At 35.4% G+C, this 72089-nt stretch overlaps 1 long non-coding RNA gene across 1 annotated transcript; it reads right to left on the bottom strand.

Annotated features, from left to right (window-relative positions):
• Window positions 1-39436: 39436 nt before the first annotated feature.
• On the bottom strand, window positions 39437-59562 carry LOC129050821 (uncharacterized). The gene is made up of 3 exons (XR_008514647.1): window positions 59471-59562; window positions 40160-40308; window positions 39437-39545 (listed from the first exon to the last, which is right to left on the bottom strand). It is a non-coding gene; the product is annotated as an uncharacterized LOC129050821 (long non-coding RNA).
• Between the last annotated feature and the right edge of the window lie 12527 nt (window positions 59563-72089).

Here is a 72089-nt window from a genome sequence, read left to right as displayed (position 1 = left end):
ATGACATGGGAATAGGACCACTCCACTACTAAGAAAATATCTTAATGGAATTTTTGGTGAAAACATTTCAAATAACCAAAACTTCTTAAGCCTAGCAGTGAGAGAACAAGTGAAATGAGAACCGGTACATTTTTTTAAACAGAGCTTTTTATTTTACCACAAATTTCAGGCTTGTGAAAGTATAAATACTACATTATGAATTTCCACATCTCCATTATCCAACTCCAATTACCAACTTTTTTTTTTCATTCTAAGCTTTATTTTTAACTAAACACAATATAACTTTCTGGAATTTTCACTCTATAACCGTTTAAAAAAATATATTCACCAAAGTTTATGTTTCATGCAAAACTAGTGCTGGAATTGTTTAGTGGGAGTCAGCAGGGAAGAGGAGAGTTGCATACTTACCCCCTTCTTTCAGATTCACGGTGAAATTAGTGCTGCCACAGGAATCGTCAATATGCTAAATAAACTAGTTTATGTGAGATTTTTTGCTTGTTTGTTTGTTTTTGAGATGGAGCTTCGCTGTTGTTGCCCAGGCTGGAGTGCAATGGTGCTACCTCAGCTCATTGCAACCTCCTCCTGCTGGGTTCAAGCAATTCACCTGCCTCAGCCTCCCAAGTAGTTGGGATTACAGGCATGTGCCACCACACCCAGCTAATTTTGTATTTTTAGTAGAGATAGGGTTTCTCCATGTTGGTCAGGCTGGTCTTAAACTCCTGACCTCAGGTGATCCACCCGCCTTGGCCTCCCAAAGTGCTGGGATTACAGGTGTGAGCCACCACGCCCAGCCCTTATGTGAATTTTTAAAACAATGGGATAGATGATAGATCAATTGATCTATCCATAGATAATTTTCATAAATCAATTTATGCATATTGAGTCTGCAGAATTGTTAAAAGTTTTTTAAAAACTTTAACTTGTAAACATAACAAGGCTTTGCTTTAAAACATGGTAGTTGGAAAGATATAGTTTTATAAAATTAAATTTTATCTAGGTACATAGGTCCCTAGACAATCGTATCAATACATGATTGATCCCAGACCAGGGAAAATATCATACTGGGAGAAGTATCCATCTGTTGGTCTTCATGGATACAAACTGGTTAATTTTGTATTATGCTCATTACAGCTGCAATATGTTTCCAGGCTTGTTCCAAGCATATTCCCAGGATAGGTTACTCCTTTACTAGTAGCTACATTGATGCCATTATCCAAAGGCATGTTAATAGCAGTGTTCTTCCACTCCTTTATTAACATTAGCAGGGACAACAATAATAGCCATCATCCACTGAGAGCCTCTTACATACCAAATGTTTTTTAATTCAGCATGATTTTATAATAACCTTGTAAGATTGGGGTTTTTATATTTTTATTTTTTAGAAGAAATTTTTTATGAAATAAAACATAGCTACTGAAGGCCACACAAAGCAAATATGCAAGTTGATATGTTATTACAAGACAAACACCTTTGAAATCACCACTCGTATTAAGAAATAGAACTTTTTGACAGCCACTGCACAAGCTGCTCCACAAGACCTGTTCCAATCACAACCCCCTTTCTCCTGCCATAACTCAACTCAGCTATTTTAACTTTTACAGTAATCATTTATGTTTATTATTTTTTCATGCCAGTGTGTATCTATAATTATGATGGTTTAGACTTGACCACTTAAAAAATTGTCTTTTAAATTTCTTATCTTCTAAAGGCTTCACTCCTTCCTTTTCTTTTCCTGACAATTTATTTGTTGAAGAACCCAAGGTATTTAACTAATAGAATTTGTCACAGTCTGCATTTCATAGATTGTGTACTCATTACACAGATTAGTGTGTTTCTCAGTCCTTTGTATCTCTTGAAAATTGACAGACCCAAGACCTGATCAGATGCATGTTCAATCTCCTTGGCAAAACCCTAGGCTGTGTTGGGTTCTTTTATCAGGAGGCACAGGACATCTGGCTCTCTAGCTTTTTGTGATGTTAGTGGCTACTGAAGCTCAATGCCTAGCTCCATTATTTCATTGCAAAATGGTGATATTCATTTTTCTTTCTCTTATCATTGGGAATGCTTTTATAAGATGCTTTCCCACATCTAGTAGTTAGTTACCCAATTGTGCGAATCACACAGGAAAGATAAATGCTTGATTTTGCATTTATCAAATCTGGTTATCCATCAAAGTGTGAAGATACCCAATTAATTTGAAAGATCATTATAAACTCATGGATTTAAAGATGTTTGGTGGTTTTCAATTATTTGCAATTATTGTTTGTTTTTGTTTTGCATAAATTGTCTATTTTTAGCCAGAAGAAGCCTCATCAAGTTGATTCCTCAGTCATTTTGATATAAAACTACAAGTCTTTGATGGTTTCTTTGCTATCTGGTATATCACGATTTTTCAGTCACATATTGCAAACTGTTTGCTCTGGCTTCTTTTAGCAGAAGTAGCATTTCAAGACCATTATATGGCTGCTAAGGATGCTCATTATTACAGAGTTGGTGATTGTTTCCAAGCCACTTTAGTGAACAGAGCTAAGACTTTAATGCACATACACTTTTATATTAAAATGCCTCATGTGCTCCTACTGACTTCAATTCAGATTCAGGACCAAGGGTTTTGTGTTTGTTTGTTTGAACTTAACCCCTTCTATAATACATTTGTATTTTCTTTCTCCTACAGTGAGAAACCTGGCACTCAATGACTTAGAGAATAATAAAATGTCTCAAAATTATTCATTTGCTTTATCTCATATTTCCCATCAACCCATTTTTAAATAACGATATTGCTACTACCAGTAATGAAATTACTGAGAACAGTTTATGTGATTTCTTTTGTGCTCCTTCTAGTTTATTCATCTTTTTTGAAATATCTTTTTTCTTTTATGTATTTTTTTTCAATCTATGAACTCATTTCTGAGTTCTTCTTACTCTGATTTATGCTCTTTCATGCTCTGTACCTTTTTCTTCTTGTTAAATAGCTCATTTTAAATAGAATCTTACCATTTTGATATGTTTTGTGATCTTGTTTTTCTGACATGTTTTTATTGTCTGTAGAGCTGATATTACACTTCTTATTGTGTTATTTCTTACCATAATTTTGCATATTTGACCTTGGGTTTTTTGCTGTTGTTTTTAATCAAGCTCATTTTTATATGGAATTGATTTTCCTGGACTCTGGTTTTTTGTTGTTTTGGTTTTTGGTTTTTGTTTTTTGTTTTTTGAGACAGAGTCTCGCTGTGTCGCCCAGGCTGGAGTGCAGTGGTGCGATCTCGGCTCACTGCAATCTCCGCCTCCCGGGTTCACACCATTCTCCTGCCTCAGCCTCCGGAGTAGCTACCACCCACCACCGTGTCCACCTAATTTTTTTTTGTATTTTTAGTAGAGACGGGGTTTCACCTTGTTAGCCAGGATGGTCTCGATCTCCTGACCTCGTGACCCGCCCGCCTCAGCCTCCCAAAGTGCTGGGATTACAGTGGTGAGTCACCACGCCCGGCCTCCTGGACTCTGTTTTCTAATGCCACAGAGCTCTCCTTTTTTTTTTTTTTTTTTTCTTGTAGTATTTACATTTGGTAGCTTGCTTACTGGGATTTATTAGCATTGTCTCTTTTATCATGACCATTTAGTCCCTTCATTTCTGTTATCCTTTTTTTCCTTCAGTTTTTCTTCTGCTTCCACAAATTTTTCCTCAATGGGGAGCACTCTTAGGAGAGAAATTGGGTTGGGTTGGTCAATTTTGAGAGTTTATAGAATTTAGATTGCTCCAACTTCTTCAGCTTTTACCATGGAGCTCTTATTCGACTGAGCAAAACCCTTCCCACCTTCAGCTCCTGTTCTCAAATGAATGGCTCTTTGGAGGGTTTCCCTGTGCTCAGGTCTGATGGCCCCTCTACTTCTCTCTACTTCCTTGTACACAGATGCTGTTACCAGGCAGGTCTTGTGTCTTAGTGGTTTATTCTCTTCCACTTGGCATAATGTCTTCAAGGTTCATCCATGTTGCAGCATATAAAGGGTTTCCTTCTTGTTATGACTGATAATATTCCATTGTATATATAGATCACATTCTGTTTGTCCATTCATCCACTGATGGAGATTTAGGTTGTTTTTTACCTCTTGGTTACTGTGAGTAATATTGCAATGAACATAGGAGTACAGACATCTTATTGAGATCCTGATTTCCATTCTTTTGGATGTATACTCAGAAGTGGGATTGCTGGATCACATGCAGTTCTATTTTTAATCTTTTGTAAGGAAACTCTGCACTGTTTTCCATAGTGGATGTACCATTTTTTATTCCCACCAACAGTGTACAGCAGTTCCAGTTTCTCTATATCTTCACCAACACATGTTATCTTCTGTGTTTTTTTATGATAGCCATTGGCTCTGGGGACTACTTCTTCAATAAGAGCAGGCACTGGGGATGTGAGTCAGCAAGAGACTTCTCAGAGCTCTCCTGGTTTCTGCATCTTTCCTCCTCCCCCCCTAATCCTCACTTCTAAGACAATGGGGTCAGCCTAGTCTTTCAGTGGCCCATATTCAGTATGTCTTTAGCCATGATTATACCACAGGAACAGACCATATTCTGCCTTGTCCTATTCAATGAGCATTGTGCTTAGTCACTGTTTATTTCTGCCAATTTGGTCACAAGCACCCCAAATTCTCCTTTTGCCTCAATCCCTGGAATGCTTGCATGTCTCATTTTAAGGGTTCTTCTACCTCAGGGACTTTGCTCTTGTAGTGTCTTCTGCCTGGAACTTTCTTCTACTGATATTTACATGATTTGCTCTCCTATGTCCTACAACTATCTGTTAAAATGTTATTTTGTCAGTGAATTTTTTCTGACCACCAGTATAAACAGCAACCACCATTTACCTTATCATTTTAACCCTAATTTAGTTTTTGCCTCTTAATTCTTAGCACAATATAATTACATGTTTTTTTTTTTCCTTTTTATAAAAATTACTTTCCTCCACTAAGCTCTATACTACATAAGGGAAAGGGACTTTATCTCTTTGGTTCACTTCTAAATCTTCTGTACATAAGACAACTCCTGGCACAAAGTAGATGCTCCCCAAATGAACACATGGATGAATGAATGAGTTAAGTTATTCTGACCCTAGATTGTTTCAGCTTTTTCTTAGAGCATCGCAATGTCAAAGGGTCAGTATTAGGGAGGACATTGGCAATGACCTGATATAGAGTAAAGAGTTCCTAGCTGATGTTTGAGAACTGCATGATCTCATTTATATGTGGCGTGCAAGAAAAGCCAAACTCATAGACACAGAGAGTAAAATGGTGCCCACCAAAGGCTGGGGGTGCCAAGACTGGGGAGTCTTGATCAAAGGGCACAATGTTTCAGTTAGACAGGATGAATAAGTTCAAGATATCTATGGTACATCATGGTGACTATAGTTAATAACAATATTAACATATATATTAAAATGGCAAAGAGCCGGGCACGGTGGCTCATGCCTGTAATCCCAGCACTTTGGGAGGCTGAGGCAGCTGGATTGCTTGAGCCCAGGAGTTCGAGACCAGCCTGGCCAACATGGCGAAACCCCATCTCTACAAAAAATACAAAATTTAGCCAGTCGTGGTGGCACGCGCCTATAATCCTAGCTACTCAGGAGACTGAGGCACAAGAATCGCTTGAATCCAGGAGGCAGAGTTTGCAGGGAGCTGAGATTGTGCCACTGCACTCCAGCCTGGGCAACATAGGGAGACTTAGTCTCAAAAAAATAAAAAACAAATAAATAAAACAGCAAAGACAGTTGATTTTTAAGTGCTTTCACCACAAAAAAAATGATAAGTATGTGAAATAATGCATATGTTAAATAGCTTGATTTAGCCCTTCCATAAATTATACACATATCAAAATATCATTTTGTACACTATAAATACATCCAATTTTTACTTGTCAATCAAAAAATAAAAGATTAATAAAATAAAATAAGATGAATTTATTGTTGTGTCCTTTCCACTGAGCTTGCTGTGATGAATTAAATATCTAACATGTGATGGGAAACCTTGCATTTGAATGTCAGCTCTGAAGATAATTAGACACATCATCTGGAATAAACATGCTGAGTCTCAGTTTCTGTATCTGTAAAAGAAGGTAGTCTTAAAAACAATGATCTATGGGTGCAGCACACCAGCATGGCACATGCATACATATGTAACTAACCTGCACCTTGTGCACATGTACCCTAAAACTTAAAGTATAATAATAATAAAATAAAATAAAAATAAAAATAAAAAAAACGATCTAGAACCAGAAATACTATTTGACCCAGCAATCCGATTACTGGATATATACCCAAAGGATTATAAATCATTCTACTATAAAGACACATGCACATGTATATTTACTGCAGCACTATTCACAATAGCAAAGACTTGGAACCAACCCAAATGCCCATCAATGATAGACTGGATAAAGGAAATGTGGCACATATACAGCATGGAATACTATGCAGCCATAACAAGAATGAGTTCATGTCCTTTGCAGGGACATGGATGAAACTGGAAACCATCATTCTCAGCAAACTAACACAGGAACAGAAAACCAAACACCGCATGTTCTCACTCATAAGTGGAAGTTGAACAATGAGAACATATGGACACAGGGAGGGGAACATCACACACTGGGGCCTGTCAGGGGGTGGAGGGATAGGGGAGGGGTAGCATCAGGAGAAATACCTAATGTAGATGACGGGTTGATAGGTGCAGCAAACCACCATGGCACGTATATACCTATGTAACAAACCTGCACGTTCTGCACGTGTATCCCAGAACTTAAAGTATAATTTTAAAAAATACAAAAATTAAAATAAAATAAAATTAGAAAAACTGTAACAAAACTTTGTGATTGTTAAAATTACATCACTGGTTAATCATGGTTGTATGTGGAGTAGACAGGAAATGTTCAAGTTGAATGGCCAAAGAAGGAGATTGTAGAATTCCCAAATCGATGAAGAGTACAGCTCTTTTTAGGTTCAACTGGAGAAGTGACAATTATACCTCCCATGGATTTCAGATTTCATAGGACAGTTTCATTGTAATATCCACTTGCAAAACTGTGTGGAGTGGGATGTTAAACAGCACGTATTTTTAATTTAAAATCCATTAGCACTCCACATAATTAATTAGAATTTTACACTCCAGTGGCTTTTGGTTCCCTACAGAAAATTGAGCACACAGAATATAATTTGATTTAATTTTTGGTCTAGGTTTAATCTACCTTAAACATTTTTTTAATATCTCAGGAGAAATTTTAATGACTTAAAAATTTGTGATTTTTTTCTTAGTAAACCCAGCATTCTATTCTGGAATCTTGGTAGAAGAAGAGAAAAAAGCTTAGAAAAATATAGGTAAAGCAAAATATTTAATCAGGTTTTTAGAATTCAAAATACAGAGCCCACTATCCTTGCTAATGTAATATACTTGGGGAAAATGAAGAGAGGTTGTGAAATTTTGCCTGTCAATTTCACAGCCCTTGTCTTCTTCTTAGAATTATAGAACTCTGCTTGCACATAGGTCTTTTTAAGTTTCAGTCCGTGCCACTAAAATCTCTTACAAAGGGTATCGTGTGAATTTGACATTCTTATAGCACATTTACTGTGGCCCAGGAGGCCAAGTACTGGGTCATAATTACACTCCGTTACAACTTCGAAGGGTCATTGCTGTGGGTGAGCTTCCTGTTGGTTTATTTATAACCATGGAATTAAATCACAAGGTTTGGAGGGCCTTGACCTAAATCCAAACTGCCTCACTACAATTATAATAAATATTAGGTCTTGAAATTCCTTTACTATTAGATTTAGTGGAGTCATTGATCAATTTTTTTCACAACAATTTCTTTTTATCCTCATTTCTTTTCATTTCTTGCCCTCTCTTAACCATTGATTATTCTAAGTTCCATAATCACAGAAGCTAACACTTTCTTGTAGTGTTTGCTAAATACAATCACATTTACTGATTATTCACCTAGATAAGATTTTTCTATCTTGCATCATTGTTCACTAACTTATCTTTCCAACACTTGAGTATAATTTCATTTATCATTTACTAAAAACAATTACATGTCATGATATATTTTTCTACAAAAGGAAATAAATTTCAATACAAAACCGTTGCAATAATAAACTATAAAATGAAACACACACAGATACACAGAAATACACACATACATACACACATAAACCATATGGACTTAAGCCTATTAAATAACAAGTTTTTAAAATTTTAATAGAACGCAATACTGTTGCTCCAAGAATCTATCGTTTCTTTTGTTGTGGAACCAGTGGTTTAAATACAATTATTTCATTTGAAAATATTTTAAAAGTCATACACAGCAGTACAGAGTGGTCTTTTAGGATACTAAATCTTGGGGACATAATAGGGTATAATTCAGTTGCCAGATCCAAATTTAAATAAAAGACTTGCCAGATATGGCTATTTGACTGAATTTTGGTTAATTTTTTCTATAGGTAGAATTTAGAAATTTTAAACTATTTATCCATGTGTCATTTTAATACAAATGGCAGTTTCAGGATGATTTTGACCTCTTAGAAGTATTCAATTCAAATGTAAAATAATTCTCTGGTTCATTCTCAAGTATAAACTTTTTTAATATTAAGATTTTGCATATAAAAATATGAAACACAAGTTAAATTAAAAGAAATATAGACAAGATCAGATTACGGTGAGGAAAAATTGCTATTCATTGGTTTTATGTCATAATGTGAATATGCTAATAACTGGGGATAATTGACACTGTAGGAACGAATATAAATATGTTTAATGAGGTTATCGATTTTTCCCTCATAAATGTTCTTACATACTTTATATTGTAAGTATATCACTAATGATGTATGTCTCTTCATTAGAGTTGGCATAATAAAGATGACAATTAATTTTTAATGAATCTGTTAGTGAAATTTAATATTGAAAAATTAATAAAGCAAGCTTAATTTCATTGCTGAGTCTATTATTAGCCTTTCGTGTATTAGCAAGCAAATTTACCAATATGAACGTTTATACTGGGCAACTTGGCTAAGAAAGCTATGCTAAATACCTTTTCTATAGGCCTGATAGGTAGAAAAATAAAATGCAGTTTGGAAAATAAACCAAAGCCTACAGCTTGGGAGTGTTATAATCCTACAGGACCTATTTCTTCTTTGATACAGAGCATTCATGACAGCCAAACAAAGGTCAGCTTGTTGAGTAAAAGCTTCCTGATTGTCTTTAAACGAACTGGGCTGCTCCAAGGAAGCCTTTGGATTATCTGTGAAGTCTTAACACCTGGCTTCATTTGACAAGGATTGTAGATAGGGAAATTGTTGTTCTTGTTCACTTACACCAGCTACTTTAATATAACAACTTATTTAAGCCCGCTCACCTCTGAAAGATACATATCATTATCCCCATTTTATAGATCCTAAAACTGAGCACCAGAGATGGCATTAAGAAACATGCCATCAGTTGATAGAGCCCCTATTCTAAAACAGCTGGGTCTTTCCAGCCTGCCTGCTCTTTCTAGCTTGAGAAACCTAGGACCTTTTCCTTTGTAAATTGCATTTGAGCAAAATGACAAATGTGTTAAGTTTCTGAATGGGATGAATTGGTCATTTTATGAAAGAAAATGCTAAGCTAAGAACACTTTCTTTGTGTGATTAAATCTAGCACAGATTTTATTTTATACCAATTCATTCAAAGACATTTTAAACAGAGGCTGTCAGGTAGGCTATGCATTTTTTTTCTTCCTCCACACAATACATGATACAAGCGTGCCTCTGATCTGTCATTTGTAACTATTATATCTATAGAAAAGCATTCATTTTAAATGGATTAGCAACAAATCATGCATTTAAAAATTTCCAGTTTTCTATGGATACAGGCAGAGGATTGAGAGAAGGCAAATGGATAAGACAAAACAACAGCTCAGTTTTCTCCATCCAGGGTGGGATAAAGCCTTTCAAAAGCTAGCAGATTCTTAAGAGGCACAATATATTTCAGACGTAAATGTTTTTAAAGAGAAGAAAATGGGAAAAATACAAAACGAAAAGAAATTTTGCATCAAAAAAAACCTCATGATGTTTCTTATCTTAATGTTAAGCTAACAACCCCAAAATTCTCCATTTTATCAATCATTTTTTCAAGTTATCCATTCATTTAGTTAGTTTGTTTATATAAGTTGGAGTACAGGATACGGGTTGGAGATTAGAGAAGACTTACAAGATCATTGAAATACAAATCAAGACTATCTTTAAAACCTATGCTGCCTCAAAGCAAAACAAAAAGAACTGCACAGAACAAATCTAACATGATTCAAATTATGGCACCATCACTACTAACCTTGGGAAGGTACATTATCTCACAACTTTGCATTAAGAAGCCAAGCCATTGACACCTTTTAAACAAATAGAAAGCTAAGCATATTTTAAAAATAATTATAAAGGTAAACTAATAAACAAAAAGAGTAAAGAAAACCCAGAGCAAGCAAACAATTCACAGTAAAAATAAAAAGTTTAAAATAGGTTTAACAACAAAAATAGGATATGATAAAACCATATATATCTGTCATGTCAACAGACTGAGACTGCCTACGAAAACATTCAGAGTGGACACATGGAAAATAAAAACTGACAATATTTAGAGGGAAAAACAAACAAAAGGGAAGTAGAGCTCTTGATAAGGTTGAATTCAAGCCAAAAACAAGTGAATAAACTAGGCTAATAAAGACAACTTAAAATTTACATGGAACCACAAAAGACCCTAACTAGCCAAAGCAATCTTGGACCAAAAGAACAGATCTGGAGGCATGACACTGCCTGATTTCAAAATTTACTATAAACCTATAAAAATTTAAACAGCATGGAACTGGCATAAAAACAGACACATACACCAATGCAGCAGTATAAAAAGTCCAGAAATAAATTCACACACTATGATCAATTGATTTTTGACAAAGATGCCAAGAACACACAATGGGGAAAGGACAGATTCTTCAATAAATGGCGATGGAAAAACTGGATATCCACATGCTGAAGAATGAAATTAGATTACCATACTATAAACAAAAATCAACATAAAATGGATTAAAGACTTAAATGTAAGACCTGAAACTATGAAACTACTAGAACAAAACATATGGTAAAAGTTTCATGATATGGGTCTGGGTAATGATTTCTTGGATGTTATCCCAAAAGCACAGCCAACAAAAGCAAAAATAAACAAATGGGATTGCATAAAAATTAAAGTATCTACACAGCAAAGGAAAAAAACAGAGTGAAGAGACAACCTACAGAACGGGAGAAAATATTTTCAAACCATATATATCATAAGGAGTTAATATACAAAATAAATGAGGAACTTAAATAACTCAATAGCAAGAAAACAAAAAAAATTAAAAATGAACAAAAAACCTAAATAGACACTTCTTAAGAGACATGCAAATGGCCAATGAATGTATGAAAAAAGAATACTCAACAAATAAGTAAATACTGAACAAGTAAATAAATTATAAATAATAGGACCCAGTTTAGACAAACTAGTAACTAATAAGCAAGATGATAAAGCTAGAATGAATACTGTGATGCTGGATTAGAACTGGCAATTTCGGTAAGAATTCATATTCATATTCATATTTACATATATTTGTATACGTGTGTGTGCACGTGTGCATCTCAGACACACTTAGTAACTTAAAACAAGAAAGATTCATTCTTACAGTCTGGAAGTCAGAAGTCCAAAATAGGTCTCACTGGGCAAATTCAAGGTGTCAGCAGCAATGTGCTCCTTCTGGAAACTCCAGGGAGAATCTGCTTCTTAGCCTTGTCCAGCTTCTAAAAGCTGCCTACATTCCTTGGCATGTGTCTCCTTCCTCCATCTTCAAAGCCAGCGACATAACATCCTTAAATCTTTCTCTGACTCCGACCTTCTCTGTCTCCGTCTTTCACTTTGGTTACATTAAGCCCACCTGGGTAAACCAATTAAACCCACATGGGCAAACCAGGTTAAACTTGCTTGAAAGTTAATTGATTAACAACCTTAATTAGATCAGCCACCTTAATTCTCTCTTGCTGTCATGTAACCTAACATATTAACAGGTTCCATGGAAAAGAACATAATCATCTTTGAAGGATTATTACTCTGCCTACCAAAATAACCAAGCTCTTTTGCAGGAGAATTCTACCAAAATATTAAAGAGCAAATAATTCCGATGTTTTTAAACTTCTTCAGAGCATAAAAAGAAATAAAATTTAATTATTTCTTTTAATCAAGTCTAACAACATTGATACTGAACTTGGCAATGTTAGCCCTCAAAAGATAATTACAAACAAATCTCATTTCTCATCATCAAAGCCAACATCTTAAATAAAATATTAGCAATTAGAATTCAGTCACACATCAAAAGAATAATACATCATGCCAAGTGTTGTTTATCTTCTCAAACAATGAAAAGGTGTTTGCTACAATTAAACATACAATTTTATTTTAAAGAACTCTCAAATATTAATATTATTATGATAAAATATATGTTAATCTAAAAGACACCATTACACCTAATTTAAAAAGATGAAAAATGAAGTATAAAATTGGAAAGGGGGAAGTAAAGTTTTCATATGGAACTCTAAACAATCAGTTAGAAACCACTATATTAAATAGACTTCAGTAATTTATCAAGATACAACTTTACTATTACAAATAATAGCTTTCTACAAGCAAACACAACAAGCTAAAAGATGTAATGGATTAAATATTTGAATTTACAAAATAAATATAAAGCCTATAAGGATAAATTTAATGAGAAATATCTATAAGAACTATATGAAAGTTTAGCATATATAATAATTGCCTGCTTGTTTTAAATATATGTCAATTATCTCTAAATTACATGACTTCAGTAAAGTATTAATAATTTATTTTGAATTTAGCAAATAAGTTAAAGTTCTTATGAACCAAAACCACAATGAGGTACCACTTCACACCCATTAGGATTGTTAGAACTGAAAAGTCAGATAATAATATGTTGGCCAGAACGTGGAGAAATTAGAACCCTCCTAAACTGCTTTGAGGAAAATAAATATACAGCAATCTTGGAAAACTGTATGGCAGTTTTTCAAATGATTAAGCATAGAATTACCATATAATCCAGCAATTCTCCTCCCGGCTATAGCCCCAAGAGAAATGAAGACATATCTCCATACAAAAACTTGAATGTTTATTACAGTATTACTCATAATAGCCAAAAGGAGGAAATAACCCAAATGTGTATTAAGGGATTAATGGATAAATGATATGTGATATATCCATCTAATAGAATGTTATTCAACCATAAAAAATGAAGTACTAATGCATGCTACAAAATGGATGAACCTTGAAAATATTATGCTAAGTGAAAGAAGCCAGTTACACAAGACTATACATGTGATTCCATTCATATGATTGTTCAGAACAGGGAAATCTATAGAAACTGAAATTGGTTACTTAAGTTTGGGGAGGAATGGGTGAATAGGGAGATGATAGCTAAAGGGTACAGTGTTTCTTTTCAAGGTGAGGAAGATATTCTAAAACTAACTGTGGTACTGGTCACATATACCTGTGATTACATGGAAAATCATCAAATTATACATTGTAAATGGGTGAACTGTAAGATATATAAATTCTATCTCAATAAAACTGTTAGAAATCTTACAAAAATGAGTAAGCAAGATGACTAGGGGAAAACAAACTTTTAAAAAAGCAATAGAGGTAAACTCGGTCCAATAATAAAAAAGTATGAGATTATGATACCAGCTCATGAACGAAGGTCAGACAAATGCGACACAATACACAGAGTAAACCCAGACACCATGAGGATATTATACATGTGGTAAGACATATATAAAATCAGTGGGAAAACATGAACTATTCAAAATATCTATTGAGACTAGCTACCTAGCTAGATCGGGGAGGGGGAAGAAGTAAACTTGGATTCATACCTTATATCAAATACGAACATAGAGTTCCATATATCCAAGATTTCTTGGTAATAATAAAATAATAAAGGTAATAAAAAGAGAATTTTGGTTTCCAAATTAATTTATAATCTCAATGCAGACTTTTTCTAAATGTGATTCATAACATAGAAGCTACGAAAGGATGAGTCAATTAAAATTTAAAACTTTTATGTCAAAAATATATATGTAAGATACATTTTTTAAACAGTGTCAAAATGCAGGTGACACACTGGAGCATTACTTACAAATCACTAAACAGAAAGAAGACTAATTTTCCTCATATATGAAGAGCTTCTAGAGACCAATAAAAAGATAAACTGACTTTCTAAAAATTGGACAAATTATGTAACCAAGCTTGCACAGAAAAATGAACATTTAGGTTCTTAAGTACAAAAAGATGCTCTACCTAACTCATAATGAAAAAAACAAAATTTAAAACAGACTTGGATACAACATGTTCAGATTGGTAAATTTCTTAATGTTTGATGAGGGACAATATTGGCAATGCTGTTGGAAACAAACCTTCACAATTTGCTGAAAGAATTGTAACCTGAAGAAAAACCTAATGCGTAAAATTTGTCAGTATCAAAATGACAAATGTTCTTAACTTTTAACCATCATTTAGCCTTCTTACAAATATTCTCTATCACATAAAATAAAACAAGCAGAATTATTCATTGTAGTATTGTAATAAAGTTTGGGAAGTAACTCAATGTCCATCAAAAGGAGTAGATAAACTGAGGTACATTCATATAATGTAGGGTGTTTCAACCTCAGCACTATTGATATTTTGGGTCACATAATTCTCTGGGAGAGGATGGGATGTCCTGGGCTTTATAAGATGTTTAGCAACATCCCTGGCTTCTACAAACTAGATGCCATTAGCAGACCCCCTCCCCATTGTGACAACCAAAAATGTCTTCACACATTGTCAAACGTGTCATGTGAAACAAAATTACTCTCCCTCATTGAAACCCACTGATGCAATGGAATACTATAGAACTATTTTAAAAACTGAGAATAAGCTATGCATTGAATTGGAAGGACCTATAATACATATTATATTTTGTTAAGCAAAAAAGCCAAGGTACAGAACAGTTTGTATAATATGCTACCATTTTTTTCTGAAGAATGGGGATATGTAAATATTTATATTTAGCATGCACACATAGCAAATGCTTTGGAAGGATTCAAGGGAACTAAAAACAGTGATGACCTTTTGGTTGGAAGGTAGATAGATGGATGGCTAGATACAGAAAGAGATTCTATCATAATTCTATGATAGCTTTGATTTGTTTAACCATTGCAATGTTTAAATAAGTAAATACGTTGATCAAAATTGACAAATGCCTTTGAATCTTTCCCATTTTCTCTGTCTTAATAATCATACTTACAAGAGTGCTGGACCTTGATTTCTCTCTCAAACTACTGAGAATCCTTAAGTGGACTAAGGTTTTCTTTGCCTATACACTAAGGTGGGCTTCTGAAACATCTGTATAGTCAAGTTTTGATGTCTTGAGCAGCAGAAAATCTAAAGAAGTGGAATATTGTAGTTTATAGTGATTGCTATTCTGATAAGTCCCAACTGAAAAACTGGGACTCTTCTTTGAAGACTCCGAGTGGTCAATCTTAGCAGTCTTCTCCATTTGCTAGCTGAGGGTAGCATTCTCTTTTGGAGGCAAGGAATAGCAGTGATCCAGACCACCAGAGGCCGCTCCTTCAGATGAGGTCAGGAGCACTCATGGTGGTATGGCCATAGACAAGGACACTCCTTCGGAAGGACCACCAGTGTCAGCAGGACTGGGCAGCCCTCCTTCTATGCACCCTGTGTGGCACATACAGGCAGGATCATCCCTCTTCACATGTTGGGTGATTGTTTATTGTCTGTTGGGTGACTCCTTCTGAAAGCCTCAAAATTGATGGATTTGACCCATCCTCTGCCAAAGAGGCAACCCATTGAACCAAAGAGGCAACTCTGGGTCTACTACCAAACCCCTATCCTGTTTCTGTATTGCAAAACAACAACTTTGTATATCCATTCTTCATTCCGCAGAAGTTATGGATTTAGAGGGATGTAAAAACTTCCTCCAGAAGATTTTAACTGACTCACTGACATTTGGTAGAATAAAAAGGTCATAACCAAATATTCATGCAACATTTCCCCACTAATTATATTTAGCCTAACTCCCTAATAACACAGATACAGAAATTCAGTTAAAGGGGTTAAGCAACTCAATCAAGTCTAAATAACTAGGTAACCTAATGCTAAATTCCAGATGCTGAAAATATCCTAAAACAAATATTCATTTGAAAAAAAATCTGTACCTCGAGATTCTGAACTAGAATTTGGGAAGGCAGATTCTGATTAGGGTATAATAAGAATGGAGTTAATAATTGAAACCAGAGGGAAGAGGGCATTTTTAAGAGATAATATAAAGATCATAGCATTGAAGCATGAATTTGCAGGAATGCTCACAGCTGAAGCAGAAGAGGAAGAAAGGACAATTTTCCTTTTGATTTTCCATTTCTTCTGACTCAAAGTGTAATGTACTATAAGCTTCAAAGATAAGAAAGGTATAGACAATACTGCAGATGGCATAGAGCTTATCTCCCAACCACCAAAGATATCTCTTTCTTGGACTTCTACTTTGATCCAACAACTTCAGCATTTCATATTTTATGTGAAACATTTATTCTGTTAAACATTCATTGAAATCTCTTTCTATCAGATTAATTTTGTTAAACCCAATATTTCCAAAATCTAAAGGCTAGAGAGGTCTCGAGGTAATACAGCAACTTGTTAATAGGGTACTCTCCCACTCTTGGAGATGCACTAATCTATTTGACCACAAATGAATCCTCCTGTGTTTAGCAGAGTTATCTCTCAGTAGAAATACATGGGCAAGCCTTGGGTGACATGGCTTCAGCTCGCTTTGTATGTCCAGGAAAACATTAAGAGTCCTGAAGTTCCCACACATTGTGAAATTATCCCCATTATGGCCACTACGTCTCCCACAATCCATTATCTATCCTTCCCCACTCTCTGCCCTGAGGTTCCCTGCAGCTACGGACTGCACCATCAGGGAGTCCTCACCTTCTGGCTTCTACATTGAGTCAGCAAATAGGAGGCACTCTTTGGAGAGTCAAAAGTGAGGAGAGAGAGTGCAGTGCTCTTATTCCTGACTCCCTGTCTGTAACTCTGCATCAACACTGCTTGCTCCACAGCTCCCCATCTGCTGAACAACCCTATGGCCACCTCAATTCAGTTCTCACTGGACTCTGGTGCCCTAATTTCCTCCCCATCTACTTTCAGCCTTTTGATCTTCCCGATGTGACTAGTGTGTTGAATTCTTTACCATTCTTTGTTCCCTTAAAATCTCTATAGATGAACTAACTAGGAAGAATCCTATTTTCTGCTGAAACTCTGAATTCTGAAAGTAGTGTTTCTTTCTATAAATTTTAAATACATATATAATGAAAAGACAGAAGAACATTTACCTTTTCTGTAATTCTCATCTTAAATATACACAAACAATATCATGAATCTAATATTAAAATATCACTGGTATATGTGAGTATAGGCATATAGTTTGAGGACTAACAAAAACTTAATTTTATTAAACAAATTACAAGCCTTTTTTCTAAAGAGAATTGAATTTGCTTTTTTTGTATTTGTATTTTTATGCAATAGAGCTTAGTTAAGGACTTGAAATCAGTTTGCTACTTCTAAGGGACACGTACTGAAATAGCATTTGCTTTTAATCAATATTACAAATGCTTGCCGAAGACAGACTCAGCTTTTGCATAAAGTTCTTCCATCAATTTGTCAACAGCATTTAAAAGATTTTCAGCTGAAAAGTGCCATGAAATGCTAGACTAGATGAAGGAAAGGAAGGCCACTTGTAAGCTAATAAGGCAGCTTCTTAATAAGGATTGCTTTCCATCATGTAATTATTCTGCTGGGGTTTTTCAGGTTCAGTTTAAATGGCTTAGAGCAGTCAGGGTCTGCCACCATTCCCAGGAGGTGTTTCCATGCCATGCATCCTTCTGTTGGATTGTTTCCTTGAAATTCTGCATTAGTCCTTAAAGACACATTAGTGTTCAGTACCATTTGTTATTTCCTTTCTGTGTTTGCATGTTTATTCAGGAGACATTAATGGAAACAAAATATCCCCATCCACATCCTATAGAGACCTCAAATTTGCAGAGTGCCTTCTCTACATGAAACATGAAGTGTGGGTTTCTTTTTTCATGTATTCTCATTTATTCACACACAAAAAACAAGACCCATCAGTTGTCATTGGAAACATGTCTCCAATCTTGCACCTCACTTTTTAAAGCTCTCCTTCGTGTATATAGCTTCCTTTCAGAAAACAGGATTCAGTAGAAAATGTTGTTACAAGAAAATTATATATTCAAATAAGCATAAGCAACAATGTTTCATCTACAGTGTGATTCTTTCTTCAAATATAAAGACTGTTTAAAATTAAGCTGTTTAATTTTAATTGAAGACTGCTTAAAAATAAGCTAGCACTAAAACTAATGAATATTTATAGAATTAAAATGTTTTGAGAGGATTCTCCACAATATCTTCAGTGACTGCAAAGAATTGAAATAAGGAGTTAGATAGGTAGTATTACATATAATAGCATCTCTATATACTGTTTATATATATAATATTTAATACATAATTACTTATTACAATATATTATAATACAATAATAAGTATAATAATATAAAAGTCATGTCTATAGATAAGCCACTAATTTTAGCAAAAAAATACCCAAGACTTCTAATATCTCTTTGAAAACAAGTTGATTAAAAGTTCCTACTAGTTAGATTACAAGTTCCTTACCTATGGACTGGATAAAGAAATTGTGGTACATATACACCATGGAATACTATACAGCCATAACAAAGAATAAAATCATGTCCAGCAACGTGGATGGAGCTAGAAGTCATTATCCTAAGCTGCATTAATGCAGAAACAGAAAACCAAATGCCATATGTTCTTACTTATAAGTGGGGGCTAAACATTTAAGTACACATGGACATAAATACGGAAAAATAGATGCTGAGGACTCCTGCGGGGGAGGGGGAGGAAGGAGGGAAAGAGTTGAAAAACTCTGTTGAATACTATGCTCAATACCTGGGTGATGGAATAAATCATACCCCAAAACTCAGCATCATGCAATTGCCCATGTAACAAACCTGCACGTGTACCCCCTGAATCTAAAATAAAAGTTGAAAATAAAAAAAAAACCTCCTTAGCCAAAATAGCCAAGGCATTTACTGATTTGACCATAGCTTGCTTTCTGATCATTTCACATTCGTTAAACTACGTTTCATGTGTAATCAATATATTCTCGCCCTTCCTGACTCTGTGTCTTTAGATGAGATGTTTTAAATACGTAAAATTCCTTTTTCCTGCTCTTTAACTCCTGGAAAATTCTTCCTTATCCTTTTGAACCTAGATTTGATGCCCTTTCTGGTGTGAGTCTGAATCTTTCCAAATGCTTTCAGGCAGAAAGAATTGCCTCCTCTGTGCTGCCTCAGGGCTGGGCTTAAACTCTCATGAAGCTCACCGTGCCGTGTTACAATTTATATTTCCAGTGTTTACTTATTTGTCGTCAAGCTGAGCCCTTGAAGCCCAGTGTGGTGCCTTTGCGCTGGACCTCAAGAATGTAAAGCTGACTGTTGATGACACAGGGCGTATGAAAGTGATCGCAAGGAGCCATCGTTAATCCCATTTCACAGGTAAAGAACCTGGGGCCTTACACAGAGTAACTAGTTGCATAAAAAGTAACACAGTTGGTAAAAACCAGCCAAAATGGAGAGACAAGATTATGTAAGTGTTTTCTGCGGTTGATGTGACCATTTAAAGAGATACTATTTTACATGTATTAGGATCACTTCCTTTTATTTCTTCTCCTCCCCTTCTTCTTCATTATAATAGGCAAAAAAAAAAGTTATTGATGGAAAGAATTTATGAATAAATAAAAAGGTGAATGGCTGAAAGCTCGCCTAAACTCACAAAACCTCTCTGAACCAATTTCCTCACCCATTTAACGGAGCCAAGTACCCCTCACTGTGAAGCTCGTGGGACTAATTTAACATTGGATAACAACATCTGATGTGCATCTATGTCTGTGTGTGTATGTGTAATATATTAAAATATTGTTTACCAAAATTTATCTCATATTTTACTTGATAAAAATAATATAAAATTTCACAAATTTAGTCTTAAGGGTAAATTTATATTACTATATATCTTTGAATACTCACATTTAATACTTTTGACATCATTTTTCCTTTTAAAAGATAAGTGTTATACTATTTCTTTAATCTTTTAATTTAGAATACACCTGTGGCTATAGAAGTTACTTGAATTTTCAGGTATCTTTCAGCTCCATCTGAAAAAAAGCTTTGGAATATTGTGTTATTCCCTTACATTCATCATTTTTTACTTTAAGATTGCAGAAAAGAAATAGACTGGGTTCTAATGTGTTCTCAGTTATAAAGATGGTTGGAAGTAAAGCTAAAAAATGTATTCTCCAGTATTTATCATCACATGTTAGAAATATTACTAGAATAAAATTTTCATAACATCGTCTTGTCTCAATTTTTAGCAGTAAGTCCTTAAGAAATGCATTCGCTTCAATCTGCATTTTATATATCAGAAAGCTGGGGCTCAAAAGCATTCATTTTTGCCAGGATTGTTTTGAGAATTAAATGAGAAAGTGTATAATAAAACATAATATAGGCAGAATTCCCTGACATCTATAGACAATCAGTGTTTGTTTTGTGATTATTCCATGAAGATAAATTAACTTGATTTTGGACCCAGTGGTGACACAGACACACATGGGATCGCACGCCTTGTTGTGCTCCCTGCACAGTCCTAATCAAAGGAGAAGAGTCAGGCCTGCGTGTTGCTTTTCTGACTGGACTAACCATTGGAAACTAAATCCACTGCCTCTTCATCAGCTCTGGGAAATAAAGATCTGACCATCAAAGCAACAAACAAATAGCAGAAAGAAGAATAGCAAACACAGCAAAACCCTCAATCATTACACACTCCCCTCCATCACTTTTTTCATCTCTTTAAGCAATTAAGCATGCTCGGAGAACTCTGATTTTTTTCCTTTACATAAAGGTAAAAATAATTTTGGCTTAGTTTCTGTGCTCCCCCCGCTCTCTTTAGATAACTGGTGCATCGGAAGAAGTAAATGGATGGGATATTATTGTAATGAAATAGAGGTCATTAGACATCTTTGATTATTAACATTAGCTACCAAATCTACAAAATTCAAATGTTTTGAGTGTTTTTTTCATATCTGTGCATAAGTTTTCTTCAAGATTGTGCGTCTTCATATTCTCTCATCTGATGACCAGCCAATCACTCCTCTAGGATCTGATTTCACAAGTGTTTGTGCTTGTTGATTTATACCAAGCCTACAATAAACCAGTCTTACTTGTAAACGTTCCTGTTGTGTTGCTGCCTGCTGCCTCTATCCTGCATTTTTGTAAATAATATTTGGATACAATCTAAATATTGTACATTACTCCTCCTGCTTATCTTAGTATCCATACCAGTATTTTTGAATCTTGGCTTTACCATTTCACATACCAATCACTCTTCTATTCCTTTATACAGCTAGAGGTGAGAAAGAGATTTCAATAAGCTTACTGACATTGATCAATAGGTAATGGCTCCTTTGTGAATTGAAAAGTATTCTGAGGCTGATGAAAATAAATATTATAATCACCTAGGGATCCCAGCATGGGTAGGAGAGATGGAAATGGCTGCCTGCAGGCCATTGTCACCTAAAGAGCTGAGATATCAAATACATATTGTGGGAAAGTTTCTTTGGATACCATATACACTGTCAGCTTATGCCTTTTGTGGGTTGCTTTCTGCTTTTGTCTTCTACTTTTTGAGAAGTCTCACACAATCAGGAGACACCTCACTCTACAAATGTCCAGATTTGAAGTATTTTGGATGTTTTTCCAAAGCTTAATGAAATCATGAATATTATTTGACTGTTCAATCAGATACATTGAGGAAAGAAAATAAATAGATAATGGCATATAGGAAAATAAAAAGCAAACTATTGTGAAGAGATTCTATAGATATTAGTGATCAGATTCAAGAATTATTAGATTTTAAAATCCACAAATGGCTGAGTGCAGTGGCTCACGCCTGTAATCCCAGCACTTCGGGAGGCCAAGGCAGGTGGATCATGAGGTCAGGAGTTCGAGACCAGCCTGTCCAATAGAGTGAAACCCCTTCTCTACTAAAAATATAAAAATTAGCTGGGCATGGTGACGTGCTCCTGTAGTACCAGCTAATCATATATAACACAAAAACAAATGGAAAAACATTCCATGCTCTTCATGGATTGGAAGAATCAACATTTTTCAAGTGGTCATGCTGCTCAAAGCAATCTATAGATTCAGTGCTGTTCCTATCAAACTACCAACCTCATATTTTACAGAATTAGAAAAAACTATTGTAAAATTCATATGAACCCAAAAACGGGCCCAAATAGCCAAAGCAACCTTAAGCAAAAGAAAAAAAAAAAAAAGAAAAGATAAATAAGCCAGGGTCATCACATTACCCAACTTCAAACTATACCACAAAGCTACAATAACTGAAACACCATGGTAGTGGCACAAAAATAGACACACAGACCAACAGAACAGAATAGAGAACTCAGAAATAAAGCCACATACCGACAACCATCTGATTTTCAACCAAGTCAGCAAAAATAAACAATGAAGAATGGGGAAAAGACTCTGTGTTCAATAAATGGTGCTGGGATAACTGGCTAGGCATATGCAGAAGAATAAAACTAGACTCCTACATTTCACCATGTATAAAAATTAAATTAAAATGGACTAAAAATTTAAATGTAGGACCTCAAACAATAAATACCTTGGAAGAAAACCTAGGAAACATGCTTCTCAACATTGGCCTTGACAAAGAATTAGTGGCTAAGTACTCAAAAGCAATTGCAACAACAACAACAACAACAAAATGACAAATGGGACCTAATTAAACAAAAGAATTTCTACACAGCAAAAGAAACTATCAACAGAGTAAACACACAATGTACAGAATGTGAGAAAATGTTTACAAGCTATACATCTGACAAAGATCTAATATGTCCAGAATCTATAAGGAACTTAAACAAATCAATGAGCAAAAAACAAACAACCCCATTAAAAAAATAGGCAAAGGACATGAAAAGACGTTTTCTCATGTCAACTTCCTGTACCATACATGAAAGACACCATGATGCTAAGCATAGCAGTGTAGCACTATAAATCCTGAAAAAGCTGCATGTGTAAAGACATACAAGCAGACGACAAATATATGAAAAAAATACTCAATACCACTAATCATCAGAGAAACGCAAATCAAAACCACAATGAGATATCATCTCACACCAGTCTGAATGGCTATTATTAAAAAGCCAAAAAATAGCATATCCTGGTGAGACTGCAGAGAGAAGAGGTCACTAACACAAAGTTAGTGGGAATGTAAATTAGTTCAGCCTTTGTGCAAAGCAGTTTGGAGATTTCTCAAAGAACTTAAAGTAGAACCATTTGACCCAGCAATCTCATTATTGGGTATATACCCAAAAGAAAATAAATCATTCTGTTTAAAAGACACGTGCACTCATGTTCATTGCAGCACTATTCACCATAGCAAAGACATGGAGTCAACCTAAATGCCCATAGATGGTGGACTGGATGAAGAAAATGGTATATATACACCATGGAATACTATGAAGTCATTAAAAAGAACAAAATCATGTCATTTGCAGCAATATGGATGCAGCTGGAGGCTATTATCTATGTGAATTTATGCAGAAACAGAAAACCAAATACCATACGTCCTCACTTATAAGCGGGAATTTATCATTGAATACACATGGACATAAAAATGGGAGCAATGGACACTGGGGACTGCTGGAGGTGGGAGGGAGAAAGGTGAGGGCTGAGGGACTGCCTATGGGATCATTTGTATGTCAAACCTCAATATCATGCAGAGTTCCCGTATGACAGACCTTCACATGTACCCCCAAATCTAAAATAAAAGTTGAAATTATCTTAAAAATTAAAAATAAATAAGAAAAGTACTTTAAGCCTTCTTCCCTTTAAGAAGCTAAAAGTTAAGTAGTAGAAATTATTTTAATAATAGAAAGCTTTTAAGAGATTATAGTAAAAATGACACTGATGAAAATAATGATGATGATAATGATAATTACAGTCCCAAGCACTGTGCGAAGTTCCTCTCATGAATTATCCAATTTAATCAATGCCACTGAGGAAGCAGTAGCATCGATACTCCCATTGTACAGAAGAGAAAATGTATCAGAAGGCTGAACATCCTCAAGGTTACACTGCCGTAATGCGGCAAAGCTGGGACGTTTCAGCTCACTTCAAACCCTGGACTCATAATTTATAACTACATGATACTGGCCAGGTAATAGTGTCATAGTCATCCCCAATAATTCTCTCACTTTCATCAAAACTCAGGTCAACTTCTTGTACCACACATAAAAGACACCATGATGCTAAGCATAGCAGTGTAGCAGAATAAATCCTGAAAAAGTTGCATGTGTAAAGATTCAGGGATGGAGCCTTTTTTCTCCAGTGCCCTATACCTCTGCCTTTCTCTCTCAGTAGTTTTATGACCTGTCACTACTTTAGCAGACAGCACATCAGCAAGTTTGCAGGGTAATCTTTTTGGACTGATCTCATTTATGCTTGTCCATTTCTTGCCAGTAACAAATCTTATAAAAACACTTAGCGTTCCAGGGCTTTTCGCATATAACTCATCTATCTGAAGGTTTAAAAAAGTAATTCACAACACAGCTCTCCATCAAAAGAGGTAATCATTTCCATTTCTGTCTTCATGTAAGATATAATAATTCTGTAATTTATGGGGCCACAAAAGCTCTATGACTTATATCATTTGGAGCATAATGTGATCTTCTCTGATTAATAGCTGCCATTTATTCAGAGACTGTGCAGGACACTTTATATTTATTGAACATTCTCACTTAATTCTCACAACAATTTTAACAGAAGCTATCATTATTTCCACTTTATAGTCGCAGTAACAATTGTAGCTCATGGGGCCAGGATCAAACCTGGGAAACATCAATTATTCTGTCAATGAATAAAAGGGTAGGAAAGTTGATTGCAGATTGGGTACCATCTGTTTCATATTAACATTTGCTATTTTATAATTTATTTATTCAACCAAGTTTTATAAAGCTTTATTTAGACACAGTACACAATGAGATTATTGAATTAAACATCTAACAATGGAATATTTAAAAGACATCCTCACCCAAAGGCAGTTGCTCAGCTGAATAGCTGACACAGTGATTCTCAAACCTCCATTCTCTCTCTGTTCCCTCCCATCATTCTAGACAAGGGTTTCTCAACATTAGCACTATTGACTTTTAGAGCATGTAAATTCTTGTGAAGTCTGTCCTGTGCACTGTAAAATGTTTAGCATCATCACTGGCCTCTGCCCACCAGATTCCAGTAACATCCCCTTCCCTACTTTTAACAATCAAAAAAATGCCTCCAGACATTGTCAAATGGCTACTAGGTTGCAAAATTGGCCCCAGCTGAGAAAATCTGTTCTAGACTGAAATCACACCTAATGTATCCTCATAATACTTATCATACTTTTATATTTAACAAGTAATTAATTCTATCTTCCTGAGTTAAATATAAGCTCTTTAGTGTATGGCTATACCACAATGACTACACAGCATATGGGACCTAGTTTTCCTTAGAAAAAAAAAAAAACAAAAAAAGTTGGTTGGGTCAATATGTAGAATACTCTCAAATAATGTATTTATTAATACATTTTTTAATGTTTTAATGACATTTCAGGCAACCAAACAGGGTATTGGTTTTGTTTTCCGGGTTTCTTTTAATTTTGGTTTTGCTACATCCAACCTTAAGGGAAGTGAGAAGTAAAACTAACAAAGGTGAGAGAGACCTGCTAAGTTTTGTGTTCATCTCAAAATATCTACACAGCAAAGGGCTTTGACTCTTCTTGACAGTCACATATTTGACATTGATTATCTGCAATGAAAATATCAATACTTCAAGGCCACCTTGTAGATCTCCTATCTCCAAAAGGGAATGAGAATGCATTTTTCACAATGCAAACAGCATACAATTTTAATATTCAATTTGATATTAATCATATTATTCATTTTTAATCACTCCTTACACTGTAATTGAGTCAAAGTCAGAAAGAATCTTCCATTTTCTTTCTTTATCATACTAAACAATAAATGTTATTGCGTGAAAGAATTCATAAATGAATGGAAGATAAAAGATACGTGTTAGGATAATTGAAAAGACACACAGAGACTGAAAATGAAAGGATGGAAAAAATATTCGATGCAAACAGAAAACAAAAGCATGCAGCACATGTAACTTTACTTACATCAGACAAAATAGACTTTAGGTTAAAAACCAAAAAAAAAAAAGTAAGGAGATCATTATATAATAATAAAGGGATTAATTCATCCAGAGGATATAACAATTCTAAATATATATGCAGCACCCAGCACCAGAGCATCCAGATAAATAAAGCAAATATTCTTAGAGCTAAACAGAAGATAAAACCCAATACAATAATTGTTGGGGGTTTCAACACCCCACTGTCAGCATTGAACAGATAATCTAGACAGAACATCAACAAAGTATTAGGCTTAAACTATAAACCAAATATTGGGCTTAAACTATAAACCAAATATAAATATTAGGCTCAAACTATAAACCAAATAGACCTAATAGACATTTATAGAATATTATATCAAATAGCTGCAGAATACACACTATTCTCATCACCACATGGAACATTCTTTGGTACAGACCATATGTTAGGCCACAAAACAAATCTTAATAAACACACAAAAAATCAAAATCATTTCAAGCATCTTTTCAGACCACAATAGGGTAAAACAAGGTATCAGTGGCAAGAGGAACTCTAGAAACTGTACATAGAAATTAAATAATATGCTTCTGAATGACCAATGGGTCAAAGAAATTAAGAAGAAAGTCAAGTTTCTCAAAATAAGTGAAAATGGAAACACAACATATCAAAACCTATGGAATACATCAAAAGCAGCTCTAAGAGGGAAGTTTATAGCAATAAACATTTACATCAAAAAAGTACAAAAATATCAAGTAAATAACCTAACAATGCACCTCAAGGAACTACAAAAGCAAGCATAAACCAAACCCAAAATTTGTAGGAGGAAAAAAATAATAAAGATCAGAGCATAACAACAAAATAGAGACTAAAAAACATACAAAAGATCAACAAAACAGTTTTTTTAGAACCAAAATTGACAAACTCTTAACTAGGCTAACTATAAAAAAAGAAAATACTCAAATAAATACAATCAGAAATAAAGAAGAACACATTATAACTGATACCACAGAAGTACTAAGGATCATTGATGACTATTATGAACAACTCTACACTAACAAATTCAAAAACCTAAAAGAAATTGATACATTTCTGGGCACATAAAAGCTACTGAGGCTGGACATGATGGCTCACACCTGTAATCCCAGCACTTTGGGAGGCCGAGGCAGGCAGATCACTTGAGGTCAGGAGTTCGAGACATTACATCAAGCCAAAAAGTTTCTGCAGAGCAAAGAAAACAACTAACAGAGGGAAGAGACAATCTTAGATGACAGAAAATATTTACAAACTATTCATCTGACAAGGGACTCATATCCAGAATATACAAGGAACTCAAAAGTTTTAACAATAACAAATCTGATTTTAAAAATGGGCAAAGAATCTGATTAGACATTTCTCTGAAGAAGATATTCAAATGGGCCAGAGATAGTGGCTCACGCCTGTAATCCCAGCACTTTGGGAGGCTGAGGCGGGTGGATCACCTGAGATCAGGAGTTCGAGACCAGCCTGACCAACATGGTGAAACCTTGTCTATACTAAATACAAAAAATTAGCTAGGTGTGGTGGCAAGCGCCTATAACCCCGGCTGCTTGGGAGGCTGAGGCAGGAGAATCACTTGAACCCAGGAGGCGGAAGATGCAGTGAGCTGAGATTGCACCATTGCAGTCCAGCCTGGGCAACAAGAGGGAAAATGCCTTCTCAAAAAAATAAAATAAAATACAATAAAATAATTTTAAAAAGATATTCAAATGGCCAACAAATATATGAAAAAAAACTCAATATCACAAATCATTAGGGAAACATAAATCAAAACCACAATGAGATATTATCTCATCCATTAGAATGGCTATCATCAAAAACAAAAAATAACAAATACTGGCAAGGATGCAGAAAAGATAACTTTTATACACTGTTGGTGGGAATATAAATTAGTACAGCTATTATGGAAAACAGTAAGGAGGTTTATCAAAAAACTATAAATAGAGCTACCATATGATTCAGCAATCTCACTTCTGGGTATTTATCTTAAAAAAGGAAATGGGTATATAAAAAAGATATCCACGCACCCTTTTATTGCAGCAATTTTGACAATAGCCAAAATATCGAATCAATGTTAAGTATCCATCAACAAATGAATGAATTTGTTAAATTCACACCACATCATGCATAACGGAATATATTCAGTCATAAAAAATGAATGAAATTGTATCATTCATGGCAACAAAAATGAGCCAGGAGAGCATTATGTTAAATAAAATATGTCAGGGACAGAAAGATAAATGGCACTTTTTTTTTTTTCTTTTGAGAAGGAGTCTGGCTCTGTCACCCAGGCTGGAGTGCAGTGGCATGATCTCGGCTCACTGCAACCTCCGCCTCCCAGGTTCAAGCAATTCTCCTGTCTCAGCCTCCCGAGTAGCTGGGATTACAGGTGCCCACCACCATACCTGGCCAATTTTTGTATTTTTGGTAGAGACAGGGTTTCACCATGTTGACCAGGCTGGTCTCGAACTCCTGACCTCAGGCGATTCGCCCGCCTTGGCCTCCCAAAGTGATGAGATTACAGGCTTGAGCCACTGCGCCCAGCCCACATATTCTTATACGTATGTGGGAGTCAGAAAGAAAGATCTCATAGAAGTAGGAAATAGAATTGTGGTTATTAGAGTCTGGGAAGTGTAGCAGGCAGGGGAAGATAGACATTGGCTAATGGACACAAAGTTACAGCTATATGAGGAGAATAAGTTGTAGTGTTCTGTAGCACTGTAGGATAAATATGGTTTAAAATAATTTAGTGTATATTTTCAAAAAGCTAGAAGAGAGGATTTTGAATGTGCGCAACACAAATAATAAATGTTTGAGGTAATGGATATGCTAATCACCCTGAATTAATCATTACGCATTGTATACATGTATCAAAATATCACTTTGTATCTCATAAATATGTACAATCATTACATGTCAACTAAAAATAAGAGGAAAAAAGAAAAGTCAAAAGAAAACATCCTTCTCATTATAACTATACATCTTAAGGAATTTACTGCCCTGGACAAGCTTTACAAGTTTAAACTGCAACAAATCTTTTTGTTCCAGAAAAGTGATTCTTCATTGATATGCCTCTGACTATCAGAATTATTAGCTACCTAAAGCATAAAACTGACCTGAAATCTGAAAACGTAAAGCATTGAATTGAATACAAAATATTTGCCACATCTGGCAGTAGAAATTGCCCACTCTATCTTTGAAAAGTGGGAATTATTTAGCAATTTTGGATAAAGTGATCTCTATAATTTTTCTAGTTACTAATAATTGATATATATATTTATTAGGAAATTAGAGTTTCACTTTTCTCCAGGGATATAAGTCTCTGTTGGCCGGCCACGGTGGCTCATGCCTGTAATCCCAGCACTTTGAAAGACAAAGGCGGGCGGATCAAGAGGTCAGGAGATTGCGACCTTCCTGGCTAACACAGTGACACCCCATCTCTACTGAAAATACAAAAAAATTAGCCGGGCGTGGTTGCGGGCGCCTATAGTCCCAGCTACTCAGGAGGCTGAGGCGGGAGAACAGCGTGAACCCAGGAGGCAGAGCTTGCAGTGAGCCAAGATCGCACCACTGCGCTCCAGCCTGGGCAAGAGAGCAAGACTCTGTCTCAAAAAAAAAAAAAAAAAAAAAAAAAAAAAAGCTATGTGGTAAAGAACAGTAGTTCGTTAATAGATTACAAAAATATTACCTTGATATATATATCTTTCAATTGAAAATGAATGTTATATTTGGTTGTTTGTGATGTAGAATTGGACACAGTAATATTTTCTATTCTAATGGTACATTTCAAGAAAATAAGCAGTATTTGTATTTTCCAGGAAAATATATTTTCATATGACATTTACTATCACCAACTATGAAGAACTGAGGGCACCCGATTGTATAAATTCTCCAAGGCTTTGGGAATTTTATCAGCCTCTCAAAATTACATTCAATATATAAATAATAAACTTAGCTGTTTCTCAATGTTGCCTTAGAAGACAGCAAAAAAGAAGAAATATCAAGGCCTAGAGACCTAGCCAAAATTTGACTAAAAATAAAAAAAGATATTAGAAAGTGTCTAACCATAGCTTACATTTGTATTCAAATTAGTGTTCAAAACAATATAGAAGGCATAGAGACAGTGTCTTCCCATGCAGTTGTCTTAACATCGAGCTTTCTTTTAATTAGCAATTTGAAACATGCAATATGCTTGTGTACATTGTGTATTCCTGAAAAAGAAGATTTCTCATATAGCGTTCCTCAAACTAAAAATGGAAATTTGATTCTCAGACGACCCATTATTACTACCAGAAACAGATATACCTCTTAACACAATCTCCAAAGTGATGCTCTAGCAGAATGTGCTATGCTATCCACATCCATGTGGATGGAGCTACAAGTCTGTAAAAAATGCTGTAATCTCTGGCATTGTTCCTCTCTGCTACATAACTGTGACGTTGACTGTTCTGTACTGTTTATCAGAAGCTACAATTGAGGGAAGACTGTCATTATGCCTTTTCCCATTCTTGATTAGCTTGATGTGCAGATGTCTTCCTTAAGGTCCACAGATTCAGGAGGCTTTGCTTGGACAAGCTCAGCTCTTGTCACGCAAACCTGGAGATCCTGGCTGTCTTTCCAGTCATAAGCTTATCCTCATCTGCAACCCACATTATTTTGCTGACCAACTGGGCAAGATCCTCCCTGTTACGAATCACTATGTTAACTTCTTACTTCCTTTTCTTTACTTTAAGATGATTATCACAAAACTTAATTTTCTTCTGGCATACAGAAGACTACGTTTCCCAGGCTTCTTTGCCTACGTGGTGGCAGGTTTGTACAATAAAATGACGGCATAATGATGTACACCACTTCTACAGCTGTACCCTCAAACCTGGGGCTTGTTCCACTCATTTTTCTCTCTCTCTCCTTTACCTGCCAGTCAGAAGTAGGGATTCAGTGAGGAAACACAAAGGCCCTAGAAGAAGATAGAGCCATTAGACATGGAGGACTGGGACTGGGTCCTTGAATGACTGTGAGGAGCAGAGTGCCTGCCCCCATCAGCATTGGACTGGGACAAGGGCAAAGAAAAATCTTTTATTTTAATAAACCACAGCACTATGAGGGATATTTATGTTTCAGGCTATGGTAACAGTTACATAAGACACCAATTTCAAATAAACTGTTAAGTTACAAATGTTTATGGAACATAATATAACACACACATGCATGCATATATATATATAATATATGTATACATTTTAGAAATTATTACACCACATGGAGCCATGAATCAAATCACCAGCAAATATTTTTTAAAAGATAAATTTTCTCACCAATCCCACATATCAAAATCTCCAAAAGTAGACTATCAAAGCTTATATTATTATTTTCTTACTCCACTATAATAAATTAATACCCTTTGGGAGTTAAGCCAAATCTCCATGAAGCAGAATAACTGGAGTGTATTTTACTGACCACCTTAAAATTGCATTTAGAAAGTTAAATTTGAGATATTTCAGGTAATTACATGGAGAATACTAAATTATTGAAAATACGTTTTTCCACTGGAATTTACAGAGTCCTCCATAGGTGGAACCATTTCTAGGACTCAATATCATAAATTATGGTACTTGGTATAATAATCTAATGGTTGTTATACAATGGACATTGTCAAACATCAATGTTGATGATTCTCAGTTGAGTTTCTCGTGTCCCTGGCAACATCCGGAATGCAGCAGTATAGCTGAAAGCCTGAAGAGAAGACTGTACTTATTTTTGCATCACCAAATTTACTTAAAGATGTTTTTATGAAATAATAAATTGAACAGGTTAGAAACATTTATGGTAGTATTCACAGTAATTATGGAAAATTAGCACACTCTGGATTTTATACTTTATCCTAAATATTAATTTTTCAAAATCAATTTTTGTTCACAGTGTACCAGTTTACCCCCAACACATAGGCTGGTATAGACATGTACACGCCCCAGTGGTTAGCAGTTTTTTGTTTGCATTGACTTGATCATATTTTCCATGTTTCAGTAGCTGCATGGAAGACGTCAGCTGATGTGTGACCACCATGCTGAGAGAACGTGATTTTTGTCACTTCATTTCACCTCTTACATGATCTTAAATCTATTTGTCATTAAGATTTATTTCCTTGGTATTTTTTGAACCACTTTAAGTTCTTGGAAGACAATGAGAAATCAATCAATTAATAAATATATACTTTATTTATTTCTCTTTTTTTTGATTCCACAATCACAGGAAAACTTTCTGGTTTCTAAATTTGCCTCACAGGAACTCTAAATATATCTCTGGAGAGAGATAACTATTCTAGAATTTCAGTTTTTGGGAAGGTAGGCTCCCCTGTGAAAAGCTTTAAATTTGTACCTGATTATACGTTTGCATTTTACCTTCCCTGAGCAGGAATCAGCATTTAGATTGGGTCCTAGACTCCATTAGGCCACAGTGCCTTCCTGTATTCTGTGACGTGTGATCACGTAAGTCACCCTTTTGAATGGTCACATAGCTTTACTGTGAGCAAACATTGTTACTAGTAAGTTTGAACTGTCTATGGCAGGAGAGAGAGATGGAGATAATTTTTAAATATAATTACTTGTTAATATGAAATAAAGGTTTCATATTTATAATTTTTGATAATATGAAGTCTCTGTTATCCCCAAATTGAAAATCACCAACTAAAAGTGTGTTTTCTATGTACAAAGCCAAAGCCAATATATATATATATATACACACACACTATATATATGTAATTTTAGTTGGGTAAAAGTGCAGTTTCGTTACGTGGATCATTTTGCATAGTGAAGAAGTTTGGGCTTTTAATGTAATCAACACCTAAATAGTGTACATTATACCCACTGAGTAATTTCTCATATCTCTCACCCTCCTCCCACCCTTCTGACTCTCCAATGACTATTACTCCACTAAAGCTAAAACTCCCACTTATAAATGAGAACATGTAATGTTTGACTTCGTGATTCTGAGTTGTTTCCCTTGAGATAATGACCTCCAGTTCCATCCCTGTTACTGCTAAAGACACAATTTCATTCTTTTTTATGGCTGAATAGAGTTGTATTGGAGAGAGAGACAGAGAGGGGAGGGGAGGGGAGGAGGGGGAGGGGAGGGGAGGAGAGGGGAGGGGAGGAGAGGGGAGGGGAGGGGAGGAGAGGGGAGGGGAGGAGAGGGGAGGGGAGGAGAGGGGAGGGGAGGAGAGGGGAGGGGAGGGGAGGTGAGAGGAGAGGAGAGGAGAGGGAACATTTTCTTTATCCAATCATCTGTTGTTGCACACTTAGGTTAATTCCGTATCTTTGCTATTGTGAATAGTGCTCTGGTAAACACACATGCTGGTATCTTTTTTAATATAATATTTCCTTTTCCTTTGGGTAGATACTCAGTAGTGGGAATGCCGGATCAAATGGTAGTTTTACTTTTAGTTCTTGAGAAATCTCCATACTGTTTTTATGACTTTCATTTTAAGTTCATACGCAGGTTTGTTACATAGGTAAACTTGTGTCATGGAGATTTCTCTTTTTTTTTTTTTTTTTTTCCCGTGATGAAGTCTTGCTCTGTCTTCCAGGCTGGAGTGCAGTGGCACAGTCTCGGCTCACTGCCAGCTCTGCCTCCCAGGTTCACGCCATTCTCCTGCCTCAGCCTCCCGAGTAGCTGGGACTGCAGGCGCCCGCCACCACGCCCAGCTAATTGTTTGTATTTTTAGTAGAGATGGTGTTTCACTGTTAGCCAGGATGGTCTTGATCTCCTGACCTTGTGATCCACCCGCCTCGGCCTCCCAAAGTGCTGGGATTACTGGCGTGAGCCACCACACCCGGCCGTGTCATGGGGATTTCTTGTGCAGATTATTTCATCACCTAGGTATTAAGCCTAGTACCAACGAGCTATTTTTTTCTGATCCTTTCCCTCTTCCCACCCTCCACCCTCTGATAGGCCCCATGTGTGTTGTTCCCTCTGTTTCCAAGCATTTCATCATTTAGCTCCCACTTACAAGTAAGAATATGTGGTATTTGGTTTTCTGTTACTGCATTAGTTTGCTAAGGATAATGACCTCTATTTCCATCCATGTTCCCACAAATGACACAATCGCATTCTTTTTTATGGCTTATCATATTCCATGGTGTATGTAGACCACATTTTCTTTATTGAGTCTATCATTGATGGGCATTTAGGTTGATTCCATGTCTTTGCTATTGTGAATAGTGCTGCAATGAACATACACGTGCATCTGTCTATATGATAGAATAGTTTATATTCCTTTGGGTATATACCCAGTAATGGGATTGCTGGGTTGAATGGTATTTCTATCTTTGGGGCTTTGAGGAATAGCCACACTGTCTTTCACAATGGTTAAATGAATTTACACTCCCACCAACATATAATGGTTGTACAATGTGCATTTCCACCAACAGTGTAGAAGTGATCCTATTTCTCTGCATCCTCACCAACATCTCTTATTTTTTGTCTTTTTAATAATAGCCATTCTGATAGGGATAAGATGACATCTCATTGTTGTTTTAATTTGCATTTCTCTGATGATCAGTGATGTTGAGCATTTTTTGATATGCTTGTTGGCCATTGCATGCCTTCTTTTGAAAAATGTGTGTTCATGTCCTTTGCCTACTTTTTAATAGGGTATTTGATTTTTTGTTGTTTAGTTGTTTGAGTTCCTTGTAAATTCTAGACATCAGTCCCCTGCTGAATTTATAGTTTGCAAATATTTTCTCCTGTTCTGCAGATTGCCTATTCACTCTGTTTGTTATTTCTTTTGCAGTGCAGAAGCTTTTCAGTTTAATTAAGTCCCATTTGTCTATTTTTGTTTTGTTACTTGTGCTTTTTCAGTCTTAGTCATAAATTCTTTGCCTAAACCAATGTCCACAACAGTTTTCCCTAGATTTTCTTACACTATTTCTATAGTTTCATGTCCTACATTTAAGTCTTTAATTGGTCTTCAGTTGATTTTTGTACTAATATATGGTGGGAGATAGGGGTCCAGTTTCATTCTTCTGCAGATTACAATCCAATTTTCTGGATTTCAACTATCACTTACTGAGAAGGGTATCATTTCCGCAGTGTATATTTTTGTTAAGTTTGTCAAAAATCAGTTGGCTATAAATACGTAGCTTTATTCTTGAGTTCTCTATTCAGTTCCATTGATCTATGTGTCTATTTTTATACCAGTGTCATGTTGCTTTCGTTACTGTAGCGTTGTAGTATAATCTGCAATTGGGTAATGTGATACCTCCATCTTTTTTAATTGTTTTGCTTATAATTGCTTTGACTATCAGGACTCTTTTTTGGTTCCATATGAATTTTAGGACTCTTTTTTCTAATTCTGTGAAAAATGCATTGGTATATATATACATATATTTTTTCTCCCCTCCCTCCCTGACCAACGTTGGTATTTTGGTAGGGGTAGTATTGAATCTGTAGGCTGCTTTGGGTAGTAAGATCATTTTAACAATATTAATTCTTCTAATCCATTAGCATGGAATGTCTTTTCATTTGCTTGCATTATTCATAATTTCTTTTATCTGTGTTTTATAACTTTCTTTGTAGAGATATTTCACCTTCTTAGTTAAATATATTCCTAGTATTTTTTGTACCTATTGTAAATGGGATTACCTTCTTGATTTGGTCCTCAGCTTGATTATTATTGGTGTATAGGAATGCTACTGATTTTTGTACATTAATTTTGTATCCAGAAGCTTTACTGAACTCATTTACCACATTCAATAGTTTTTTTTGTAGAGTCTTTAGGATTTTCTAGATATAAGATAATATAATCAGCAAACAGGTAATTTGACTCCTTCCATTCCATTGTGGATGCTTTTTATATCTTTCTCTTGCCTGATTGCTCTGGCTAGAACTTCCAGTACTATATTGCATAAGAATGGTAAGAGTGGACATCCTTGTCTTGTTCAGTTTCTAGGGGAATTGCTTTCAACTTTTTCCCATTCAGTGTGATGTTGGCTGTGGGTTTGTCATATATAGCCTTCATTATGTTGAGGTATATTCCTTCTGTGTCTAGTTTATTGAGGGTTTTTACCATGAGGGGATGCTAAATTTTATCCAATGCTTTCTTTGCATCTACTGAGATGATCATATGGTTTTTGCCTTTAACTCTCCTTATGTGATAACAGCTTATCACTTAACTCCATAAGCAAAATTGTTAGACCAAAGAACACGACCAGTTAAAACCTCCGTTGTCTAACTTCATGTTAAAGTAACTTACATCACATATAGCTTTTTGCTCTACCAATAATGTAAATTGCAGCAACTCTAAAACTGGCTCTTCTTGACAATGTGCATGTTTGTTAAATAATTTTGGACCTGTTTGAATGAAAAATTTTGATAAATACTGGCATTTTTATTACCGATTTAGCATCCCTTATTCATGTGACACTCTGCTTGTAAATTACTTTAATTCATATTTGGCTATTAAAATAATTTAATTCATATTCAGCTACCCAGCCCCATCCCAGTAAGAATCAATATGCAACTTGATAATACAATATTGAAACAGGCTATTGGTTCAATCATAGCTACAAGATTTGGAAATTATATACTATTAAGAGGTACTTTAGTTCTGATAAAAACTGTTCAGAAGCCAGGCTAGAAGGATAATTATTTACTGTAAAAAAAAAACCCTGGAAGTCCTGGGAGAAGTATATGAAGGAAAGACAGAAATATTTTACTTCTTTTTTTACATTAAACAGCTTAAGTGACATTGTGAATTAATATTAGTTTATACATTGTTTAAATGATGGGGTCACACATTTACAAAAGGTCTATAGCATTCAGAAAGTCAATTAACATTTGACTGTTAGAACAAAGGTATGGCATAAAACTGAGTGATAAAAACATAGAAACAATGAACAATTATAACAAATAATTATGAAGCTTCTTTTGCTTTTTACCAATTAAAATCTAAGAAGAAATTGAAAAAGAAAAAAGGAGAAAGAAAAGACCACTTTGTAGAGAATGTTTCTGTGTAATCTTTAATTCATTGTACGGAAAAGGAGATGTTTTAATTCATTATTTCATTGACATTTTATCACATAAGAAAATGTCCCTTTTTTCTCTAAGTCTTGCTTACATTATGCTGATTCCCCTTTACCTAGAGTGTTGGTTGAGTAGGAATAAGTCTCCTGTTCTCCTTGAGGGCCATGGAATATACTCAAATCACCTTTATTTTATTTAATGAAGACCTGAAAACTGAATGTCACCTTTGTACATATTGTATGCTCTCACTGATAATAGCTTCATTTGGCATGAATCAAATGATAGCTCAAAAAGTCCTCACTTTTCAGTAACAAGGTAGAGAATTTAAAAATTATCATATATGCTGAATTATTCAATAAATAACCATGAATAATTAATGCCAAGGACTGCAACAAAAGCCATCACAGCTTGCTTTACTGAGACTTTCCCTCAGAAGATAGGCGTTACTGATTTTCAAAAGAGAGCTTTGGAATTGGGAGCCCAAAAGCAGTAAGTGAAGCAATTTATATAAGAAGTCTACACATGAATAAATAATAACAGAATGAATGAGTCACCTTGCTAAAGAAATACTTCATGGCAGGGGTTGAAATAATGGTATATTGAATATATTTTCAATAACTGGCCTTTCACCTACAACAACTCAAATGTGTTGAGTGGTCATAGAGCCAAAATGAGGCTGCAATTAGAAAGACATTGGAGAGGAAATTTTGCACCAGAGAGAAGGTGAATGCTGACCTGGCATCCATCCGTTGGTTTGAGTTAGATTCCTATAGAGGTGATAATTGGGTCTGCCTCAGGAATATTAATTCTATCTCCTCTTTGTTCACAGTACTTAGGTACTTTCAAAGATAATTCATTTTCCATAGTGGGGTAAGGGTGGGAGAAGAGAAGTATAGTGGATAAAACCCATGAGCTTTAGTTAGGATTTTGCAACTGTAATCTATGATATGACGATTATATTGGTTAGATCAGTTACCAAATTTATTGGGCCCACATAGCTTTAAAGGTCCACCTGCCTAGACAAGAGGTTTAAGATAAATTCATTCTTAATGAAATTCCAAGTTACAACAAGAAAACAAACATCTGAATCAAATATATGCTTGTTTGTACTTTACAACCACATGACTATCCTTTCATTCATTACATTAAGCCTCTAAAACAAAGAAGTCTCTATGCACAAGTTCAAACTAAATTATTATTCTAAATTAGGAAATAGCTAAATAAGCATAATAACAATTTGTAGCAATTACTCCATGTCAGCCAAGGTTATAAGCCAGAATTCAGCATTTTTTTTTTTCTGTAAAGATCCACATAATAAATAGTTTAGTCTTTGCAGCCTATAGAGTGTCTGTCACAACTACTTAACTCTGCCTTTGTAGAGTGAAGTAGTCATAAACAGTGCATTAACAAATGAGCACAATTGCATTATTTATGAACACTAAGTGTATGGACATTAAATTTCATAGAATATTTCAGGTATTGCAAAGTACTGTACTTCTTTTTAATTTTTTCAACCTTTAAAAGATGTAAAAGCTATTCGTAGTCCCTCGACTCTACAAAAACAAGTGGTAGGCCAAATTTGGCCCACAAACTAGTTCACCAACCATTTTGGTAATTGTGTGTATACATATACACACATGTATACACACATGACATTTAATCATCACAAACCTACAAGGAGATCCTGTTATTATCCCCACTCAGAGGATGAGAAAATTGTGTACAAAAATATTCAGTAACTTGTTTAGTCATACAGCAAATTAGTGAAAGAAAAGTATTTGAACTGGCTTTAGAGTTATGTCCTTAAAAAGTCTTCTAGGCTAGCATAGCTCTTCCTTGAAATGTACAGGCAGCACTGTATTTCTTTCACTTGTAAAACATGTTGGAAATATTTTACACTCACGTGGTGTTTTCTGGTGCTTGGCATCTGTGAGTAACCGGAGCTAAGACTTAAGTTCCTTTTAAAACCTTGTCTGTACTTTGCCTTCAATTCTGGTCAACGCTACCACCACCTGAAATAATGGGCACCCAAAAATATTAATTGAATTAAAAACATTGTGCATGAGAAAGTACGTTGGGTAGAATTGCAGCCCACAAGAAGCTTATGCCAATTTCTTGATTAGCTTTACCCCAAACTAAACAAAATAAAGAATGTAGCTCTACAAGAGTGAAAAACAGACCCACCCAATGTTCTTTCATTTTAACATCTGTGAGAATGCCAGGGACAATTACGCTTCTTCCTTATGTAATCAATTACAGATTTGGATATTTGATTCAACTAATTGTCCATTTCAGAGTTGATCATCATTTTGGAAGATTGCATCTATTTCTTAGTGATATTATCGAACATGAGAAGTACAAATACATTAAGAAAATTAAATCCAGAATGGTTATGCAATCTAAATGGTATTCAAACAAGTCTTTTACTTTTTCACAAGCTGCAAATTGCCTCACTTATAAAACTAATTATCTGTCACCTCACTGGCTGGTACAAGAACATACAGAATTAAATATAAGACGGGCACCATTCACAATAATGGCTGTGAGCTTGGCCTTTCACATTTCTAGCGAGACCAGGGCTACTGGGATTCAGAAAGGGAATAGTCAAGACTGTTGAACACATCACCTGATGGCATGAAGACAAGTCAGTAAGAATAGGTGGAAGCCAAGCGTGGTGGCTCATGCCTGTAATCCCATTTTGGGAGGCTGGGGTGAGAGTATTGCTTAAGGCCAGGAGTTTGAAACCAGCCCGGTCAACATAGCAGGATTCCATCTCTACAAAAAATACACAATATTTTGAAAAATTAGCCAGTCATGGTGGCACATGCCTAGCTGTTCAGGGTGCTGAGGTGGGAGGATTCCTTGAGCCCAGGAGTTCAAGGCTGCAGTGAGCTGTGACTGTGCCACTGCCCTCCAGCTTGAGCAATAAAGCAGACCCTGTCTCAAAATAAGAAAAGAAAGAAAAAAGGTGGAATAATTGATTTTTTATAACATCTCAAAGACTTACTCCAATATCTTCCAGCCCTTTCTGAGACTGGCCTAATTTTTGTGCTTTTGATATAAACCCTTTTCTTCCTGTTCTACACGCAGTGCACATGCGGAACAGCTGGTCACCCTCCTCATTACAATTTCCCTCAAATAGATGATGGCAGTAATTAAGTTACATTTCTACTGTGCTCTCCAGACTCACTAATTCAAGATACTAAATTGTAACATAAAATTCTTATGAAATTACCTCATTTCTAATTTTAGCAAACTAAATCATTAGCTACATTAAAACCTGGATTTCCCTCCTTAAAATGGAATATCTGCTTAGTAGAAACTTTCTCTCCTATGTATAGCAGCCCCAGAGGTGACATTGGAATCAAATATTCATTCACTCTTTCAGAAAATACTGTTGACATAAGTATCTTTTGTGTGGCAGGCTGTGTGCTACACACTGGGAATGTAACAGAGAAAGCACAGAAATAGACCCTGCTGCCATGAAGCTTGCATTTTGGTGGAAGAGAAAGGAAAGAAAAAGTAGATAACTGCCTATTGTTATAGATGCTATTAAGTAAGTAATCAAGAGACCAAGAAAAAGAGAGAAGAATGATCCAGAGGAAGAGGGGTACAAAATTTCAGTTCTGCTATTCACTCACTTGGTTAAGTTATCTAATTTCTCTAAGCTTTTGTGTCCTCATCTGTAAAATTGACAGACTATCATCTACTGCACAGAGTTGGTTTGTGAAATAATTTGAGAAAGTAACTTTAGAAGAACTTAGGGCAGGGCCAAGGACTTTATAAAAACTCATTAATAATAATGATGATGATTACAGTAGCTATCATTTATTATTGCTATTTTCAACAGAGAGACAAAAGTCAGAGTGACCATTTTGGTCACCAAGAATATAATCTGCAGTCATATGCTGGAAAAAAAAAAAATCCGACTGGGTGCAGTGGCCCACGCTTGTAATCCCAGCACTTTGGGAGGCCGAGGCGAGCGGATCACGAGGTCAGGAGATCGAGACCACGGTGAAACCCCGTCTCTACTAAAAATACAAAAAATTAGCCAGGCGTGGTGGCGGGCGCCTGTAGTCCCAGCTACTCGGAGAGGCTGAGGCAGGAGAATGGCGTGAACCTGGGAGGCGGAGCTTGCAGTGAGCCGAGATGGTGCCACTGCACTCCAGCCTGGGTGACAGAGCCAGGCTCCGTCTCAAAAAAAAAAAAAAAAAGAAAGAAAAAAAAACCTACCATCCAACTCAACAACCCCATTACTGGGTAAATACCCAAAGGAATGTAAATCATTCTGTCATAAAGACACACGCACACATAAGTTCATTGCATCATTACTCGCAATAGCAAAGACATGGAATCAACCGAAATGCCCATCAATGGTAGACTGGATAAAGAAAATGTGGCCCATCGAATATAATGCAGCCATAGAAAAGAACAAGGTCATGTCTTTTGCAGGAACATAGATGAAGCTGGGGGCCATTATCTTTAGCAAACTAACACAAGAACAGAAAACCGAATACCACATATTCTCACTTATAAGTGGGAGCTAAATGATGAGAACCCATGGACGTATAGAGGGGAACAACACACACTGGGGCGTATCAGAGGGTGAAGTGTGGGAGGCAGGAAACGATCAGGAAAATTAGCTAATGGGTACTAGGCTTAATACCTAGTTGACGAAATAGTCTGTACAACAAACCCCAGTGGCATGAATTTACCTATATAACAAACTTGCACTTTACCCCTGAACTTCAGTTATAAAAAAGAAAATTCAGAGCTTCATGTATAATTAAAACATGTACACATAAATTATTTCATTGATTTTTGTTATGCATCAGTTAAATTGATAAGTTATTGAACTAGTATATACAGGGTGGGTCAAATATTTTACAGATAGTTTCCATTCACTTAATATATTACAGAAAGACATTGTCAAGACTCTACTTTGTGCCTGACAAGGCACGCACAATCTCTACCCTTAAGCAATTTACCTTCTGTTGTACATAAAATCACCAATAAATGTGAAATAAAAGAAGAAAACAAGCCTGTATTTAGAAGACATCATTTCTCTTTTCAAAAGTATAATTTTACTATTGGCATAATGTGCAGCTTAATCTGCACGATCTCTAAAAGGACTTCCTAAAGTTAGTATTCTTAATTCTACGCTTCTGGGGCAGTAATCCATAAAATGAAACTAATGATAGGCACACAGATCTTTTCCTGGATATTTGCTTAAGGTTGCAGTTATTACCAGTAATAAAACCTTAACGAGATCTCAAGTTTCTACATAACAGTATATGTTGTACTTGCTCTTTTTTTCTTCCTAAATCATCGTCTCAAGGCCATGCTCATTTCTAGAGGAGAAGGATCTGAGTTGCAATATAAGTTCCAGTATTCACTGAATGTGTGACTTTGGGAAGACTGTTTCTTCACATAAAAAAAAGAGTCAACAAAACACCCACATTAAAACTCTGTTGTATGAAAGGAAACAAGACAATAATAAAAGACATGGCTTTTTATTGATAATGTCTTAATAAATTTTAGCCAATTATTATTCAAAGTTGTTTATTTATATTCTCCAAATATAAAATGTGTGGCAGGAGCAGTGATTCATGCCTGTAATCCCAGCCACTGGGAAGGCTGCGGTGGGAGGATCACTTGAGGCCAGGAGTTTAGACCAGCCTTGGTGAAAGAGTGAGACCTCCATATCTAAAAATAAAACAAAACCAAAGGATAAACAAACATAAAATGTGAATAGCAGTAAAAATGGCATGGATTTTGTACAATTAAAAGCTGATATCCATGGCGAGAGGAGACATTCAACATCATTAATAATAAAAACAAGCAGACGATATCCACAATAATTAAATCAGTTTCCCAAGTTATTGTCCACAAAGTACTAGCCTTAAATGTTTTGTTGGAAGCAAAATCAAGGCTGGTCTTTAACTTTGTATTCATAATACACGATAGTGCATTAAACTCATTGACCAATGGAATCCTAATACCAAGCAAAACTTGCAGAGATAGAAATATTTCAACAAGTTGGAGTCGTGGAGCTTTGACCAAAACATATTCATAGCTCTGTAGGGAATGTAGCAGTGATAGCGTAAGCATTCCTACATAGATTTATTTAGGGCTGTACATTTTAACAGTGAGCCCATAAAGGCATTAAAGTGCATTAAATATGTATCTTCACATGTTTAGATCCATTATGGTTTATCATCTCCAAATAAAATGTGAAAATTGCCTACTCCCTAAGTATAAATTAATAAGATGAGTGAAAGTGTTTCCAGAATATCAGCAGTATGCACACACTGATTCAGTACGAAAGCTGTTATGGATGTTCTCTTTTCTACAGTTGCTTTGAAAACTAATGCAAAAGAAAGCAACAAGCCTAATCAACAAGGAAAAATACAGTATCAGCCTCCCCAGTATCTTTAAGTTTATTATGTGGCAATTATTAAGGCTATAGTAGTGGGTGTTGCTTAAGATAATTAGTGGGAGTATAATTTAAATCACGAGTTCAGAAACAAAAGCAATGCATTATCAAATCTTGCTATTGTGGTTAGGGTAGCCTGAGGGTAAAATCCAGGGTCACTTTCCTTCTCAAGAGAGAAATTTCTAAGAGGAGAATAATCTCATATACTAGTCAAAAATAAAATATCAAAACTAGTCCTGTTGTGGCCAGACATGGTGGCTCACGCCCATCATCCCAGCACTTTGGGAGGCCGAGGCAGGTGGATTACTTGAAGTCAGGAGTTTGAGGCCAGTCTAGCCAATCTCGTCTCTACTAAAAACACGAAAAAAAATTAGCACGGTGTTGTGGCGCACACCTGTAATCCCAGCTACTTGGGAGGCTGAGGCAGGATAACCGCTTGAACCCAGGAAGTGGAGGTTGCGGTGAGCTGAGATCGCACCACTGCACTTCAACCTGGGTGACAGAATGAGACTCCCTCAAAAAACAAACAAACAAAAAACACTAATACTGTAAAATAAGAGAATAGAAAATAGAAGCTCAGTGTAGATAATTGTGGAAGTAAAACATAATTCCATATTTGCATTAACTTAAATTTCTTTATGACCCATTGCTTGTTGCATATCTTCTTGCTTGTACTATGAGTTGACTTAAAAGCACTTCCTGGCACTAAGCAGAAAAGATTACTAAACAAAGCCATAGCACCAGAAACATCAGATGCAGTCTAAGCTCTTTATGGGCTTTGAAAACTTTCTGGGCCGGGCACGGTGGCTCACGCCTGTAATCCCAGGACTTTGGGAGGCTGAGGCGGACAGATCACAATGTCAAGAGATCAAGACCATCCTGGCCAACATGGTGAAACCCCATCTCTATTAAAAATACAAAAATTAGCCAGGCATGGTGGCGGGCACCTGTAGTCCCAGCTACTCGGGAGGCTGAGGCAGGAGAATCGCTTGAACCTGGGAGGCAGAGGTTGCAGTGAACCGAGATGGTGCCACTGCACTCCAGCCTGGCGACAGGGCGAGACTCCAACTCAAAAAACAAAACAAACAAACAAAAAGGAAAACTCTGAATTGCAGACACTCACCCTCCTCTCCACTGTCTTTCACTCTTGAAGTTTCAGAGTTGATCTATATTTATCTATCAGTGTTCATTTATAAATCCAGATCGAGAGAAGTTATAAATAAAAAATACATAAAGTAGAAAAGGAAGAGAATATTCAACAGAAGGAAGAAAGTGGGATTTTATTTTACCTCCCAGCCACTTCAGTAATTGTCAGAAGATAATTAAATTTGTCCATTTTGCGAACAATTTAGATATAAACCTTGAAAACTAATTTCAGACTTTCATTTCGGGCAATGTAGCACATTAGATATGATAAGAAACTACCTCACTACACAATAGCTAAAGATACTAAATAATACATTTTAAAAAACTCTTTGCTGAAATAAAAAGAAGTCCCCAGAGTCCAAAAATAAAACAGCAACAGAAATCCAGAGGGGTAAGCCAAGGTTTTAATAATCACATCAAGTGCACAAAAGGCATTCCCCAAATCCACATAACAAGGAGAGTGAATCATAAATCTCCCACATAATGCCGAGTCCCCCATGGTACCAAACCTTCTGTGCATCTGTAAACTAGGAAAAAAAAATATATTGCTCCACAAGGGGACCTGGAGGAAAATCGTCTTAACTCTAACTGTAAGTACAGGAGAAAAACAAAGTGTCCCATGAGGAATCATAATTATTCACTGGCTATCATTTGCCTTCAGACCCAAATTCAAGTCAAGAATTTAGTTTAAAGGATTTAGGTTGATAATACTCCCAGATATCTGGAAGAGGGAACTCAAATAATCACTGGAAGCATACACTAATTATCTAAAACTCAAGAACCACCTACCAATAAAGTTCTAATAAATATTAGAATTAAAATAATAAAATAAGGTAGATAGAAGGATCCATGAGCACCAGTCCAGAAGTAACAGTTATATGCAGAATATATTTAAGGAACAAAAATTATAAATTAAAAATATGAGGGTGGATAAGAGACAATAAAGATGAATCATTCAATGAATCATTCAAATTGAAAAAATATACTTTATGATTCATATACAAACATACATACGACATATGTCGTAAAGACACATACTGAGTGGAAATTCTGAATAGCAGAACAGGGAAATTCCATTGATTAGAAGACAGAATTATGGAAAATACCCAGAATAAACCACAAAGAGGCCAAAAGATGGGATATCTGAAAGAAAATCTGAGACAGATAAGACAATGAGAAGTTGTCATTCCAAATTCTAGAAGTTGGAAATCAAGATAATGTAAGAAGCAATAGCGAAAAAAATATTATTGAGAATTTCCTCAAACTGATAAAAGACAACTTCAGATTTTAAGGTAATATTTACTCTTAAGCAAGGTAAATAAAAGGAAATCCACTAGAGAAAAAGACAGTTGATCATTTTTTAAAGACATTGGATTGAAAGTTGCATGGAGCAGTATCATATAGAGGGAAACTATCATTTAAGAATCACAGTGATCTAGTGAGGTTCATAATCACGCAGAGAGAGAGAGAGAGAGAGAGAAACTCAGAGTTTACCTCCAACAGATCCTTACAAAGGAAGATATTTTAAAATAAACTTTAGGAAAAAGAAACATTATTCCAAGAGAAAGAGCTGAGATTCAAAAATGAGTGAGCAAATAAATTTGTAAACACAACAGAGAGAATAAAAATAACCAATGATAGTATTAAATTATAATGGTAAGTGTACTATGGTAAGTGTTAAAAAAAGAAAGATAAACTGAAATGCTGGATAACATCTAAGTCAACAGATAAATGATCAGAGTTAATGTATCTAAATTCTTTTATTTAAAAAAGAATAAAGAAATGAATGAAAGTTAGAATTTATAACTAAAAAGAAGTAAATTACATTATCTACTAATGCGAGAGAAATGCAATGTGTCACTTCCAAGGCACTCCTGGGAGGTAAGATGAAGGGAGAGTTGAATAAGGAAAAAGAAAATCAAGCAATTTACCCAAAAGAATACTATACAAAAGAAAAGATTTCTTAAAACTTATAAGAAAAAATGAAAACCACAACATAAAATTGAAGAGATATATACCTTCAATACATATTGAAATTGGCTAGAATCCAGTATTATTAGGTTGATGCAAAATCTTAGTATTTTGTACTGTTTTAACTTGGTACTTTTGCACCAAGTTATTAAAATAAAGACTAACAGACTACATCAAAGTAAACAAATGCCTATGTTTTTAAATAAAATTATATTCAAATTATAAGAAAATATAAAGAGAAAATTGAAAGCAAAAGGACAGGAGAGAAGAAAGCATTAAAAAACAAATAGCAAAATCACATAATAGAAAATTTAAAATAAAAATGCTTGACTTGCTATATAGACAAAATAACACAAAAATCATTACTAGAAACAAAGAACATTCTTCTAATTTATATTTTCATTTATTGTGTATACCTAATGCACAAGAAAATTAATAACTCTCCTAGAGATTCAAATAATATAAAGCTAAGGGAGTAAATCCAGTGGATATATATGGAATATTATAGGCAATAATTTCCAAATATATTTTCAAATAAAGCAAACATGAAATATTTGTTTTAGAATATTTATGGTCAAATTAAATCTCTAAACAAATTTCAAAACAGCAGTATCACACAGATCCCTTTAAACAACAAAAGTATTAAATTAGAAGCCAACAGCAAGAATATAATTAATATTCATGCATATAAAGATGTAAAGATTTTTTTTTCTATGTGCATATGTGTATACATGGAGAAATCCTAAACGTTTTAGAGTTTATAAACACATTTCTAAATGACTAATAGGTCTAATAAAAATAGTTGACATCAATGATAAAAATTATAATGATTAAAATAAATAAAATTATTATATTTAAAAGTAGGATGCAGTTAAAGTATCAATAAAAAAGAACATAATATAGGCAAAATTACTCATTAGACAATAAGGGAGGCTGAATGTGCAGGTTTCAACTGGAGAATTTAGAAAAAACAGAGAAAACAGATTAATCCCAAAGAAAAAATCATAAGAAACACATATGAGTAGAAATTACTAGAATACACATTTTAAAAGATATAATAATGATACAAAAACATTGGTTTATTTGAAAAACAAACTTCTCATGACTGATAAAGAAAAGTGTGAGAAAGCATACATAAAGAACATTAAGAATATGAAAAAAGAATAATGAGCAGGCATCCTACTGCAGCAAAGACTTAAAAGAATATTATGAACAATTGGATACCGACAAATTTTAAAACTTAGGTTTAAATAGATAAAATCTATATGGATCAAATAAACATAAAAGCAGAAAATTGTCCCATAAATTTTGCAGAAATTGAATCGGTAGTATAAATATGTCTATAAGGAATATGACAGACCCAGGCATTTGTACAGGTAGGCTCTACTTACATTCAAAAATTAGATCATTCCAATCATACATAAATACTCCCGGAAAGCAGCAAAAAGAAAAACAGACTCTCTACTTATTTATTGATGCTTTTTTTGACCAAGACACCAAAACCTGACAGAGACAGTATGAGAAATGAAAAGTGTAAGCCAATCTCTCATTAATATTAACAAAAAAATCTTAGACAAATATTAGCAAACTGAACACAGCAATGTAAAATTTATGTATAATAATTATATATTCATACCACACTGGATTTGTCTTAGAAATGTAAGTTTGGTTTAACATTAGAAGGCAGATTTATCATTATGTACTTCATCAACTTAAAGAGATTTTTTAATAGAATTATTTTCATAGATAAAAAACCCAAAATAATCTTTGATAAGGGCAACCCACCCTAAATTTCCACCTTCCCTTTACACTGAAATAAAAGCCTAGACTCTCCTGACCCAATGAAGTCTAAACTGCTCTTTCTTTCACTAGAAAAGAGAACAGTGTAGGTCTTCTAAAACTCACTCTAATTATTCTGTATTCAAAATAAATAATATATTAAGATCATCAATCGCTCTTACCCAAACACCAATACACGCTGGACACTTATTGAAGGGGGCGCCCTACTCAGTGATGTGAGCTTCAACGGTCCAGTATCTTCTATAAAACAAAATGAACTCAAACTTGCACAATTAGGAGAGATGGGGTGGGCTCCAGTTTGAATGAAAACAAAGTCAAGACATGCCATTCCTATTTCCGTGACTTCCTTCGCTGCATAGACCCAGCCCATAATGCTCTCTCTTAACACCATTTTCACCAATAGTGCTACAACTCTTCTGCCATGACGTCATGTCAGGTAAATTGGGTAAAATCACATAATAGGAATTTAGAGATAGTGGTGATAACTCTAGGCTGGATTGATCAGGAAAAGTTCACATTGGAAATAAATAGACTTTATTTTGTCTTCTATCTTAGTTCATTGTATATCTATCTTCTACTTACGAAGATTGGGAGATATTCAGAGGATAAGGATCATCTTATCTATCTTTGTATCAACTGTACTTACTGGCTTATACAGTGCCTTAATTATAATTTTATATATATATATATATTTTTTTTTTTTTAGACGGAATCTCGCTCTGTCACCCAGGCTGGAGTGCAGTGACGCGATCCCGGCTCACTGCAAGCTCCGCCTCCCGGGTTCACACCATTCTCCTGCCTCAGCCTCCTGAGTAACTGGGACTACAGGCACCCGCCAACACGCCTGGCTAATTTTTAGTATTTTTAGCAGAGACGGGGTTTCACCGTGTTAGCCAGGATGGTCTCGATCTGCTGACCTCGTGATCCGCCCGTCTTGGCCTCCCAAAGTGCTAGGATTACAGGCGTGAGCCACCGTGCCTGGCTAATTATAATAGTATATATTTTATTTTTGGTCAATAGTATTTGATTTGATGATTAAACCACATTAAAATAGCAATTAGTATTGACTCAGGTAATCTCATATTGCATGGCTGCTTCATAGAAGACAGAAAAATATGGGAGAGCATTCGTGAAAATTGTGATGCTTTGAAGGGAGGAGAGGATGTGATTAGGCAGAAGAGAGATGAATCATTTCCTGGAAAACAGAGCCTATGGGGGGCTACCTCTGTTTGGGTGAGGATGCATGTGTCACTGACACTGTTGGTGTCCTTCCCTGTATCTCCTCAGCACTTCTCATTCCCTTGCACGCTCATGTGCAGCTATGACTCTTCCCAAGAGGACTTTAGTCCTGGGAGTTTGCTCGTCTCACAAATGCAGAGCAGGCCCAAGGCCTGAGGTTAATGCCCCTGGGGACTAGCCCTCCATCAATGGCTGATATAAGTTGCTGGACAAACAGTCCAACTCCTTGGTACCTCAGTCAGGATAATTCTGAAATGGATTTTCATCTGTCTCTCAAAATTTCTCCATGGAACTGAGCCTTGATTGTTCAAAGCAGTAGTTGGGTCAATAATGTGTTTTTATTGGTCCCGTTTCTTCCATACCTCACTGCTCTCCTTCCATAATCTGCTTCCCAGGGTCACCCCCAAGACAAATTACTTGCACTCATCCCCTTATCTCAGTGTCTAATTCTAGGGCAACTAAATCTAAGATTATTCTTTTTTCCACGGTGTTTGTATATAAAAACACATCTTTGAAATCCAGATGGGGTTCCTGGGTAAAAACCATATAATGAGAATTTAAAATTGTTTTAAAAGTGTAAGCTCTAAAAGGAATTTGCAGCCCATTCAGAAAGACGTGGGCTATGTGCTCTGTGCAGTTTTCCCTTGGCTTAGTCTACTCTGGGGAGTCAAAATCTTGACTTATAGTTGGTAGGAACTAAATGACTATCTGAGTGTGTGTGTACGTGCAGGCACACGGGTTTACTCCTCGAGGTCTTTAACTGGAGGCTACTTTAATAACACCCTACTTAAAAATAGACACAAAGTAAAGTGCATTATACTTATTTATATGCAATAAACTCTATGATGAAGACAATGGATTCCCATAAAATTTTCAAATTCAGCTAATAATAAAGTCACTTTTTGTTCTATATGCATTTGCTCCCTATATAGACCTTACATGTTAGTAAGAGCACAGCCTTCTGAATCTGAAAGACCTGGATTCAAGACATGTTATTTACTCACTGAGTGAGATTCTTCTTGTTGCTAATCCCCCTGTGTACAGTCACTTCATGTGAAAAATGAGGTGATTGTGAGCCTGAAAGGAGATGATGTACATAATATATTTATCATGATAGTTGCCTCATAGATTTCATTAGTCATTGATTTCTTCCTCCTCTTTCTCCTGACCTTTCTGCCCTCCTCCTCCTGTTCCTTTTCTTCTTCTCCTTTTTCTCTATTTCTTCTTTCCCTTGTGTCTTTTTTCTCTTCCTCCTTCTCTTAGTTTTCATTTTAATTTTTTATTATTAAATTAAATTTTTATTATTATACTTATTTTGTTGTTGCATAAGATGAATTCTTATTTTTGCTCCCTATAACAAATTTTGCCTCACAAAAAAAGTACTTTGCAAAATGACAGTTGAGCTGAGTGATTCTAGAGACTCCTTACTTTCCAAATCGAGACCTCCTTGTCTGTGTCCTTATTGGCATAATCAGGTTCTTCTGGTCTGTGAAGCAGCACTGTAATTCCATTACAGTCTCTCTTCTTTTGCAATGGAAGAAAAAAGATGCTCATTGTATGGAACATTACTGATAATAATATCATTGAGTTCTCATTGTTAGAGAAAGAGATCTGTAATCACTTATGCTTTACTCAATAAACTCTATACATTTTCTAAAACTACTAAGACTTTTTGTTTATTCTATGTATTGTCATTGATTAGCTGTATAACATCACTTAGGTTACCTACTTCTGGAGCCACAATTTCCTCATCTTAAAAAGTGGGAATAATAACAGCCATTACTGCAGAGGGCTATAAAGAGGACCAAGTGAAAGTGTTTCATACAGTGCCTGGCATATAACAAGCACTCAATAAATGGTAGTTCTCATTACATTAAAGTTACCTGGCTATTCAGGATAAGTTTAAATTATATTCAAATTAGAAGGCCAAGGTGTATTGAATATATCATAGGATAATTTCCAAGTAGAAAGATTACAATTTAAAAGTGGGTGCGTTGAAAAGCAAACCCTCAGTTCTTCAGACAATTTGCCATGTAAAAAGCTCAGCCTTTTAGCATTTCGAATAAATGATGTTTTATGGTCCACATGCACCTTAAAGTATACAGTGTACTATTTTGAGGGGTACACAATTCTCTGCTTCCAATCTTCCTCCTGATCACGCCCTCCTCACAGGTTTTGAAGCCTCTCTAATCATAGATTTTCTCTTCAATCCATTAGCTATCTATCCTATCTCCTAGAAAAATTAGTCCTGAATATACATAGGACATGGAGAGGCAATAGCATTCCCTATGCCATACTTTTTTTGTTTGCCTTTTTCAAAAAGTCGTAATTTGGTTAACAAGGTTTTTGGAAAATGTGTTACCTGCTAACTAAATAAATTCAGAAAAGGAATAAAATTTCTATCAGTATAAAACCTAAAGAAGTAATCTTGGAGTTGGCTTTCTCCCATCATCCACATACATACCATTAATAAGTGCTATTACCTCCACCGTTATACTGAACAGAATTCTTTCCATCTTTATTCTGCTATAATTTACCTTCTTTCACAAGACTACCACAGTAGTTCCTGTTTCCAGTCTTGCTACCTGCAGAGGGCTGTTATTAAAAAGCAAATCACTGTGGGTGGGAATGTAAACTAGTACAACCAGTATGGAAAAGAATGTGGAGATTCTTTAAAGAACTAAAAGTGGATCTACCATTTGATCTCACTCCTGGGTATCTACCCAGAGGAAAAGAGATCATTATACAAAAAAGATACCTGCACACACATTTTTATAGCAGCACAATTTGCAATTGCAAAAATATGGAACTAGCCCAAATGCCCATCAATCAACAAGCGAATAAAGAAAATGTGATCTATATATACTGTGGAATACTACTCAGCCATAAAAAGGAATGAAATAATGGCGTTCACAGAAACCTCATTGAAATTGGAGACAATTATTCTAAGTGAAGTAACTCAGGAATGGAAAACCAAACATCATATGTTCTCACTCATAAGTGGGAACTAAGCTATGAGGAAGCAAAGGTGTAAGGATGATACAATGGACTTTGGGGACTTGTAGAAAAGGGTGGGAGGAGTGTGAGGGATAGAAGACTACACACTGGGTACAGTGTACACTGCTCAGGTGATGAACGCACCAAAATTTCAGAAATTCATTGCTAAAGAACTTATTCATGTAACCAAACACCTCTTGTTCCCCAAAAACCTATTGAAATAAAAAAAACAACCTTCTCTGGGCTTCCCCAAATAATTTTTTTTTAAAAAAGCAAATCATATTTGCTTACCGCCCTGCATAAAATCCTTCAATAACCTAAAGATAAAAGTAGAACCAAACATTTGCTATATGATAGTACACTTCACTCTTTGGCTCTACTTACATATCTCTCCTTATCAGGTAATGATCACTCATGATGTTCCTGACACAGTGGTATTTCTGCTCCTTGAACTTACCAAGCCCAGCTCTGTCTTAAAGTCTTTGCACTAGGCTCTATGCTCTAGGATGTTCTCTCTGTCTAGACCAGCACATGACTGGACTGATCCTGCGTGTCTCAGCCAAAATGTGATGTGACCTTCTCGAAGTGAACTCCCATGACCACAATGTCAGCATAGCCCTCTCCATTCTTGTCATTTCCCATCACATCACAGCCATTCCCATTTGATAGATATTTGTCCTGTGTCTACTACTTACTTGCCAGGCAGTATTTGGGAAATATGGAATCTATTATTGAATTTAACAGAAAAAAGCCCTGCCTTCCTGGAAAGTATATTATAGTAAACTACGAACAACTATCTGAAATAAACTTTATTTGGTTAATTGTCCCCCTCACCCAGATTGGGGAGACCTAGAAAGCAAGAACTTTGCATGTTGTGTTCATCTTTTTTAGTTCTAAGCAAGCACTATGGGTAAAAGTAGAGTGCCAAAAAAAGGACTTAATTAATGAATAATATTGTATCACATTTTTGGCATTCTAGCTTAGCTCTAGTCAGCTTGTAAAGTAAATGTATATAGAGAAATTCTAAATAAGACAAAATAAATATGGAAAAACTTAACAGGCATCTCCTTAAATCATTTTCATTCCCTGATTATTAATATAATCACTTACAAAAGCATTAAAAAGAGATTTGAATGTAGCTTCTAAAGAAAATTTATTCTATCAATTAAGAACACTTGAAAGCAAAAGCTAATGAGATGTTGTGAAGTCTGGGGTTCTGAAGGCCACTTAAAGAAAACATTTTTTTATGGACTTATAACTCTTCAGAGCCAGCTCTGGCTGGAGCAGCTCTCAGGAGCACTTATTCTTTCCCATAAGTCAGAGAGTGATGCTTCTTTGTCAAAGAGAGTACCAAAAGGGCATTTTTGTTCCCCTGTGAATTTGATGGGAAGTTAACACAGATTGACGATAGGTCATCTGAAAATGCTTGTCTCTTTTATTTTCAATTTTGCTGGGTGAAAATTGCCCATATTTTGTCTGTTTAGCTCATGTTCCATGGCATTTTGAGTACCTGAAAAATATCTTTGAAGCAGTTATTGTTTAAAAAACTATAATTTCATCATTTTTCAAAATTGTATTATGCAAATACTTTAGAGGTATCAACCATAAATCCACTGTTACAATTCAGTTTAGTAGTGTACCCAGCAATAATCAATTAGGTCGGGGACTAATTATGTAATTATAATTTATGGCTATGGTTAGAATTTTTCTTTTTAAAATAAGATTATGTTTTAAATATTTATATCAAAGAAATATGCCTCGTATGATCTTCACAAAAGTATTTGATCTATAACTCATAAAAGAACTATAAAATTTGTAAGAAACTCCTATTTTATCTTTTTATTATCATTGTTTTCAGTGTTATCATACTGGAAAAAATATTATGGGCAGTATACATATTTTTCCTCAAAGGGATATTCAAAAATAAATAAATAAAGCAAAAAAGAAATTTCTAGTCATGATTGTTTCTCCCTCTTTTTTTAAGTTTTAGAAAGCTGTAATTTGGAAGAAATGCTGGAATCTTATTTTACATATAGTCTCTTCCTGAAGTTCTAGAGTTTTGCTATCAATGAAACTCTGGGAAAAAAAAACAGGATGTCAATAGGATGGTGTAAAAGAAAGTCTCAGCTCTTGTTTCCCACAGAAAAAACCATTTAGCAATGACACATAGACCAAAATACCTTTGTGAGAATTCTAGAATCCAGGTAAGAAGCTGAAGTACCCTAGGCAAGCAAAAAGACAAGAATATATTTAAATATTTAAATATATTTTAATATATTTAAATTATACATTATAAATAAATATATTATTATAAATAAATTGTTAAGAAGAGCAATTTCACTTTATTTTAATTTTGTTTGTCTGTTTATTTGTTTGTTTATTTGTTTTGATAGAGTATCCCTCTGTCGCCGAGGCTGGAGTGCCATCTCAGCTCACTGCAACCTCCGCTTCCTGGGTTCAAGCAATTCTCTTGCCTCAGACTCCCATGTAGCTGGGATTACAGGCACACACCACCAAGCCCAGCTAATATATATATTTTTTTTGTATTTTTAAAAGAAATGAGGTTTCACCATGTTGGCCAGGCTGGTCTCAAATTCCCAATCTTCTGTGATCCTCCAGCCTTGGCCTCCCAAAGTGCTAAGATTATAGATGTGAGCCACCATGCCCAGCAAGCAATTTCATTTTGACCAGGTTAGCCCTTCCCTCCAGCCAGCAAATCTCAGTGCTGGTAGAGAATGTCCTGACTGGTAACTTCTCCCTTGAGGGAAAAAAGAAAGGTAGCAAGTATATCCAACATTCCAGCTTTTTTGAGGTCTGCCCAAGGAATTGGTTTCTGTCTTACCTGATTTTGGGGTACTGACAGAGAGCCAGCATACTTCAGATATCTGGTGGCCACTAGAATAAGGAAGAGCAAGGAGGCATGCTGCTATAGAACTAAAGAAACAAATAACTTGCAGTGTTGCATAGACACCAGAGAAAGCAAGAAATTATGAGTTCCTGAAAAGGAAAAAAAAACAGGAAGCCTCTCTAATTGAGAAATTGCACACACAGGCCCAGAGAAGTCATATCATCCTCCTATAAAACAAAAGGCTTCAGAGGCCCCAAGAATTTTTTAGCCAGGCTGGGTGATGAGGGTCTTCCCTGCACAAAGCTAGTCTGTAAAGACTGCAGAGTTTGCTGAATTTTATATTAAAATTCACACATAATATAAAATAAATTAAAAATATATTTTTAATATAAAAATACAAAGTTACAAAACACCTGAAGAAACAGTGAAACATGGTCCAAAGGAGGAAAAAACAAATCTCCAGAAATCAATCCCAAAGAAATAGAGATAAGTGAATACCCTGAGAAATATTTCAAAATAAGCACTATAGAGTATTTTATGAGCTCAAGAAAATGATACATGAACAAAATGAGAATATTAACAAAGAGATAGAAAATATTAAAAAAGGACAAAACAAATTTTGGAGCTGAAGAATACAATTACTATATGCAAAAATTCACTACAGGAATTCAACAGAAGACTTAATCAAACAGAAGAAAGAATCAGCCAACTCAAAGGCAAGCAATTGGAAATAATCCAGTCAGAGGAACAAAAAAAGAATAAAAAATTGAAATTCTAACGGACTTAGAGTACACCATTAAGCAAACCAAATATATATTGTGGGAATCCAAGGAGAGGAAGGAAAAGAGAAGAGGGCAGAAAGCTTATTTAAAGAAATAATGGATGGCCCTGGCTGAGTGGGTCATGCCTGTAATCCCAGCACTTCGGGAGGCAGATTGCTTGAGCCCAGGAGTTTGAAACCAGCCTGGGCAACAATGTCAAAACCCCATCTCTACAAAATGTACACATATTAGTTTGGCGTGGTGACAGGTGCTTATAGTCTGAAAGGTGGAAGCTGCAGTGAGCTGTGATTGCACCACTGCACTCCTGCCTTGGCAACAGAGTGAGATCCTGTCTCAAAATAAAATAAAATTTAAAAAAGAAAGAAAGAAAAAGGGAAAAGAAATAATAGCTAAAAACTTCTTATATCTGGGGAAGAAAATGAACATCAAGATTCAAGAAGCCCAAAAGCCTTCAGCTAGAATGAATCCAAAAAAATTCACAATGGGATACATTATAATCAAATTGTAAAAAATAAAAGACAAATATAGAATTTTGAAAAAGCAAGAGAGAAGCAACTCATCACATACAAGGGAACACTCATAAGACTACCAGTGGATTACTCTGTATAAATCTTACAGGCCAGAAGGGAATGGGATAACATACTCAAAGTGCTAAAAGAACAACAAAAACAAACAAACAAAAAACTGCTTACTAATGAAGAATATCATATCCAACAAAACTATCCTTCATAAATGAAAGAAAACAAAGACTTCCAGATAAACAAAAGATGAAGGAGTTCATCACCAATGAACCTGCCTTACAAGAAATGCTAAAGGGAGTCCTTCAAGTTGAAACAAAAGGATTTTAAACAGCAACACAAAAGCATATAAAAGTATAAAACTCGCTGATAAAGGTAAACATAAAAACAAATGCAGATTAATATAATACTCTTAACAGTGGTGTACAAATCACCTTTAATTGTAATATAGAAGCTAAAGGACAAAAGTATAAAAAATAATTATAATTATAAAATATGATAAATTCACAATATAAACATATGTAATTCATATATGTAATTGAAGTTAAATTCTTATCAGCTTAACATAAATTGTTATAACTGCAACATGCTTTATGTAAGTCTCACAGTAACTACAAAGAAAACACGTATAGAAGATGCACAAAATAAAGTCAGAAAGAAATATTAAAAAGAGCATGTCATTATTTCAAAAAATCATTGAAGCACAAAAGGAGAGCAAGAGAGAAAAGGAGGAACTAAAGAACTATAAGACAAATAGAAAGCAATTAATAAAATAGTAACCATAACTCCTTCACTATCAATCATTATTTTTAGTGTAAATGCTTTAATCACCCCAATCAAAAGACACAGAATGGCTGAATGAATAATGTTAAAAATCCAAATATCTGCTTTCTATAGGAAACTTACTTTCTATTTAAGGACACATGCACACTGAAAGTGAAAGAATGAAAAATGATATTCCATGTAAAATGGTAACCAAAAGAGAGCATGCTTATATATGACAGAATAGATTTTAAGTAAAAAACTGAAGGTCAGTATATAGCAATAAAAAGATAAATTCACCAGGAAAATAGAACAATTATGAATATATATGCACCCAACATCAGAACATACAAATACATGAAGAAAACACTGATAGAACTAAAGGGAGAAGTAGACTGCAACACAATAATAGCAGAAGATTTTTGGTCTTCTACTTTTAGTAATAAATAGACTATCCAAACAGGAGGTCAATAAGTAAATAGAGGACTTTAACAATACTGCAGACCAAATGGACCTAGAAGATAAATACAGAACATTATACCCAACAGCAGTAGAATACACATTCTTCTGAAGCCACGCAAATATTCTCCAGGATAGACCACACATTAGGTCACAAACCAGTCTTAACAGATTTAAAAACATATTAAATTATAACAAGTATATGTTCTGACCACACTAAAATGAAACTAGAATTAATAATGGAACTATAAACGGAAAATTCACAAATATGTATAAACTAACAACATATTCTTAAACAACCAATCTGTCAAAGAAGAATTCAAAAGATATATTGGAAAATATATAGGCACAAAGAAAAACAAAACATAACTTATCAAAATGTATGTGATACAACACAGTACTAAGAGGGACTATTATAGGAATAAAGGCCCACAAAAAAAAAGAAAAAAGATCTCAAATAAACTAGCTTTACACCTCAAAAAACTAGGAAAAAAAGACAAACTAAGCCCAAAGTCAGCAGAAGGAAGATCATAATTGCCAATAAATGAGACAACCTAGAAGAAATGGGTACATTCCTAGAAATACAACTTACCAAGATTAAATAAAGAAGTCGAAACTGATCAGACCAATAACAAAAAAAGAGATCAAATCAGTAATCAAAAAACTCCAGACTAATTCATGGGTGAATACTACCAAACATTTAAAGAAAAATTATGCCAACTTTTTTTTTAACACTTCAAAAAAAATAATAAAAGAGGGAATACTTTTTTTCTATTTTTTTATTTTTTTATATTTTGAGACAGAGTCTTGCTCTGTCACCCAGGCTGGAATGCAGTGGTGGCACCATCTCAGCTCACTACAACCTCTGCCTCTGGGTTCATGTGATTCTCCTGCCTCAGCCGCCCAAGAAGCTGGGACTACAGGTGTGCACCACAATGCCCAGTGAATTTTTGTATTTTCAGTAGAAACGGGTTTTCACCATGTTGGTCAGGCTGGTCTAGAACTCCTGACGTCACGTGATCCACCCGCCGTGGCCTCCCAATGTGCTAGGATTACAGATGTGAGTCACCACACATGGTCTGAAGGGAGAAAACTTTCAAACTCATTTTGTGAGGTCAGCATCACCCTGATGTCACAATCAGACAAAGACAACACATGAAAAGGAAACTACAGGCCAATATCCTTGATGAACGTAGATGCAAAAATTCTCAACAAAATATTAGCAAAGCAAATTGAACAGGTACATTAAAAATGTCATATACCATGATCAAGTGGGATCTATCCCTGGATGCAAATCAACCAAAATGATACTCCACATTAAGAAAATGAAAGATCAAAATCACAAGATCATCTCAATAACTGCAGAAAAAGCATTTGACAAAATTCAACACCTTTTCACCACAAAAATTTTCAAACAATTAGGTATAGAAGGAACTTCCCTCAACGTAATAAAGGCCGTATATCAAAGGCCCACAGCTAATATACTCAGTGGTGAAAAACTGAAAATTTTCCCTTTAAGTTCTGAAACAAGGCAAGGATGAGCATTCTCACCACTTCTGGTCAACATAGTACTGGAAGTGCTAGCCAGCACAATAAGATAATAAAAATTATTAAGGGGCACCTAAATCAGAAAGGAAGAAGTAATATTACCTCTTCATATGACATTTCCTTATATGTAGAAAACCCTGAAGACACAACACGCAAAAAAAAATTAGAAAAAATAAAAGAATTTAGAAAAGTTGCAGGATAAAAAAAAAATCAACATATAAAAATTATTTACATTTCTACACACTATCAATGAACTATCTGCAAAGGAAATTAAGAAAATACCATTCACAGTACCATCAAGAAGAATAAAATACTTTGGAATAAATTTAACCAAGGAAGTGAAAAGGGCCAGGTGCAGTGGCTCATGCCTTTAATCCCAGCACTTTGGAGGCCAAGGCAGGTGGATCACCTGAAATCAGGAGTTCGAGACCAGCCTGGCCAACATGGTGAAACCCATCTCTACTAAAAAGACAAAAATTAAGTGGGCAAGGTGGTGCATGCCTGTAATCCCAGCTACTTGGGAGGCTGAGGCAGGAGAGCTGCTTAAACCCGGAAGGCGGAGGTTGCAGTGAGCGAAGATTGCACTACTGCACTACAGCCTGGGCGACAAAGCGAGACTCCAAAAAAAAAAAAAAAAAAAAGACGAAGAAGAAGTGAAAGACGTGAAGATTAAAAATCACAAAATATTGATGTAAAAAATTAAAGCAAACACAAATAAATGGAAAGATATCATGTATTCATGAACTAAAAAAATAGTATTTTTAAAAACATCATAGTGCTCAAAGTTATCTACATATTGAATGCAAACTCTATCAAAATCTGACTGGCATTTTTAAATGAATACAAAAATAGTCCTAGTATTCATATGGAAACTCTGAAAAGCCAAAGCAATTTTGAACAAGAAAAATAAAGCTGGAAGCATCATATGTCCTAGTTTCAAAACATATTACAACACTACAGTAATCAAAACATTATGATACTGGCATAAAGACAAGCATACAGACCAACGGAACAGAATGAAGGGCACAGAAATAAATCCACACATTTATGGTCAATTGATGTCTAACAATGATGCCAAAAATGAACAATTGGAAAAGAATAACATCTTCAAAAAATTGTGCTGGGGAACTGAATAACCACATGCCAAAGCATAAAATTGGACCCCTATCTTACACCATACATAAAAATCAATTCAAAATAGATTAAAAGCTTAAATATAAGACCTAAAAATATAAAGCTTCTAAAAGAAAACATAAAGGAAAAGTTTCTTGACATTGGCTTTCCCAGAGATTTCTTGGATATGACATTAAAAGTACAGACAACAAAGCCAAAAATAAACAAGTAGGATTACATCAAATTAACCAAACAGAGTAAAGAGATAAGCTATCAAGTGGGAGAAAATTTTTGCAGACTATATACCTGATAAGGGGTTAATAGTCAAAATATATAAAGAAGTTCTACAACTCAATAGCAAAAAATAAATAAATAATTAGAATTATTAGTGGAGAAAGGACCTGAACAGATATTTCTTCAAAGAGGACACACTGCTCTACATCACTAATCATAAAAAAAGTAAATCAATATGTTAAAATGGCATTATGAAAGAAAATAGAAAATAACAAGTTTTGGCAACAATGTGGAGAAGTTGGAACCCTTGGGCACTGTTGGTAGAAATATAAAATGAGGTAGATATTATTGAAAATGGTATAGTTTCCATAAATAATTAAAAACAGGACAACCATATGATTCAGCAGTCTCCCTTCTGAGTATTTGTCCCAAAAAATTGAAATCAGCATCTCCAAGAGATACTTGCACTATTGTATTTATTGCAGCATTATTCATAATAACTAAGAGGTGAAAACAACTTAAATGTCCACTCATGGATGAACAGATTTTTAAAATGTGGTGTATACATATAATGGAATATTATTCAGGCATAAAAAGAAAGGAATCTTATCATATGCTATAACACAGATGAACCTGAAGGATATTATGCTAAGTGAAATAAGTCGGTCACAGAAGGACACATACTGCATGATTCCACTTCTGTGAAGTATGTAAGCAATCAAACTTATCAAAACAGAAGGTAGAATGGTGGTTTCCAGAAGCTGAGGAGAGGCATATGCAAAGTTGCTATTTAATAGGTGTTATGCTCTTAATGCTTGTGTCCCCCACCAAGATTCACGTGTTGAAACCTAATCTCCAATATGATAGTATTATGAGGTGGAATCTTTGGGATATGATCAAGTCATGAGGATGGAGCACTCATGGATGATATTAGTACCCATATAAAGGAGGCCCTAGAAAACTGCCTTGCCCCATTTGCCACATGAGGATGCAGCAAGAAGGAGCCATCTAATGAGGAATGGGTCCTCACTAGCCACCAAAACTGGCAGCTTCTTGATCTTGGACTTCCCAGCCTCCAGAACTTTGAGAAATACATTTCTGTTATTTAGAAACTATTCAAACGTCATACTCAATGGGCAAAAGCTGGAAGCATTCCGCTTGAAAACCAGCACAAAACAAGGATGCCCTCTCTCACCACTTTCATTCAATATAGTATTGGAAGTCCTGGCCAGAACATCAGGCAAGAGAAAGAAAGAAAGGGCATCCAAATAGGAACAGAGGAAGTCAAACTATCCCTGTTTGCAGATGATATGTTTTTCTATCTAGAAAACCCCATATTCTCAGCCCAGAAGCTCCTTAAACTGATTAACAACTTCAGTAAAGTCTCAGGATACAAAATCAACATACAAAAATCACTAGCAACCGTGTACATTAACAACAGTTAGGCCAAGAGCCAAATCAGGAATGCAATCCTATTCACAATCACTACAAAAAAAATAATAAAATACACAGGAATATAGCTAACCAGGGAAGTGAAAGATCTCTACAATGAGAACTACAAAACACAGTTGAAGAAATCAGAGATGACACAAACAAATGGAAAAACATTCCATGCTCATGGATGGAATGAATCAATATCATTAAAATGGCCACATTGCCAAAAGCAATTTATAAATTCAATGCTATTCCTTTCAAACTATGAATGACATTATTCATAGATTAGAAAAAACTATTTTAGTATTCATATGGAACCAAAAAAGCATCTGAATAGCCCAGGCAATCCTAGGCAAAAAAAAAAAAAAAAAAAAGCTAGAAGCTTCACACTACCCAACTTCAAACTATACTACAAGACTATAGAAACCAAAAGGCATGATACTGGTACAAAACCAGACACATAGACCAATGGAACAGAATAGAGAGCCCAGAAATAAAGTCACATGCCTACAACCATTTGATCTTTGGCAAAGCTAACAAAAACAAGCAATGGAGGATGGACTCCCTATACAATAAATGGTACTGAGATAACTGGCTAGCCATATGCAGAACAATGAAACTGGACCCCTTCCTTATACTATATACAAAAATTAAATCAAGATGGATTAAAAATTATAAATGTAAAACCCAAAACTATAAAACCCTGGAAGACAACCTAGGCAATATCATTCTGAACATAGAAATGGGAAAAGATTTCATGACAGAGACCAAAAGCAATTTGAACAAAAGCAGAAATTGACAAATTGGATATAATTAAACTAACGAGCTTCTGCACAGCAAAAGAAACTATCACCAGAGTGAACAGACAACCTAGAGGATGGGAGAACATCTTTTTGCAAACTATGCACCTAACAAAGCCTAATATCCAGCATCTATAAGGAACTTAAACAAATTGCAAGAAAACAAACAACTCCATTAAAAAGTAGGCAAGGACATGTATACATATGTAACTTACCTGCACATTGCAAACATGTACCATAAAACCTAAAGTATAATAATAATAATAAGAATAAAATGTAATCATCTGCAAAAAAAAAAAAAAGTGGGCAAGGGACATGAACAGATATTTTCCAAAAGAAGACATACATGTGACCAACAAGCATATGAGAAAAAGCTCAACATCATTGATCATTAGAGAAATGCAACTCAAACCACAATGAGATACCATCTCACACCAGTCAGAATGGCAATTATTAGAAAGTCAAAAATTAGATATTACAGAAATTGTAGAGAAAAAGGGATGCTATACAGTGTTGGTGGGAGTGTAAATTAGTACAACTATTGTGGAAAGCAGTGTGGCAATTCCTCAAAGACCTAAAAAAAAAAGTATCATTTAACCCAGCAATCCCATTATTGGGTATATACCCAGAGAAATAAAATGTTGTATCATAAAGACACATGCACATGTGTTTATTGCAGTGCTATTCGCAATAGCAAAGACATGGAATCAACCTAAATGCCCATCAATGATTGACTGGATAAAGAAAATGTAGTACATATACACCATGGAATACTATGCAGCCATAAAAAGAACAAGATCATATCCTTTACTGGAACATGGATAGAGCTGGAGACCATTATCCTTAGCAAAATAATGCAGGAAGAGGAAACCAAATACCGCATATTCTCACTTATAAGTGGGAGCTAAATGATAAGAGCACATGGACACAAAGAGGGGAACAACACACTGGGGCCTCCTTGAGGATGGAGGGCGGGAGGAGGGGGAGGATCAGGGAAAAATAACTAAAGGATACCAGGCTTAATTAATACCTGGGTTACAAAATAATCTATGACCCGAGTTTACCTATGTAACGAACCTGCACATGTATCCCTGAACTTAAAATAAAAGTTAAAAAAAAAAAAAAGAAGAAGCTACCAAGTTTATGGACAGAAACAATTGATATAGAGTTTCAGTCTTTCAGGATTAAAAATTTCTGGAGATCTTCTATACTACATGTGCATATAGTTACTAATACTGATACTGTACACTTAAAAACTTGTTAAGAGGGTAAAAATCTTATTTGGTTGTGACTTTGTAGATTATAAATAACATTCCACTATATTAATGAGGAATAGCTTGAACTCTAACTAGGGAATATATCTGAGTTGAACACATCTGTGTATGTGCGCACATACAGATGTGCTTAGAAGCCAAGAACCTGGCCACTGGTCCCTTCTTTAATGTGAACTTTTGTGTAATCCTAACCACGCCTTAATCATTCCTGGATCTTGATTTTCCCATCAGTACAACAAAGGAAGCAAATCTATGATAGTACCTCCAAATTGTACTGGTGAGTCTCATCCCCATCATACTTTATGGGTGTTTTGGTGGGGGAAATTTCTGAACTACTTAGACATAATACGTTCAGATATTCAGTTCTGGTCAGAGGGCAAAGAAAAACAGGTCTTGCACCTGCTACAATCTTTCAGGAAAGCAAATTCACAATATGGAAAAACACATTTTGTGAATTTGCTTTCCTATAACCCTTGACACAAATGTCTATACTCCTTGACACAGTCTGTAATCTCATTCCTAGAACTCTATTCTGAGGGAAGAACTAGCGATGTTAAAGCTTATTACCACCTTATTCGTGGTAACAAATAACTGGAAACACATTTCTTGAAACTACCAGTAGGGAACTCATTCTAATACAAACTATCTATTCAATAAGACCCTACTGAAAATATTAGCAAAATTAAGGAGGGAATGTAATCAGCTAAATCTACAGCAGATGTGGAAAATTAGACATCCAATAACAGCCATAAAGATTCCCAGACCATGATATAATAAAGGAGGACTTGCCTTATCAGACGTCAAAGAAAGATATGAACATTAAAACATGTTGACTTTGGCAAAAAAAAAAAAAAGAAGAAGAAAACCTGGACAATGAAAGATGAGAGATTCTAAAAATACAATTGAATACCCATGGGGACAGGTCATAGGATAAAAGTGGCACTTAAAGTTTATAGATAAGCCTTTTAATGAATGGTGTGGAGAAAACTGGATAACAATTAGGATTAAGGTTCTATAATTTTATCTTTGCACATCTAATAAATTTTAGAGAAAGTTAAATAAAATACTATTACTAGAAGAAACATGCCATTGAAAGTAATTTCTGGGTCAAATGGTATTTCTAGTTCTAGATCCCTGAGGAATCTCCACACTGTCTTCCACAATGGTTGAACTAGTTTACAGTCCCACCAACAGTATAAAAGTGTTCCTATTTCTCCACATCCTCTCCAGCACCTGTTGTTTCCTGACTTTTTCATGATCGCCATTCTAACTGGTGTGAGATGGTATCTCATTGTGGTTTTGATTTGCATTTCTCTGATGGCCAGTGACGATGAGCATTTTTTCATGTGTCTTTTGGCTGCATAAATGGTCTTCTTTTGAGAAGTGTCTGTTCATATCCTTCACCCACTTATTGATGGGGTTGTTTTTTTCTTGTAAATTTGTTTGAGTTCTTTGTAGATTCTGGATATTAGCCTTTTGTCAGATGAGTAGATTGCAAACATTTTCTCCCATTCTGTAGGTTGCCTGTTCACTCTGATGGTAGTTTCTTATGCTGTGCAGAAGCTCTTTAGTTTAATCAGATCCCATTTGTCAATTTTGGCTTTTCTTGCCATTGCTTTTGGTGTTTTAGACATGAAGTCCTTGCCCATGCCTATGTCCTGAATGGTATTGCCTAGGTTTTCTTCTAGGGGTTTTATGGTTTTAGGTCTAACATTTAAGTCTTTAATCCATCTTGAATTAATTTTTGTATAAGGTGTAAGGAAGGGATCCAGTTTCAGCTTTCTACATATGGCTAGCCAGTTTTCCCAGCACCATTTATTAAATAGGGAATCCTTTCTCCATTTCTTGTTTTTGTCAGGTTTGTCAAAGATCAGATAGTTGTAGATGTGTGGTATTATTTCTGAAGGCTCTGTTCTGTTCCATTGGTCTATATCTCTGTTTTGGTACCAGTACCATGCTGTTTTGGTTACTGTAGCCTTGTAGTATAGTTTGAAGTACTGGGTATATACCCAAAGGATTATAAATCATGCTGCTATAAAGACACATGCACACGTATGTTTATTGCGGCACTAGTCACAATAACAAAGACTTGGAACCAACCCAAATGTCCAACAATGATAGACTGGATTAAGAAAATGTGGCACATATACACCATGGAATACTATGCAGCCATAAAAAATGATGACTTCATGTCCTTTGTAGGGACATGGATGAAGCTGGAAACCATCATTCTCAGAAAACTATTGCAAGGACAAAAAAAACAAACACCGCATGTTCTCACTCATAGATGGGAATTGAATAATGAGAACACTTGGACACAGGAAGGGGAACATCACACACTGGGGTCTGTCATGTGGTGGTGGTAGGGGGGAGGGATAGTATTAGGAGATATACCTAATGTAAATGATGAATTAAAGGATGCAGCACACCAACATGGCACATGTATACATATGTAACAACCCTACACATTGTGCACATGTACCCTAGAACTTAAAGTATAATAAATATATATGTGTGTATATATATATGTGTGTGTGTATATATATGTATATATATATTCTTTTATATATATATATAAAAAAAAGAAAGTAATTTCTGAGCAGGAATGACATTCCAAACCAAACACAATGCCTAGAAGCCATTAAAAAAAACTGAAAATTTTACTAATTTTTAAAAATGTAAAATAAGTAAATAAATAAATACCATTTGCCTATTAGAAATAAAAATTTCTTTCTAAAATATATAATAGTTATAATTTCCATAAAATATGGACAAGTAACAAAAACTTAGAAAAAATTTTAAATAATAATCAGAAAACTCTAGACAATAAGAGTGAGGAGTTCATTGAGAAAAATAATAAAAGGCATATATAGAAAATCTAATATTTTCTGAAGGTAGTTTGTTTTGTAGATTCAACTTTGAAAACCATATAAGTGGTTCAAAATTGTGAAACAAAATTAAATTGTAATGAAAATAAATGCAAGCTTTAAAAACCAAAGTAAAATTAAACAAAATTGTTTTGATTTGTTTAATTGTGAAGTTGGTGTTTTGATTATCTAGAGATGAGTTATTGTGCCTTTATCAGAAACAGAAACTGTATTCCCCCAAAGGTAGAGCTAGGATTCAAACCTAAGATGAGAGGAGTAAGTCACAGCCTTTTGCTTTCAACAGCAAAGTTATCATTGGTTGTCTGTACAGATCAAGGATTCACACGTCATCCTTTTCAAACAGAAGCCTGGAGCCTCCAATTCACAGAAAACCTCTGACCTGCTTACCCCCTGCTTCTACAGGGCCACCCTGGTTCAAAGGGCCAAGCTGCTGCCAGCAACATAAGTTGCCACTGGGAGTCCTGTGTCCCCAGAGGAACCAGAGGAGTTGAGTAGCATCTAATTATTCAGCATAGATATGGATGCTAACTTGGACTTAGTACATGTATTACATGGACTCCCTCCAAATCACCATGCCAAGCCTCTGGAGGACAGAAGAATATAAATAGTTTAACTCCTCTTAATCTCAGTTTCCATCTATGTATACAGGAAAGAAAAATAATTTGTACTCTGGTTCAAATCCTGATGCTCCCACATACCAGCTGTGTGTCCTTGGGCAAGTCACTTCCCTCTCTGAGCTGCATCTCTTTCTCTCAAGATTCTGAGCAGCAAGTGAGAGGATATTCGCTACAAAAACACCTGCAAAATGAGACACCAAGAGTTATGTGAAGGTTAATGATTATAATTCATCAAAACTATTTTTATTTTATTTGGACTATTTCTCTAAGCCCATTATGATATCTTGACAGTACAACGTAGTTAAAGAACATTGCTCTGGAGTCAGATGCCTGAGTCCAAACAGCAGCTCTGCTATTTACTAGCAGTATGATTTTTCACAAGTTACTTAACTTGTATATGCCTCAGTTTTCTCATTTGTAAAACTGGGATAACAACAGTATCTATGTCATAGGGTTACTGTGAGGATGAAATGAGTTAATGCACATTTTAAATATTTATTTTATTTTTTAATTGGCAAATAATAATTTTACATATGCATGGGGCACATAATAATGTTTAGAGACATATGATGTCTAGTGATCAGATCAGGGTAAGTAGCATATCCATCCTCTCAAACATTTATCATTTCTTTGTTTTGGAAACATTCAATATCCTCCTCCTAGCTATTTGAAACTATATAATATATTATTGTTAATTAAATTTAAAAAAACAGTGCTTAGTACATAGTAAGCACTATGTACTCTTTAGAAGTAAAAAAAAATTTAGAATTAAATAACTTTTTAGAATTAAAAAAAGTACATGTCCTAGTTGGGATCAGAGACATGCAGTCAAACTACCAAAGACACAATAGATCTAGTTATTTTAATCCAACATATGGATGGGAAGTAAGATCAGATATAGAATACAAAAGAAATTATGTCAGTGGTATCAGAAGCAAAAATTCAAGAGATACAAATATGAAATGAAAGAAGTTACCTAAAATCTCCATAATCTTGAATTTTAATTGAAAATATCAATATAAATGTATAATACATTTCTCTTTTCAAGAGAAAGAGAAAGAAAGAAAGAGAGAGGAAGGAAGGAAGGAAGGAAGGAAGGAAGGAAAAAGGAGAGGAGAGGGGAGGGGGAAACATGGAGGGAAAAGGGGAGGAAAAAAGGGAGAGAGGGAGGGGAAGGGGGAGGGAATGGAGGACGGAAAGGGGGAAGGAAAGGGGGAGGCAAAGGGGGGAGGGAAAGGGGGAGGAAAAGGAAAAGAAAAAGGAAAGGAAAAAGAGGAAAGGAAAAAGTATGCCTTACTTTTTTCCACCAAAAAAGCCTGAAAACAGTGACCAACAGTAGCAGTAGTTACCCTCAGCACAAAAACCGATTTCTACATATCTTTAGAAGAAATGACTGATTACAACTGTTGGCTAGGAAATGTACAAGATTACTGTAAAACACCTTATGGTACCAGAAGATGAATACTAGTATTCAGGAACTAAATAGGAGAGTTTTTTGTCTTAGTTCAGGTTCTCCAGAAATCTCTGAGATGGAGATGTGCATGCAGGAATATGCCAAGCAGCAGGGCATAACTTAGTGCATTCGTGTGCAATAGCTGCTGTAACAAATACCACAAACTGTTTGACATCACAGAAATTTATTTCCCCACAGCACTGGAGGATAAAAGCCGAAGATCAAGGTGTTGGCGTGGTGGCTTCTTCTGAGGTCTGTGGGGAAGGATCTTCCAGGCTTCTTTTCTTGGCATATAGATGGTCATCTTCTCCTTATGTTGCCTCCACATTATCTCCCCTCTCTATATATATTTGTGTCCAAATTTCCCTTTATTATAAGGACATCAGTTATATTCAATTAGGCCCTACCCTAATGACCTTGTTTTAGCTTAATTACATCTCTAAATATCCTATGTCCAAATTAGTTCACATTCCAAGATGCTCAGGGTTAGGGCTGAAACATATGAATTTTGAGAGGACACAATTTAACCCATAATACCTAGAACTGCTTTCATGATTTTTCTTCCTCTGGGTCTCACGAAAGCCTAGAAGACTTCTGCAGCAATATAATATGAGTATTCTCAAGTGCAGAATACACTGCCTGCAAACTTAAAGAAAAACTTAAACTCAGTACTTCTCTCTTTTTCAATGGAAGTAGGATAAAACTACAATAATTTGTCCATAGCTTTGGAGACTATATTCTGATATAACTTAGACCACTACACCTCTAAATATTCAACAATGTGACAGACTCTGAATCTTTATTTCCTTACCATTGGAGCCCATATATTTACCAAGACATTCAGAGGGCTTATCATGTTTTGTCCATGGGGTCTGATAGTGAAGCAATATTGTGTTCTGCAGGTTGTCCACCTTGCCAGGACCTCCTTGGAGAGTGAATTAATGTTATCTTTATGGCAGAGTGAATTGATATGACTCTGAGGCAAGACTGAACGTATACTGCTGTGGATCCCAGGTGAATGCAAACTGCTTCTGACTCTCCTTCCGGTTAGGTAACGAAAAGATCACATTAGCTATATCGGTAGCCACTTATAAGGTACATAAAGCTTTGTTCATCTGTTCTAGTCAGGAAAGCACATCCAACACAGTGCCAATACTTGATTAAATTTACAATGATTTACTGACATTCCCCATAATCTGTTTTAGTAGAGGCTAGACTGGTGAATTAAATGGGGATGAACTATGACTCCTGCATCTTTTAAGGCTTTGTGGTACTAAAATCTGCCATTAGCCTGGGATGCAAAGATGATCATCTTAGCAGGGTGGAAGGAAGTGTTTCAGGGGCTTTTTATGGCCTTTATTATTAAAATAGCTCTTATTCCACAGGTCAAGCTTTTGTTCCACATGAGGATGTGTCCAACTGTTAATTATATTATTTAAAATTATACATCTGTGAATATAACCAATGGATTAGCAGCCACACTGTGAGGTAGACTGGGACAATACTCTATTTGTCAACAAACCTTCATACACTCCTACTCCATGTACAAGCCATGTTGGTATTTTATGTACCCAGGAATCAATGTCAATTCAGATCATCCAGGAAACAAACCAAAGGACTTAGGTATTTCCTCCTGCCTTATGTATGGTCAGATGAATGGCTGTAATTCTCTTCAGAGAGAGAATGAAGGAATCACAGCTGCAACATCTGCCAAAGAGTTGTGGAGTCTTTCCCACTAGAACTAGACTCTCATATAATCCAAAGACTGTGGCTCCGAGAAACAGCTCAGATGTTGAATCTGGGCAAAGGATTATGACCATCTATTGGGTAACAGAATTCAGCTTCTGCTCATTTATTATTTCCCAAAGTTTCAGTGTAAAAATATTCAAATATACAAAAAAGCTGAAAGAATGTTATAGTGACCAAATGTATATTCACCATCTAGATTCAAATTTACAGCGGACAGGTGCACTAGTTCCCTAGGGCTGCTGTAACAAAAGTCCACAATCTGGGCAGTGTAAAACAGCAGAAATTTATCTCTCTTATTTCTGGGGGCTAAAAGTTCAGAATCCAGGTGTTGGCAGGGTTGGTTCCTTCTGAAATTCTGAGGAAGAATCTGTTGCATGCCTTTTTCCCAGCTTATGCTGGCTGCTGGATATCCTTGGCATTTCTTGGTTTGTAGACACATCACCCCAATTTCTACCTCATCCTCACATGGCATTCTTCCCTGTGATCTG

This window comes from Pongo abelii, chromosome 18, assembly GCF_028885655.2.
Source record: "Pongo abelii isolate AG06213 chromosome 18, NHGRI_mPonAbe1-v2.0_pri, whole genome shotgun sequence".
In the NCBI taxonomy this organism is placed as follows: Eukaryota; Metazoa; Chordata; class Mammalia; order Primates; family Hominidae; genus Pongo; species Pongo abelii.
Note: the sequence above shows the minus strand (reverse complement) of the source record. Positions and strands in the feature narration are given on the sequence as shown.